The 71,899-nt window shown below is 41.6% G+C and overlaps 4 protein-coding genes across 4 annotated transcripts; 1 reads left to right on the forward strand and 3 right to left on the reverse strand.

Moving 5' to 3' along the window:
• Positions 1-11,119: 11,119 nt before the first annotated feature.
• On the reverse strand, positions 11,120-32,982 carry nomo (nodal modulator). Its single transcript, XM_080445155.1, has 31 exons — positions 32,762-32,982; positions 31,381-31,470; positions 31,223-31,268; positions 30,669-30,769; positions 30,259-30,365; positions 30,036-30,108; positions 29,657-29,809; positions 29,285-29,422; positions 29,040-29,129; positions 28,677-28,782; positions 27,882-28,032; positions 26,679-26,856; positions 25,416-25,557; positions 24,591-24,722; positions 23,959-24,095; positions 23,596-23,683; positions 23,349-23,412; positions 23,116-23,211; positions 22,791-23,015; positions 22,459-22,541; positions 20,818-20,977; positions 19,876-20,002; positions 18,448-18,561; positions 17,426-17,553; positions 16,320-16,461; positions 15,964-16,047; positions 15,487-15,597; positions 15,200-15,301; positions 14,439-14,558; positions 14,149-14,241; positions 11,120-12,405 (listed from the first exon to the last, which is right to left on the reverse strand). The coding sequence occupies exons 1-31, from the start codon at positions 32,924-32,926 to the stop codon at positions 12,274-12,276; spliced, it is 3,678 nt and encodes a 1,225-aa protein (XP_080301281.1). The 5' UTR covers positions 32,927-32,982; the 3' UTR covers positions 11,120-12,273.
• A 2,124-nt stretch (positions 32,983-35,106) lies between these two features.
• Positions 35,107-44,689, reverse strand: LOC308095277 (transmembrane channel-like protein 7; the record flags this gene model as incomplete). Its single annotated transcript, XM_080442274.1, has 19 exons — positions 35,107-35,849; positions 35,999-36,077; positions 36,333-36,488; positions 37,119-37,249; positions 37,697-37,880; positions 38,277-38,374; positions 39,129-39,243; positions 39,466-39,611; positions 39,778-39,954; positions 40,123-40,270; positions 40,417-40,562; positions 40,682-40,767; positions 41,067-41,222; positions 42,024-42,119; positions 42,439-42,534; positions 42,794-42,871; positions 42,988-43,033; positions 43,146-43,235; positions 44,525-44,689. The coding sequence occupies 19 exons, from the start codon at positions 44,687-44,689 to the stop codon at positions 35,643-35,645; spliced, it is 2,400 nt and encodes a 799-aa protein (XP_080298400.1). The 3' UTR covers positions 35,107-35,642.
• A 1,188-nt stretch (positions 44,690-45,877) lies between these two features.
• Positions 45,878-55,340, reverse strand: LOC308078228 (transmembrane channel-like protein 7). Its single transcript, XM_080419348.1, has 16 exons — positions 55,194-55,340; positions 54,161-54,437; positions 53,797-53,945; positions 52,830-52,985; positions 52,445-52,530; positions 52,180-52,325; positions 51,886-52,033; positions 51,541-51,717; positions 51,229-51,374; positions 50,892-51,006; positions 50,040-50,137; positions 49,460-49,643; positions 48,882-49,012; positions 48,096-48,251; positions 47,762-47,840; positions 45,878-47,612 (listed from the first exon to the last, which is right to left on the reverse strand). Exons 1-16 carry the CDS (start codon positions 55,207-55,209, stop codon positions 47,406-47,408), a joined length of 2,271 nt encoding a protein of 756 aa, XP_080275474.1. The 5' UTR covers positions 55,210-55,340; the 3' UTR covers positions 45,878-47,405.
• Positions 55,341-57,570: 2,230 nt separating this feature from the next.
• On the forward strand, positions 57,571-70,070 carry tmc5 (transmembrane channel like 5; the record flags this gene model as incomplete). Its single annotated transcript, XM_080442286.1, has 19 exons — positions 57,571-57,769; positions 58,291-58,356; positions 60,035-60,151; positions 60,984-61,086; positions 61,602-61,683; positions 61,840-62,091; positions 62,572-62,714; positions 63,374-63,518; positions 63,968-64,120; positions 64,626-64,792; positions 64,976-65,051; positions 65,155-65,252; positions 65,436-65,531; positions 65,650-65,725; positions 66,618-66,751; positions 67,092-67,265; positions 67,692-67,770; positions 68,890-68,982; positions 69,483-70,070. The coding sequence occupies 19 exons, from the start codon at positions 57,571-57,573 to the stop codon at positions 70,068-70,070; spliced, it is 2,841 nt and encodes a 946-aa protein (XP_080298412.1).
• Positions 70,071-71,899: the final 1,829 nt, after the last annotated feature.

Below are 71,899 nucleotides of genomic sequence, written 5' to 3' on the forward strand. Positions count from 1 at the left end.
TGTTTAGGCCTTTCTCTGGGTTCCTAAATTTTTCACGAAGCATTTTGCGAGAAAGCATCAGCCTGCAGACGCCCATACAGTCTATGACTGCCATTACATCAGCTTAATTTATATTTTCTGAAGTCAAGATCACTCTTTTGCCATAAACACAGTGAACAAGGACAATGTCACGGCCTCTGTCGGTAGTGACTGTAAATGACGAAGTAAGGGTTGTAGTTTTCATAATCACAGATTTCACAGTGATATCACTGGTGTAAAAATTTCGTACCTCATAACTAAGGTTATAGTCTTTATTATTATTTAAAAAACAATTTAGTGAACAGAGGAGCACACATCAAATCATCACTATTGACAGATTTGACAGGTCTTTGAGGAGAACCAATAAACTGTCAGCATGGCCAAAGATCAAGCCTGATTGGACAGCTGTCAGCAAGCCTGTGACAAGGAGAGCTGTGAGGACAGATCTCAAATCCCAAAGTACCTTTGCAGGACTTCCTCATTAGTTAACACTCTGTAGTGTTCTCAGGAAAAGGGAAGCAAGTTTTGTTCTATTTTGGAAGATTTATCTTGCTTTACTCAGAAAGGACATTGGAGAAAGACAGGTAAGCAAGGGCAGAGCAGAGAGAAGGGATGACATGCAACAGCCAGAGTCAAACCAGCGACATTTTTGTTAAGACAGCTGATTGACCAGTTATAGTAGAGGAAGTTTTTCAAAACTCTAGAAGAAAAGTATTGGTTTACCTGTGAGTTTGTTACCGTGAATGATTAAAAGTATGATGAGCTGACAGACTGACAGATCAGAACTGCCAATATTTGAAAATGTCATTGCATCACATTCTCCCACACACACACACACACACACACACACACACACACACATCAGATTGCCAAACATTCTCACTCGCCTCTTGTTTTCTCACTGTCAGAAGTACGTACGCCTACTAGGTTTGGGTGGTATCAAAATATTACAGTATACCAGGGTATTTAGAAATTCTGAAGGTATGATGCTCCTCTTTCTATTGAACTGATACAGAGATCCTGCAGACAGAAAAGAAAAATACAAAATGAAATAAATGTATTGCAATAGGGAACTTGTAAATATTGCCACATACAACTTGATTTTGACTTCTTCCAACTACGAAAGCAAGTTAATCGGGGGCAGCAGTGGCTCAGGAGGTACAGCAGCCGCTCGGTGCTCCTGGTGTCCTTGAGCTCCTGGTGTCCTTGAGCAAGACACTGAACACCTATAGAGTAACTGCTCCTGATGAGCAGGTTGGTGCCTTGCATGGTTTCCTCTGCCGTCGGTGTGTCAATGTGTGTGTGTGAATATAATGCACATTGTGAGGCGCTTTGGAAAGATGTGCTATAGCAGAGGTTTACAACCCTTTTCATATCAAGGTCCATTATTTGTTCGGCATTTGAGCCACGGACCACCATCTGATGAGATTTAGACTCTCAGAACCCCAAGACTTAGAATATTTTGATATCGTTGGATACGTTTTGTCCACAATTCCATGCTGTGTTGATGTTGGTACCATAGGAGAGACAACAGGCAAACCTTCATCAAAATAGATGAACAATAACAATAATTTAATAATTTAACAATAATACTCTTGAGAGCGTAAAATGAAACGGTTTCATTTTACGCTCTCAAGAGTTAAAGATCTACCTAATAAGGGTCCATTTGGTTACCAACTCTCTCATCATTTAGCTGGGGGACCACCTGGAACCCCCTCAAGGACCACTGGTTGAGAACCACTGTGCTATAGGCCTTTATTATAAATGCACCATTTATTTTTGTATCATTAGCCACGTGATTTTATTCAACTGCCAGTCTGTCACTCAGCACCACCCGCCCACCGTCTCTGTTCAGCCCACTGATGTGCCGGTATCCGCCACGGCAACAAGTGTCATCGGCTCCTCCAGCAGTGGTGCTTATTTCCTATTTCTTCATTATTCTATGGACCATGAGTATTTGAAGCCAGCAAGACTTGTCTAAATAGGCTAATTGCATATTAGACAGGCTAGATAATGTCATACATGCTTCAATGACTTCGACTGTATCATTTTTCAGTTTAGCTTTTACGTTTATATGCCGTATACCCCGGTGAAATGTCAGGAATGTATGACAACATGGAAAAATCACACCCAGTGTGAAGTGAGAGGTGCAATTTATGAGTTATTAATTTCATCATGCGTCTCGCTAGCCAATCACAGCGCGTCTGCGAAGTTTGAGGTTAATTTCATCATGTGTCTCGCTAGCCAATCACAGCACGTCCTGCAAAGCTTAGCCTATGGGCGTGTTTTCCACAGCATGGCGTCACAGCGAGAGACAAATTTTCGTGACGGAAAGAAAAACTTTCACCACGGATGGGTCCTAAACCCTCTTATAGGAGCGGTTGCACCGCTCAAAAATAGATAGGCCTACCGCCCGAGCCTAACACCTACATATTTTTATTATTTATTTATTTTGAATGAAAAGTAATATATAATTAATATAGTACTGTAATTGACAAAAACCCATTCAGCCTCCACTAATCGTTAAAATCCTCCTACTGCAGCAATGTGAAAGGGATTTTCCTCCTCTCCTAGCAATTAAAAACACATTCAACCGAAAGCAGATGTCAGATGAGTTATTGTCAACTACAAAAAGTATGGGACCTGACATTGATTCAATTATTAACTATTTTTCTACCATAGTTTTCTCCTGCTGGGTTGCTGAACATCTCACAAACTCAAAGTATTGTATAGAAGCTACATCACCTCCTCTGCTGATATCAACCACAGACACCTGCCTCCATCTGTCTCTCACTATCTGTTGGTAATATGAAAGTCCAGCTGACGGCAGACAGGGCCCCGTGGAGACGCGTGTCAGTCCGTCAGAGCCGTTTAACCGCAGACGGCAAGGTGTATCGTGCCGAGGACGGACAGCTTGTACCAATTTAATGGTGGCTGCTCTCGTATGCTAATCCCAGCACTGACCCTGTGACCTGGCACTACAGAGTGGGGGACTGTTAATGACTTGGTTGACAATAGCTAATGAGGTTATCAATTAGAGTGTGGCATGGTCTCATTTGTCAACATTATCATGTCATGCTTAGAAGTAAAAAATAATTCAAATCACGTGGATCTCTATGACGTATGACTTAATTAAAGTGAAATATTTCTAAAAGTATATAACATACGTGAAAAGAAATGAGTGGAGGTACTTATTTGGCCTACTGGCACACTGGCAGTGTGCATACTAAGTCTGGCACTGATCGGTCCAGCAGTTTCCCACCCACCCACGCACGCACACACACACGCACACGCACACGCACACGCACACAGATGACCCTCCTACAGATGGCGGGCCTCCTGCAGAACCAACCAAGCTGTAAAAAGGCTTCCATACAGTAGATGGGAAGAAGCTTGTGTGTGAATGTTTGACTGCGGGTCAGCAAGAGGCTGAAGAACCTAGAGTCCTCTAGCCTGGTGAGTCAGACTCTGTTTCACTCTCATTCAACAAAGGGTCCTCTGACAAGATTACATGCGATATGCCTGTACATTGTTTTATTTATGTCCAATAATCATGCACCTTTTGCTCATGTATTGTATCTGCTGATATTATGATATGCGTATAAGTATGTATATGTAGATATTTTGATCGTTTTTGTGTTCTCTTTGACATGCTTATTTAAGAATGCATCTTTTTCTCTCTTTCTGGAAGTCACCCACTTCTTTACAGCTGTAAACCAGTGATGTGACAATAAAGTTGATTCTGATGCTGACCTGTGAATACATCCCTGTCTGCATGGATCCTGCCTGTGTGACTCAGTGCTCGCCATGGGAGGACAAAGGTGTTCCTCTCAGAGGTTGTGGGCTGGTGGGGTCAGGGGGCACAGCAGACTTAGGGGACAGCTCTCTCTCTCTCTCTCTCTCCTCGTTCCAATCCTAAATGGCCATGTATTATTCAGACAGAGACACTGGGTCAAAGAAAGGACACAACACTCCAGTGTGTGGAATCACTGGCAGAGAAGAGAGGAGGAATAAAGGGAAGAGTGAGTATAGAAAGGCTAGGAAATGCAGGGAGAGGCAGGGAGAAGATAGCGCGCACACTAGGGAGGGGGAGAGAGAGAAACAGACAGACTGTCTGTAGGAAGACAGACAGGCAATGACAGATGACAAAATAAAAACAGTGATGGGATCTTAGTAATACCATAGCGACATCCTGGCAGACAGCAGGCTGCTGCTTTGGCTGCACTAGCATTTTGGTCCCACAGAATCAGTGTTAAAAATACACACAATACTGTACAAACACACACATACAGTACATACTGTATGTGCGTGTGTATATATACATGTATATATATGTACGATTGGAAAACCAGTCAGAAAAAGGTGCACTCGGTTTCACCGACATAGGAGCACCGCCTGAAGGTGACTTGAGCCCTGAGAGGCACCACCGCCCTCGCCCCGCCACAGGGGAGCGCGGGAGGTGAACTCAAAGAAAACGAGCACTCCTTTTTCAATCTGACTGTTTTTTCAACCATACTGTAACATATAAACTAGAGGTTCGACCCTCACATTTAGAGTTCGGGCTGCGCAGCGGACCGAACTCTAAGGGTGCGTTCGGAAATACAGCACTGAGCGCACTAGCCAATACAAACTAATAGGCGAGTGTGCTCCGGTGCGCAATATCGGAACGCACCCTTCATGTGAGGGTCGATATGTCTGAGTCATAGTGTCGGGGTCTTGTCAGAGTACCCGTCTGTCTGTCTTTCTACCCGTGTCCCTTTTATGCCCATATATGGAGAGCCCTGATGTCATCAGTATATGCCCATGCCCATATATTGGAATGCCCATATATGGGCATATTGGTTGGATCGGCCGTTCTGGACAACTGGATATCCGAACAACTCGACGGCGGGGAACGCACTCTCTCAAGTCCTTGCCGCTGCACGCGCCGAGTTTGTAGTCAGTCGGCCCCATATATTGGGCGTAGCTGCATTGGGAACTCCTTACTGTACTGTATATGGTTATGGCGGAGTCAGAGTGACATCAGAGGTCCGCCCACTGGCTCGCCCTCCCATTAGCCAATTTTAATATAGGATGGGGAGGGGGGAGACCCTAAAACGCGCCGTGAAGGCAGCATTGGGGTTATTGCGCTGACAACGCATCACTTCACAATGCGTCGATCAGCATCTTCCGATTTCAGCCAGCATTGGCTGGGTTATTGCATGAGTGAAATAGGCTCTCTCTCCCTGCATCTACGCCTCAGTCCCCCTCTCCTTCCCTCCCCCTCCCCCTCCCCCTCTCACTCACTGATCAAGCTCTCCCTCTCTCACCCGCTCAACCTGTATCCTCCCCCGCTTTCCGTCCCTCACCCTCTCTCTTGCTGATCAATCTCTGGTCTGACGTCACACACAACCTGAGTCCCTCCCTCCCTCCCTCTCTATCCCTCTCTCGCTGATCGAGCTATGGTCTGATGTTACACAACAGAAACCGTATAACAGCGGCGATTTGCACTGAGGACAAGTGTTGTCTATAACAACGGCAATTTGTGCTGAAGTCAGGCAAGTCCATATTTGGGCCGGGCATATCCAGGCACACAGACAAACCCACAAACAGACAATTTGAAGTTTAGAACTAGACTAGAACTGATATCCACCACACCATCACTAGCTACTCTAATCTAAACTAAGATTTACCAGCAACCCTCTCTGGCATCATTACTTTTAGTTTGGTTAATAGCAACAACACTTATAACCGTGTGATATTTATATTTGAGATGCAGATAATTAATCCAGTGGTCTATCCATCCATTGTAAGAATGCAACAGCTTCACATTGCTACGGCAGTGAATAGAAATGTTCCTGCTTTTGTGTGTGTGTGTGTGTGGGGGGGGGGGGGGGGGGGTGTCGCAGCAGCAGCACTGCTCTGAAAGGGATGCGCTGAGTGGCTGCAGGCATTCAACAAGCACATAAATAATGTGTCATCATAATCAGCTTATTATTGACTATTATGCATTTTTAAGTAAAAATCGCCCGATACCAATATGATGAGCAATTAATTGTGCATTCCTATATGTACGGTATACACACACACAGACAGTTACTTAAACCCATTTCCAAAATGTTCGGTCATAAATTATGGCACGGTTCCACCCATTTGCCTTTCCTGTCTCAATCAGACACCGCCCACACCAACTAATCATTCCCACTGTGCCATCATTACGTCCTCGGGCTAACTGACAGTGAAGGTCAGTGAGGATTTACTACAGACACTCTCTTCTCTAAAACACACCGCCACACGTAGACATAGCTGCATAGCACATATGCTATACACGTGCATCAAATTCAATTTAATTCGCCCTAATTAATTCAATTAATCATTGTATACTTATCTAATTGTAGCATGGGTTCTAGTATGTGACATCGTCATTACCTTCTCACCGCTGGGAAGCCGCTAAGGATAAGATGGAGACATGATTATACCTGAATGTTGGTTTTTATTCTCATTTGTACACAATCGACAATGACAGAATATATGACAGGTGATTTTTCTTTCCATTCCTAAATCTAAACATATTTGGCTTTGCAAAACGAGCCAGGCATTTTGCGTGAAATACCCGGTATATCTAGGCTACATCTATTCAGGCTTTTACCTCTGCTTTCCCCCATACTGTAAGTGGCCGGAAAGTGCTTTGCTTGTGAAAGTCTTTGCAACTATTCTTGATTGTATAGACGAGCATGCTACCAGCTCTGCAGGATTCAGAGGTTATACAGTGTTGAAGCCTCTGTAGCGTTTGGGAGAAGTTCCCTCCAGAGTCTCAGCTGCCACAGTGAGGTTCACCTCGCTTGTCCCTCTCGCACTTCCTGACTTTACTCAAGGACTTCTCCAACTTCAGTTTGATCAACTTCTCTCTCCGCACACACACACACACACACACAACCATCTTTCTCTCTTTTTCTCCGTCCTCTCTGTCACCCTCCTCCTCTTTTGTCAGGCTCTGTTGACCGTACAGATAACAGTATACTGTAGGCCACAGTGGCAGTGTATTGGAACCGAGGACCGAAGATGAAAGAGAGAAAAAAATAAGAGAGCATGATGGAGAGGGGGGGGGGGGGGGGGGGGAGAGACACCCTAGACAGAGAGAGTGTGTGTGAGAGACAGAGACAGAGAGAGTGAAGTCGAGCCGGCGGCTCAGTTCATTCTGGGCTACAATCCTCCACACTGCCTGTCAGCCTTTTTTATTGTCATTATGTCTGTGATTTTATCACAGTGTCCGCTGACCAAAATCTCTCCAATCCGACAGGGCGGCAGGCGGTAGCCATAGAGACCTGGGTGAATGGGAAGCGGACCTGAGCTCTTATCCGACCCGCAGGGGCAGGGCTTTGGGCGGTGGCAGGTGGGCTAGCGGCCGCGGGGCCCGCATGGCAAAGATCTATGTAGGATACGAGTGGACGGAGGGAGGAGAGCTCATCTAGTTGACCCTTTGGGCAGGATGTGGGTGGGGGATGGATGGTATCTTGAGAAAAGCTGGTGGTGATGGATGTGACAATCAGGGTTACTCATGTTGGAAGAGAGATAATAATGGGTAGGGGGTCACGGGTTGGTACTTGGTACTAGTATTTGAGCACTGTGTGTGTGTGTGTGTGTGTGTGTGTGTATGTGTGCGTGTGTGTGTGTGTGTGTGCGTGCGTGCCATTCATAGGTGACACACCTGACACTGTAGATAGGGGATAAGCTGGCACGGCTCTCACGGGAATATAAGATTGTGGGCCTCCAGGTAAGTGCAGGTTAAGAGGAATAGTTGTCTCTTTTAAAAAAGTGAGAGGAAAAAGAGAGAGAAAGATGCTTAATGTTCAAAAATTACAAGACCTATTAGTTTGACCTTTACTCGGCATTATTTTTCACATGTGGTTTCCAAAGTGTACAAGAGAGCAGTGCATCTTCCATCACATCAAACCCTGCACACTGCATATCTGACGGTATAGAAGCACAGAGGAAGTGGCCATCACAGCTAAACGCTAAATGTAATAAGAATAAACACATCAGTCATGGGTGGGCATTGGGTTGCATGAGATGGTGACAAGACACACTTTTGGTATTGATATTGAGTGGCACTTAGAACCTCCACACGCACACACACACAACTGGAGAGAGAGAGAGAGACTCAGACTATAGCTATCACATGAGGCAGTCAGTAGATACCATTACACATCAGCCCCGCCACCGCCCGCCTTGTCATCATCCTCTATGAATATTTAATCTCTCTCTCTCTCTCTCGCTGGCCTTCTCATCAAGCGTCTGCTATTAATGTGCTACAGACGGTGCCCTCGCCCTTCACAATGATGACTTGTGTCCCGGCCAATGCATTGTGACTGGTAGGGGTGACTCAAGTCTGGACAGCTGGTGATTGGGGCAAAGGGGGTGGCAGGATGGTGGGGTTGCTGCTGGTGATGCAGTGTGACACAGTGAGGGAGCACCAGCAGGAGGCCAACAGCACTGTGGCTCCCTATCCACAAATTGTGTGCGGCACACAAGTAGCACTTTGACAAACTAATGGGAATGAGCAACAGATGTTCACAATTAGCTTTCTGTAAAAAAAAAAAAAAGGAGGAGAAGAAAAAAAGGCAGTACAGCAACCAGAGCAATCATGAATGCACCACAGGAAAAGGCTGTGACAGGAAAATGGTTTACATTCCCGGCACGGTTTCTTGGGGAACTCTAATTAGGTTCAAAACACTCTTATGGAAAAGAATGGCTCATGAGCATACAATTGGTTGCTAAGCACCATGGGCTTGAGTAACGAGGTGATCTGATCCCACTGCTGACACGGGTGTGTTTGCTCTACCCAGGTGCTTGGTGGCAGCCTCTCAGACAGACAGTGAGCCAAGCGGGCTCACGCTGTCTAATTGGCTGTATTTCAGGGAGAGACAGAACAACACCGTGGTTCAGCTCAATGCAGTACAACAATCAAGATCCAAAGGCTGTCCACTGTGCAATGAACTCTGAAACACTGGCTATTATTTTCACAGGGGGACAGAGAGTCGTCTGCCGAGAGGTGTGTGTGTGTGTGTGTGTGTGTGTGTAGACAGGAGTACAGTGATGCTTTATATTATTCTGTGTGGGCAGACATTGGCGAGGTAAAGTCCAATGCTGCTGAGGAGAGAGATAAGGATGGGATGGACAGAAAAAGGAACTACCGGTTCACCTTTTAAAATCTCAAACTGGTAGCAGTGATAAAGCTTTATGTGTGATATTCATGAGTGAAAGCAAAGTTGAAAGTGTTATTTTTAATTCAAGTTTTAAAGTCATGTTGAACTTTGGTAGAACCGTGGGTTGTAGAAGGGCATTATAGAAGTCCAAATATTGTCTATCTGTAGCGCCTCGATCTGCTCTGTGATCGAGGAAGCGGAAGTAGCGGAAGTCACTCACATTGCATAGACAAATTACACTTTCAGCACAAACAAATGCATACAATACAAAGTGTATTCTGCCAAATACTAAATAAATAACATCAACATTGCTTTAACCACTTTAAGCCACAAACCTTTTCTATTAATGATGATAGCTGATCCGATCAGCTATTAAAAGAAATTCACATTTATCAATTTTAAAAATGTATTTTCACCTACAATGATGGGTCATCTTCCCACAATTGAGACGCCAATAGTTGAGGCACAAAAAAACTAAACTCTAGTCCTTCCAATAAAACGGAAGTTACATAGAAGGGAAATGGCACAAAATTTCAGCACCAAATCTCAGCATTAGTACCAAGTAGGGGTGTCACAATATTAAAACTTGACGATATATAACGTCGTGACGCCATACTGTTTAGAACAAGCGACCACCCGCCCAGTCTAGAGTTCAATGGACAGGTGGCGCCAACTTGGGAGATTACTTTCAATGTTGTGACTTCACGTTATCTTTTTATTGTATCACATTTTAAAAGAAAATATTTTTTCACAATTTATTTTTTGTTCTGTTAAAGTTCTTATACTGTATGGTGTGTGATATGAAATGTGAACTTACCATTATCACAGTAATCATTAATCATGTATTCATATTCAAGTTTGGAGAGAAATGAAACAGATTCCAGTCACTTTCAGTTTTAGAGCAACGCATCAAGGCAATTGTTTCTGCACAAAAGATTTCATGAAAATAGCTCATCTATAAAATAACCATATATTGGCTGTTTTGAAGTAGGGCTTAAGTGATCAATCAATAAATTAATAAATGTTTTTTTTTACGTTTGGGTCCTGGGAAGACTACAATGTGTTTTGGGTATTAACCTGAAAAGGTTTGGGAACACCTACTCAAGACAATAAGCTACTGTATGGTTGAATATTGTATGGAATAAGTGTTTGAGACAACACAGGTTAATTTTAAATGTCAGAACTATTTGGAAAATGACATGAAGCTTTAGTTTTTACTAGTAATCTGAAAGTGAACTTGTAGTAGCCTAATGTAAAATTATTGCCATCTTTAAAACTCAAAAGGAATCTGACAGAGATGTCACTTATGTCTAACATAGTACTGCCCCCTACAGTCTAAAACACAGAAAAGCAGTGACAATTTACTTTCAGTCAGATTTTATTCATCATTTCAAAAGTTAACAGATTCTGAGCAATGACAATTACACCCCACCTCCTCCATCCTCCTGCACCCACCCCCACCCCCACCCCAACCAATTAACTCTGCCTGACCGTGGCCTAATTGGAAAATCTTTCAACTCGGTAAATAGGCAGTGGCCTTTTCATCTTTCAATGAAAGTCAGCCACAACTGAGAACAGATGAATTAGACGTAGAAAAATAAATGGGGCCCACAGTTTTCACAGTGCATTACACTGCCCTGTGATGACACAGTGAGCTTATGGAATTACCATTCTGCCTCATCTTTCCGACTTTAGCTCAAGGTTATGCCAACATCGAACAATCTTTTCACAGTATTACATTAACCCGATTGGAAATATTACAGCTTGCCGTACGCAGAATCTGACTGAACATCATTCACACACACACAAAAACACTGCTAGCATACAACGTCATTCGTCATTCACAACAAATTTAACAAATGTTAATAAATTAATCAACTATCCAAGTTACCCCCAAAATGGCAAAATTCTGAGTGTTAATTTTAACTCTTAGAGTGTAAAAACGGACCTGCAATGGTATAAAAAATGTACCCAAAGTTAAAGTCACACTCAGGATTTTGCCCCTATAATAAAAATGATTTCTCTATTTAACCCACATCATTTCAAACCACCCGCCTCCCCTTTCTGGGTGGACAGAAAATCACACATGTTGCAGTATGTTTTTTTTGTTTTATCCTACATGTATATGACATAAGTTTCTGAAGAGATTTTTGTACAGCCCTTTTCACTGAATGTGAGGCTTCTATGAACCAAGTACTTATTTACGTCACTAGAGGAGATGTCAATATTGTTCTGTGCCAATGTCATCAAGACTGTATTCATTAAACTTTGTGAATAAAGTAATTCTGACTGTGGAATCACAAAGCGATGTGAAATGATATGCTTGTCGGCCCAGATGGCTGTGTTTATAAGCGGCTCTTTGTAGCATGTAACAGAGAATCACATTCACAGAATAATAAATACCAGTTATTATGTATTGATTTTGATGATATTGCACAGCATGCAACAGGACTGAGGTTATTTCACTTTCAGTTCAAAATACAGTCAAGCTGAAATTAACTTACTAATGGTAGAGCCTTGTTCGGAATGAAACAAAATGTATAGTGGATAAAAGCAACCTCTCAGCACAAAGATGTTAAAACAATATAATGACAAATATCAAGCATTTAAGTGCATTAAATACCCAAACAATGGTTCTCAGTTTAGCTTAAATGACCTACAAATGTATAAAAATGGCTCAAATTCTACACGGAAAACAGAGAGGTTCTAACGGGGAGAATAAAGAAGAAACAACTTGGCTTGTACAGTAAATATCAGCTATCTATCAGTCTGCTGAAGGTGATTGGCTGATAGAAGGATGCGGGAGTGGTGCTGCACATCAAGTGGTGTATTTTGAGCTTCAAGGTGGGTCGGGCTCAGTTTCAAATCACACCTTACTGGGCTTAATAGCTCACTGGCATCAAACACTACCTGCTGCCACAGATGCAAATTATAGATACGTTGATGTTTATCTAGGGAAGTTACACCTATATGGCTGCAGCTAACCACAGTGTTCTGCGAGGCTGGCTAGTGCACTCTATCTAGCGTTCAAGGGGGTGATTTGAAGTGTCCCACCAGGCTCTGAATGCCCTCATGTACGCCTGGCTTTCTGCCTCTTGGCCTGGCGTTTGGCTTCATCCAGAAGGCTGCTGTCCCCACTGACCTGAGACATGTTTCTTACCCCCTGGATACGGTTCACCAGCTGCAGAAGTAAGGGGAACACCTAGAGGCCAAAGGATAAGGTGGGGTCATCTTACTTAAACCACAAAACTATCTACAAGCTCAAAGCGCGTGGCATCACATGTGACACAGATCTGCCATTTATGCTTTTTTGTTTGTTTTTGCCCCAAATAGGGACATCAGGATTATTGACAATTTCTGAGGTAAACTGAATCCTGTCAAGGATTAGTTTGTGTTATTATTAGCCTCGATCTCCAGGCTTTTATTGTTTAGTGTTGCTAAAAAATAAAAGCCTGGCCCAGCGCGTCGGTGTACTCGGTATAAGGAAGTGTTTCACTTCCCAACCAACCAGAGTGCAGTGGGCGTCGCTCGTAATGTTGTGTTAACGGGGCGGGGGTTGACGGACAGATCGGTGAACCAATGGGATCAGCCGCAGTCTCTCGCCGGCTCTTTACACCCGCCCCTCTATACACGAAATCAGGAGCGTTGGGGCAGTCTACGTTATTATTGATATAAAATTTTTCATAATATAGAGCCATGGACGCGTTAGCTCGTCGAATTCTGCTAAGGCGCAGCCTGCCGTCAACGAGTTTGGACCAGTTTTCATTCTTTAACTGTCTTATAAGTCGCGCTGTGATCTATAATCCGGAGTGACCACTTTCACTGTAAATCACACGGATACGGAAATAGCGTAATCTGAAGATTTCCGCCTCCGTCCACTTCCTGTTTATTGGTTTCCTGCAAATGCGGGGGGGAGGTGGGAAAGATGTGCATTTTTGACAAAAGGTGCCGTTTTCAGCGTGCCTGCGGCAAGGAAAGTTACCTCACGAGTGATTTTTTTTTTCCTCTGGGGATCGGACACAGATCCTGTTTGTGTCTACACACGGTGGATCGATGGATCATTATGGATCACCATTTTCTGTGACCAGTTGAAAAGGTTATAAAACACGAAAATTGCTGGGAGTGGGTGAGTTTATTAATGTATATACTCTGGCAGTGAAAAGGCCCCCCTTCAGATTTTCGGGATTTTACTTCCCGTTTTCCGTGATAATCGTCTCGTATGTTGTTGCGGTTTGACATCATAAGCTATGGCAACCAGGAGGACAACACTCTAGGTCAATTGTCATTAAGTGAAGTAAAGTTTTGAGGGGAGAGATTATTCTCCTCTACAGTCACCTATAAAATAAACAAATCCAAACAGCAGAGCCTAGATTTGACAACCATCTAGCCCAGGGTTCCCCAATAGGCCATTTGCGGCCCGCGAGAGGCAACTGTCCGACCCGCGACGACTCCTGTCATAAAAAGATATATATATACACCGGTATATATATATTTTTTAAATAATAATATCTGTATTACTGTTCAAGCAGACTAACAAACACATCTGTAAGTAAATTGTTGATTCTGGACTTATTTAGATTTTCAGTATGTACAACTGGCTGCTGTTAATCTGCATTACTTTTCAAGCAGACTTATTTTGTTTCCAGAGAGCATTTTTTCCTTGTGTGACCCTCAACACAGGATTTAAGGCCTAAAATAACACAGTGTCAAATTAGCTCAATTAGAGAAAAAAAAACAAATAAAAACTGCACGATTGTGCCCCTGGCCCTCGGCTTGGTACCCCAGCCATAATTTGGCCATTGGGGAAAGTAATTGGGGAACCCTGATCTAGCCAGTCACAGCGTGACCGTCCCTCTTGATGATGGGATGATCATGCAACAAGTTTAGCCAAACACCATTCCAAGATTATAATTTGAATATAGATGCAGAATGATGTATGTAGTACCTTTTCATGGTTGTAGGCAGCTAACAGGAGCAGCAGTGTGAGAGGAAGAGCGATATAGGAGCCCTGGGCTACATCCTGGTCAGGCACTTTACGCTGAAAGGGGGGAAAGGTCTCATCAATGTAGGTTCTATACAAACAAGTTTGTCAATTATGATCACAAGACAGTTTATGCTCCGTCGTATTCAGCCGTGGGCTGAAAATAGCCGATCTATAAGCTCACAACTTGTAGATTGGCTATTTTCAGGCCGCTGTATGACAAAGTATAAACGGGGCTTAAGCCTATGCCTTACGTTGGGGTTGAAGGTGATCGTGACGTGCTTATGGTAGCCTGTGGACGTGAAGGAGACCTGAGGCAGGGTGTAGTCGTACTGGGAACGGGGAAGTGTGGAGTAAAGCATCAGCACGTAACTCTGTGGGAATAGAGGACACAAAACACAAGGAGAGGAAGCACAAAGGATGGAGAAACAGCTTTAGACAACTTTCAGATTATGCTAAAGGAAAACTGATCATACATTACAGGAAGAGAGGAAACGTTAAACAACATTTTTAGAAGCTCAACTCCTCAAGCCCTATAGGGCATAGCAGTGGCGGCCATTTTCTCGTTCCACTTCAAAATACTCAATGCATTTTTCCCATTGACATTTCCAAAAATATTTATATCAATTATTTTAAGCCTAGAATCAAGCCATCCAGGGTCCTGGTGAATCATGACCATAAAACGTTTGATTATGTGAAAAAAAAAATGAAAACGGCAAAACAAAGGGTATTTATTAAATATAGTAGATCATAATTAAATATAAAATTAAAAAGAAATCACAGAAAAAAATGTTTTATGGTCATGATTCACCAGGACCCTGGATGGCTTGATTCTAGGCTTAAATTAATTGATATAAATATTTTTGGAAATGTCAATGGGAAAAATGCATTGAGTATTTTGAAGTGGAACCAGAAAATGTCCGCCACTGCTATGCCCTATATACTTGCTGTAAGACAAATAATTAAAGATAAATAGACCATTTAAAAGCGGTAATACACAGTGGAAATGAGTTACCTCTCCATCCCTGTCCAGCGGGGGGAAGTGGAAAAAGAGAGACTGCCCAAGAGAAACGCTGTTGATGGGGTTGTCCAGATTGTCACTCTTACAAAGCTTCACCTGGCAGGAGCAAAGGAAATGGAGAGGAAAGGGATGAATGTTACGTGACATGATTCACCCATTCTGTCACATTCTGTTCATAGTAGTTAAACAAATTATTTTAAGCACAGTAAACGATAAGTGAGTTGATGTGTGAGATACAAATAGGGAGAGACAACGTCATGAAAGAGGACAAGCGGTCGTACCGACAGTGTGGCCAGGTGTTCGGGAGAGGTGATGACATTCCCACTGAGGTCAAACTGATTGATCTGCCTGAAGGCGATGATGTTCACCCCCTCAATGTCACTGCTGCCAACCTGAATGTCATTGTTAATGTGGCAGAGAGAGAGAGAACGTGAGAGAGAGCAAGAGCGAGAGAGAGAGAGAACACTCCCCGAATCAATCTCAAATTGACTCCTGTGGATAACAGGTCAGGTGGTGTGATAATAACATAATTAAGAGGCATTGTGTAATTTTCAAACCTGTGAACAAGATTAGAGGTTCGCTTTTTTTTCTACTCACACAACTGGTTAAAAAAAAAAATTCTATTCAATCCAACTTAACTAGCTTAACGCTGCTTCTGTTCCACACGTAGACCCTTTGACCCAGCTTTAATAGCTGTTTCTGTTTCCCGTGAAGCCCATTTGACACAGGTTTAATGGTAATTGGTATGTGCTGCTCACCTCAATAGCCCTGTGCTGGGGCAAGGCTCTCTCTATATGGTCGTTGCCCTCGGCTCGCAGCTGGATCAGATACTTGCAAGCAGGCTGTCATTTAGAGGTGAAATTGTAAATGTTATGTCTTTGACTGCATGAAAAACACATTTTCTCATTTTAAAAAAATATTAAAAAGCTCATAGCGCAGCACTTGGTGCCGCGCTATGAGCTTGTAGATCTGCTATTTTTTTGAATAGCCTAAAGTATAAAATAATGGTGAAAAATCGAAAAGGACACAGTATGCGTTCCCGGATTAAATGGGTTCATGTGTATAGCTCAGTGTCATTGGAACCCCACAGTGTAGCTCTGACAGATATCCTTACCAGCAGACCCCTCAGTCTGAAGCGTCCCTCCTCGTCGGTGACGGTGTCCTCACTGTAGTGACTACAGTCACCCTGGCCCACCGCCTCCACTGCCACGTCCCTCTCTGCGTCTCCGCTCAGGGACAGCACAGCGCCGTAGCAGCTGGGGACCAAAACACAGGACCGTGAGACTGCTTGTTGCTTTGTGGACTGGAATCGAACAAGAAGGTCAATAGCAAAAGATTGGGAAAATAATAAGAGACAAAAGTCTTTTGTTTTTACATTCTGTAATTTTTTCAAGACTGTGACCAAGGTTACCGACTGGAGTTTCTTCTTCCCTTTCTTTTTTCAATGGAAATAACAATACGATGGGAACTATGCACGAAAACGAATTTCACCCACTTCTTACTTCTGTAAACCTGCGACAATAAAGCTGATTCTGATTCTAGGGTGTGCTTAACCCATTAACTGCCAGAGGTATTTTCATATTTTTTTAGCCAGTGCCAGAAATTTTCATTGAAAAAAAAAAAGTACTCAGGAGCCGAGATACAGAATTTTTAAGTTTTAAGTTAACAAGGAAGTGGCTAGGAGTCTAGATCTTCGAAAAATCATATCTCCTTGGTCTTTGTTTTTTTTTAGTTCACGTAGATTTACGCGATTGGCACTTGGCGGCTTTAGATAGGTTCGTGTAGATCTACGTGATTGGCAGTGAATCAGTTAATGCTGGTACTTGAGAATATGAATGTTATCTACTGCAGGTGTGCATTACTCTGGAGTTGAGGATTACTCTTCACGACAAATGTCACATTATGGAAACATCAGATCTGACAACATGCTGTACAAGTAAATATAAACCAGCCCATGTAGCAACTGCGATAAGAACGATCAGATAGACAAATTAAAGGCAAAACCTGAATCACTAAGTGGAATAATAAAAAAGAAATATAACAAATGCATCTGCTTACTTGCAAGTGTACTACATGATACAATTAAGAAATTAACATCCCATCATGCTCTTTGGCGTATATGTAATGTATTGTATTGTGAGGGGTGATTTTTAGATGTAAGTGCTACTTACACATCCTCAGAATGAACACTGAGGATTTTACTGTGTGAGATGCTAATACCTGTATGCAGTCTTTATGCCAGTGATGTCAATGCTGAGGTTCTGACCCTCCTCCACTGTGATCATCTGAGATGCTGGCTCAAAGCGGAACTCCTTCATCATAGGTTTAAAATAGAACTGACCAGGACTCTGGAACAGAGAGAGGCGGAACAGATGAGACACTGATTCCATCAAACAGATGCAATACAAAATATATATCTAGAGATCTAGACTTATCGGAGCTCAACAAATGTCAACACAATCCTTACAATATTCACTTTTCAATCAAACCCTTAACATTTATTTAGATCTCTAGTTTGAAAAGACAGAACTACTAGCTCTGATGGTAGAAGAGAACCTGAGTGCAAAACCAGAAAACCACATGATCTACATAGGATCACTTGATTTTGTAAAAAAAAATGTAAACAATATATTTATTGGCATTTTCAATTATATGACATACATAACAATATGACTTTTGTATTAAATGTCTATAAATAATCAAAAACAGAGCAAAATACATCACATAGAAATCATACACATACATAATAACACATGACATTGATTTTGTAATTTAATGCCCTACTTTGTTATACTACAGTGTCACAAAAAAAAAGTTTTTTTTTTTTATAATATTACAAATTTGGATTTTTTATTTTAGTTAAAGTGAATGTGGTTAAGTCTGTTTGATGGGTTTTTATAAATATTCAACCAATGAAAATTCACAGTTTTGGACATACAAGGTTTCCACCCGACAGCAACGATAAGTGTGTGTCATCAACATACCTGCTAAGGTTCACATTATGATTTCTAACTAACGCTGCTGTACCATCTTGTTTAAAAAATGTTATCTAAGGAATGCAAGGCTCTATATACCTGTATACCATGTCATTGATGACCACAATAATGAATGGTGCAGCAGCTCCTCTTTCAGTGATAACAAATCTCTACACCTTGGAGCTCAGGTGATACATTGTTATTAGACATCTAGTTTCAAAAGACAGAACTCCTAGCTGTGATGGGATGGATTGTGACGTTTCCTACCAGGTTGTTGAAGGTGAGGAGACCGGTTTCTTGTGTCTGCAGGTTTGAGCGGAACTGTCCTCCACTCAGAGACAAGAGCACACCTGACAGAGGATGTCCTTCCTCAGACTTAATCTACAGGACAGTGAGGAGAAGAGGCAGCTTAGAACGTCTACTGATGGATTCGGAGTGTCGTTTCAGGTAATCAAAAGAAAGCCTTGGTTATATTCTACATGGAAAGCTTTATTTGTCTGAAGCAAAACATAAAAGTGGTAGTAGAGAATTTAAACTCTTAATACAGGCAGTATAATAGGGGGTCACTAATTACAAACGGCAAATGAAAAACATGTCAGAATTTTTCCAGAACAATTAGCAAGTATGATAAAAAGTGTGATAACAGAGGGGAAAGGAGACAATTATTAAATTATAAATAGGCTGTTTAAAACAGAAAAGGCTGTGTTATGACATAATTTTGTATCTAGTGATTTTAGTCTCTGATAAGCCACCATGAGCCATTACAACATTTCCTGGGGACCAGCTGGAGACAAAAAGCTGTAAAACTCTAGATGAATTATCTTACTGGGTGACAAATGCCTGGGGAATATCAATCTTTTTTTAAGATGCTGTAGTGTGAGCATAAATGTACAAGACTGGGGTGACTGCATGCAACGGTGAGTGTCGGCTCTAATGACAGATGGCAAATTATTATCAAAATGGAGAGCGATAGAAAGCCTTGAGGCACACCCCAGTCAAGGCTTCTCGCTGACAGGCAACCATTTAAAAAGCACAGGAATTCTGTACAATAGATTAGGCCAGCTCTACTCTCTTCAGTTTTGACACATGTTGTTATGCTTCACGTTTCATTGAACCATTTCATTTAGCTCATTAAAGGCCCCAGAGCACAGCATGCGTTTAACATAACATGAGTGTCAGATCAAGAAATTAACTCCTGGATTGCTGTTGCAGCAATCCAGGAACATGAAAAACGGTGTTGAGAAAGCTATTTTGGCAGAGACGATCCAAAGCTATTGCTACACTTTATTGCCCATGTTGGGCAATGGGTTCTGTTTAAGGTGCCACATGTAACATATAGTAGGACAATAACACAAAACATAGGCTACAATAAATCACAAGACAAAAAAGTAGATTATTACTAAAGTACTAAATCATCCAGAGCTGTTCTGTAGTGTGTGTGAGTGTGAGTGTGAGTGTGTGTCTGTGTCTGTGTCTGTGTCTGTGTCTGTGTGTGTGTGTGTGTGTGTGTGTGTGTGTGTGCATGCATTCTATTCTAAAAAGTCTAGTTGCCTTTTGAGAAAGTGAAATGTCTGGTGTATTTCGGGATGTGTAAGCCACTGTGGTTGGTGGACAAACAAGTTTGTTTTCCGTGCCAATTAGCGTGAATGTATACCAATGCAGTCGATGTTTCTGTGTGCATTCTGTGCAAGGTACCTTGAAGGTGACACCAGCTAGAGCAAACGCCTTGAAGTCTCCCTGGGTACCTTCTACAGGGCTGAGGACAAAACCCTCTTTGCTAGCACTGATGTCATACTGCCTGTCACTGTGGAGCGGACCCACACTGCAGAGAAGTCAAGACAGTCAGTCATGTTGTCATGCGGTTGTCAGCATGCGCAACGGTACAATACACAATGTGTCTCATCATGTGTATTCACATTCCCAAGTTCCAAACATACAATTCATAGATTCCCTACAATAACATACTACATACAGATTGTTTACATATTACCATGTGCCACATACAGAGAATGATGTATTAAAATACTTTTAAGGCTGCGTACGTACTGTATGAAACAGATACTGCTAGACACAGACACCCATATCAAGCATAACTGTTCCAAATTCAAAGTATACTGCTAGACACAGACACCCATATCAAGCATAACTGTTCCAAATTCAAAGTTAAACTGTTGGCATAATGAGGACAATATTGGGGGGGGGGGGGGGGGGGTAGTGAGTATATAGAACATACAGTGGGTTTTTAGAAAGCCTATATAAACATTAAGTGAAAGTTATCAAAGTCAAATAAAGTCTGAGAATAAACAGAAAAACCCTACATATTAGGTTAAAGAATACTAATCAAAAGCATTACAAATCTGAATCAGAATAGCTCAGTATTGTGAAAAAGGTGACAACATGTTGTTTTTTTTTGGGTCAGGCGTCACACAATTGTCCTATTTGGATTCAAAACGGCTATTGTAGCTGAAAAGCTACACGTTTGCATGTCTGAATCTCGTATGACAGTATGCAGCTGTCTAGAGTGTATGCATAAGTGTGTGTTATCAGCGTACCTTTTAAGGTTCACATTATGATTTCAAATTAACACTGCTGTACTTTTTTTTACCTTCAATCTAAGGGATGCAAGGCTCTATATACCTGTATGCTCCCATTTCATTGGTGGCCACAGTAATGAATGCTGCAGCGGCTCCTCTTTCAGTGATGGAGATCTCCACACCTTGGAGCTCAGGTGATACCTTGCCCTCAAGGAAAAGACCTGCTCGCCCTGCGATGTCCACCAGACGGCCTGGACAGGACTCTGACAGGGAAAATCATATAGCACAATCACATACCGTAGATTCTACAACCCGTTTCTATCCCGTGTTTCTTTCTTTTTTCTATTCTACCTATATCCTCACTCTTTTCACAGAATACTACACAATGATGAGCGTGCAAGATTTTTTTAAATGTCCTCTTCTTTACACCTGTAAACCTGTGATGTGACAATAAAGCCGATTATGATTCTACAATAGAGAACTGAAGTCCTGACGTCACTCGTTCATCCCCTGGGTCGTGGAAGTAATTTCTCTATGGCGAATAACATTGGGTCATCTTAAAATCGTCTCATATAAGAATTGTGGTCCAAAAATAAACAAACTGTCCCGGCGATATTGTCAGGGAGGTGGCTCTGTATCATTTATGAAAGTCAGTCACTCATATTTGATACAGTCTGTTTCTGGCGGAAATGTAAATAGTTCGGCGGAAGTAACATTAGCGTTTTCTCACCGTCAGTTGATGCTTCATATCGTCGGTGTCCGGGACGAACCAGCTAACTCCATTTTCAGCTTTTCTTTTTTTTTTCATAAATCAACGCTATTGAACACCCTTTACGTCTGTGTAAAAAAATCTAAACATTTGAACCAATGAAAAGTATTAAAAAGCGCCTCTGACGAAACCTCCCAACTCCATTGGATCCTCAAACTGTCCGTCAAAAACAAACAACTCCCCCTCTCTACTCTGCTGCAGCCTTTTCACAACACAGAACAGTGCGCTGCGCAGTGAACGAGGAGGAGTATCACGTAAACAAACTCCCCGTAGTCTGTTAAAACTATGCAGTGTACCTGTTTATCAAACTTAGCACTGACGCTAATGTTATGAAAACAAGTAATTATATTTCTAAAATCTATGAAGTGTTTAATGAAGAGAGCAATGTGACAAGAAGAAAGGAGTTGATAGCATTTCTGTCGCGACTCACGCTAGTTCTACTGAAACTCCAATTCTGTGAACCCCTCTTTGCAAAAGTTATTGTAATATTTAAAGTCCTGTTTATTATTGTTGGCCTATATAAGTGTCATGAAGCATCAGGGCATTAATTCACACGTTGTTGTGATGCATTGTGAGCTTGGAGATCCATTGTTAGCTTTTGGAAATGTGTACCCTTTTGAAAGTATTGCTTTGTTTTAAAAATATAAGGTTTTCTTCATTTCCTGAAAAACGTATAATTAGTTTTTTCGTTTCCTGAACAATGAGCGTTTTGGAGTTAGTAGGTTCGGGCTGGACAGCAGAGATATCCATATGAGTCAAATCATTTGTTTATTTTTCTTGTTTATGTTCTTATTGGACGCGATATTAAACAAGTCTATGGAAATTCTGAATGGGGAAATAAACCGCGACCCAGGTAGGATGAGTAAATTACGTCAGACTTCGGTGCTCTATTAGTTGGAAAATTGCACTTAAAAGTTAAATGATAGCTTATTCATAAACTGAAAACAAATATCTGAGATCACAAAGTTAACATACCTCCAGTAATAGTGGCTTCAACTTCAGGAGGATAGAACAGCAGCTCCGTAGAGGAGGGAGTCACTGTGATCTTCTCTCCAGCCCTGAACAGTCGGAAACAAACAGCAGGTTTATGATAAACAGAAATAAAATACCTGTAGGGTGCAACAGGTCAACAACTACCATCTGCCACCATCTGTGTTCAGCAAGTGAAAGTAATATGCTTACATCTATCTCTCGACATGAAACATTAGCAGAACCGTGCTTCTTCATTACTAGCAGACATTATTCTACAGACTTGAGCAAGAGATGAAGATCAAGTGTGAAGTCTGCAGTGTGTGCCATCTGCGAACCTGGCCCAGTAGGAGAACTCATAGTGGAAAGGGCCTGTCAGCTCATCAGCCTTCTCCTGGACAGGGGGGCTGTCATCCCGGGTGCCCCCCTCCTCCTCCTCAGCGGCACGGCGCTCTCTCTCCTGGCGTCGCAGCTGGATCTCCTGAAGCTGCTGCTCCTGCCTTTGCTCCTCCTGGCTCCGCAGGGGGCCCAGCACCAACGCCGGCTCGCTCTCGATCGACGACCTGCGAGAGAGGGCGTGACAGAAGATATAAGCATTTGGTATAATGAGTCTCCAGAGGCTGGTTGAACGTGAGCTTGTGTCTACTGAATAATCCTCATTACTTGATGGTGACGGTGACATCCAGGATCTTGTCAGTGGTGACGAGCCCGGTCATGTGGTGCCGGACTGCAGTCAGGGTCAGGATAGTGGGGGCAGACCTGAAGGAAACAAGCCATTAATGGGGTTGAATGTGCAGAAGAGGGGATATGCATGGATGAATGAGAGAGAGAGAGGGGGTAAAGAGAAACGCAAAGAAAGATGGATGAGTGCTGTGCATAGTTCATACTGTACTTACGTGTCGTAAGTGTAGTAGTCCTGCTCAAACTGGTGGCAGGAGCGCGGGGTGACTTTGTAAACACCTGGAAAGGACATTTTGAGATGATTTATTACTTTGTTCTGGTTTTATATTTAGGTGTGCCCGGCACAGACCTTCTGGGGCAAAACATGCTACTCCAATTATACACGAGAGGGTAGTGCGGTGCAGGCATGTCTTGTTAGGCCACTTGGTTCTATGTTTAGCTAATGAGAGGTGGGGAGATTACCAGGCTTGGAGAGGCAGAAGCGGTTGACGCCCTTAGAGAGGTTGTACACGCCGACATTCTCAGGTTTGCTGCCATCTTGGAAGAACTCCTGCATGAAAATGTGCACACACACATATGTTGAGTTGGACATCATGCTTGTTCTCAAAGGATAGTGCTCTTAAGCAGCCATTTCAGATGCTTTTTATTTCATTTTTATTTAATTGCTTGCAACCGTCATACATAGAAGGTCAAAAGGCTATCGAGGAAGGCTCAATTTAACTCTTATTTTAAACAATATCATTTACAAACCCTTTTATAACAGGTGTGGACACACAAACTGCAAAAACATCATGGCAAAATGTTTGTGCATAATGATGAACTGACCAGAGTAATGGCATGAGAGAGTGAGCAGCGCAGGATGTAGCCAATCTGTCGGAACTCCACCCCAAGGACATCTGAATCCAGAACCTCCACCTCCACTGACTTGTGTTTCCAGCACCACTCTTCATGGGAAATACTCGCTGTTCACCACAAAAGACAGAAGGTTTGAGACAATTCTGGGCTAAACATTCGACTAAGATAGCCGATCGACAAGCCCATAGCGTGTGTTGTTGTTACGTGTAGTGACCAAGTAAATTGGCTATTATCGGCAAAGACATTTGGTGTAGAGGAAAAAGGAGGGGCCCAGAATAGAGCTCTAGGGGACCTCAACCTATGCAGTATATAGGGTTTAATTGGTTAAAGAGATGGCGTCATTACTAGGACATGACACATAGACAGACTTCATTGACATAATATGCAATTATAAATATATAGGCAAATTTGTCAAGTAAAGAAATACATGAATAAAATACTTCAACGTGATAATACATAGTTATAAATCATAGAATTTCACCTGCTCCAATGAAGCCAGCGATGCAATTATATTGTTCTCTTTATTATAGCTGAGTTTTATTTATTATATTGGTTAGCCTTGAGTTTTGTTACACTAAATATGGTGTTATCTAATAACAAACCTTTGTATTTCCCAGGCAGGACATTGTCAAAGGAGAAGCTGAGGGTGTCACTGCTGCCTGACAGACCAACGGTCCTTCTTTCACCCTGACGGCTCACTGGTTGTAAAGTTACTGACAGGTCATCGCAGGATGCTACAAGGTCAAAAGGTCAGGTGAGGTAAAAAAGAGAAAAAAAGGGGGAGGGGGGGGGTTAAAAGGTCAGGAAAGGTAAAAAAATATATAATTATTAAAGTAAGTTAAAGAAACCTCAAATACACTAGCTCAATAGTTCATTGTTCTTATGTGCTCATCTTTGAATATAATATATACATTTAAAACAAACATTTGTAACTCAAATCTTTGCTTCTGGGGGTGGTCCCTAGAACAAAATATTTTGAGATGGGGGTCAGCGGACAAATGCATATTATTTTGGGTGGTCCTTGACATGAAAAAGTTTGAGAACCACTGATATAGAAACACATGACATGAAAAAAGTTTGAGAACCACTGATATAGAAACATAAGTTTTTCAGAAACCTAAGACATTTATAGAATCCCCAGAAGCAAAGATTTGAGTTACAAATGTTCGCTTTAAAAAAAGATATATATATATATATATATATATATATATATATATATATATATATATATATATATATATATATTCAAACTAAAGATTTGCACACATTTTTGGCTTACACGATTTTTCAAAACAATAGCAGATCTACAAGCTCATGAGCTTGTAGATCTGCTATTTTTGAATAGCCAAAGAAATAAAAAAATTACACATGTGTTCCCGGTCTTAATAGGTTAATTCTGAGACACCAAGGACAGGACCTTACTGTACCTAGACAGTAGACTTTGCCTGACACAGAGGCCATGAACTGGGTGAAGAGCAGGTCAGAGATGGGCCTGTCCACCAGAGACACCTCCAGGGCCTGGGGTTGCAGGGCCAGGCCAGCCTTCACCTCCACCTCCGGGAGAGACACCTGCAATAAAATGGAGGTCAAAACTAAAGTTATCCATCAAACTACCAACTGAAATTACTTTGGACTGTTTCTTTAAAGGTTTGATTGCTGAGTGACATCTTCAATTATGGAAAACCAAGCCTCGGCTAAAGGCCGATGCACACCTAACAAATGTTGACAAGCGTGTAGGACAAAAACTGTCGAAACTTGCAAAAATCTCGGTTGTTGGACCTTCACCAGGACAAATGAATGACAATGTTGCCCTGATGAAGGTCTAGGGACCAAAATGATTTTTTTTAAATAAAAGACAGTTGCAGGATTATTCCCTTTTTTTTAGCTTTATATATACACATAGGTCTATCTTCTTCATTTTGCCCTCAAAGTGCACCAGAGTGATGCATTTAACTTACAATTGCGATTCATTTTCTTTTTTGGCAAAATGTTCTCCCGAGGAGGATACCCACTGAACACAAGGTTAAAGGTTCTATGACATTCATTTTAACTTTTTTTATTTTTTATGTTTTTTTGGGGGTTTTATGACCTCAATTACACCCCAAAAATCTGAACTTTGAACATTCAGTGGATTTTCTGTGGTCTGGGGTTTTCTGAATTATTAGGTTGAAAAGTAATCTGAGCTTGGCCCTTCGGCAGTGAGGTCACAGCCGATTAATCCCGCCCACTCTCCTCCTCGCCCCTCCCCTCCCCTATCCTTTCCTTTGGGGGGGGCGGAGCAGAGGCGATGATTGACAGGCAAAATCCCTCACCAGCGACACCCGCAGGCAAAGATTTCTTTTTTCATTGCAGTTGAAAAGGCTTTAGAAATATGAGAGAAAAACACCTGCCATGGATCAATGGAGTGAATTTTTTTGTTAAAACTTTCTATACACGTTTGAAGGACCATGACAAAGACCTTTAATGTGTGGTAAAACTGAACGTCATGAAACCTTTAAGCATAGGGCAGATGAGGGTCGATGCACTCAGACAAGGCAATTCATTCAAGCTTTATGGTTAGAAAAGAGGGACAATGTATGTTCAAACTGATGTAATGAAGACCCAATGTAGGACCATAATACATCTGCAGTACCCATAATAAATATAATAAAAACATACAATAAAACCCAGACCTGTTGCCAATGCCTTACTTGGATGCTGTAATCTCCAGGTTTGGCCTGGAAGCAGAAGGCCCCTTGGGGGTCAGAGTCGGTGGTTTGGCTGGATATGTTGTCCTGACTCCGCGGTGTCAGAGTGACCTTGTAGCGGCCCTGCTGCTTCATGCCCTCAGGCAGGTGACTGATGGAAATCTGCCCACATACACTGAATCTGGAGAAGAATGGACAAATGGATCAGATCTCATACAATTCAGTCATAATTTTGCAACATAACTGTAGTAATAAAAACAATCAAATGGATGCACTGCAGAAACAAGCCCACACATCGCCCAGGGAGGATAGTGCGATATCTCAGTGTGATTAATAGCACATTATTCATCCATCACACACCTAAGCTATGTGGGCAGCAGTGTCCTGAACTGTACAGGAAAAGGTCAAAGTCAAAGTACACAAAGTAATATGTGATCTAACCCCTAACCTCCAAACCCTCTTTCCAATTCTACCCTCCAGTAGGAGAATAATGCTAGCTAAGGAGAATACACTGTAGCTATATCCTATTTGTCCGTTTAACTCCTACTGGCTCCCCAACAGAGCATGTGAGCGGAGCGCGGAGTGGAACGACGCGATTTTGACGTGAGCGCGGAGCTGGTTTATAAAAAGGTTGGAGCGCTACTCAGAGTGAGGACCGCCTACCGCTCCAAGCCGCCCCGGCGGGGGCCGCGCACCGAATGTTTGAGCATGCACGGTCGCACGGACTCAGAGACACACAGACATCCAGCAGTGCACAGCGCACCGAGATTTCATTCGAATTTCTACTTTCTTTTCTTTTTTTTTCCTGTTGAGCGACCCGGTTTGAGCGGAGCATGGAGCGAGAGGTGCGCAAATCAACGTGAGCGACGGGGAGCGGAGCGCGGTGGGTGTCAACGTGAGCGAATAGCGAGCGTGAAACCAGACCCCCTGGAGCTATTTTTGAAAAATCTTGAATATTGTGCTTTTTTTTTTTACTAAAATATTTGTTTCTGGGGGTCCCTGGAACAAAATATTTTACAAATGTTCGCTTTAAAAAATATATATTCAAAGAATTGCACACATTTTCACGATTTAAAAAAAATAGCAGATCTACAAGCTCGCTATGAGCTTGTATATCTGCTATTTTTGAATAGCCAAAGACATCTAAAATGACAGACGTGTTCCTGGATTGAATGGGTTAAACCTGTGACCAAGGCTCAGACCTACCCTGCTGTGATGATGTCAGGAAGCTGGGGCGTGTTGGGAGCAATCTTCACCGTGATTGGCTCAAAGTACATGAGCTCCTTTTGCGTGCGGATGGTATAGGTCCCTGCAGTCATGTTCTCCAGACGGTAAGAACCGTCCTCCTTGGTGAGGACTGTGGACAGTAACAGAGTAACCCATTAAAGATACTAACTTTCTTTTAGATAATGTTGGACAGCGGTCATGCTGGTAACTGGTAGTCCAACACAATACACTGCGTTTATAGCCTCAAATTCTAAAACAGGGACGTCTATATTTTCATCTCTGTGTTGTCAAAACAAAGTTTATCAACATCCTGCGCCGCCGCTCACTAGTTTTCTCATCATCACACTGGTCAATCAAGGAAACGGGTTCCTGCCGTGAACCAATCGTCAGTGACATTGACCTTGGCGTTCTAGACACAAATGTTGAGCAAGAGTTTGAGCAATGGTTGGACAAATGACATCACAGGCGGTGTCTAATGGCAAGAAGAAGAAAAATGAGTTGGATAGAGGTCACTGCAAAACTAGAATAAACACAAGAGCAGAACTCAGAAGGTGGCGAGAGCTTTGAGAGTGGGTGGGGTTGAAGACAGGCACGACGAGGTCACAATGTGGGGGGAAGCGGGTGGGTTTTCAGACACTGTGATCATTAAAAGTTGGTAACTGGCACTTCATATTAGCAAAGACATTAAAGCTGGAGACAAATCTGAATTATCAGATATTTGTTAAGATGAAAATCTCCATACAAGGCAGGCTTGGAGCATGCAAGCATAGTTACCTTTGATTTGGTTGTTGAGATACACTGTGGCATCAGGAACTCCCTCCCCCTCCAGACTGTTGAGAACCCTTCCTGTCACTGAGAAGCCCATAACACGGAAGATAGGCTACAGAGAGAACAATGAATACAGGTTAATGCAGACATGCTCCAACATGCACTGACATTACAGGTTTATTAAAGAACAACTCTGGTGATATTTAAAGGACCATTCCACCATCAATTCATGTCATTGTCTATCCTCAACTTTGGCCATATGACATGATACATAAACACAGTTAATGGCTTTATTTTTAGATTTGGTGTTTCGCTCTAGTAAAAAGTAAAAAAGTATTATGAGATAGGCAATTCAATTGACCTCCTTACCACTAGCTTCAAACTATTGTGTTCCACCTTAAAGTCCATTCGAGATGGAGCGACATCAAAAGTTATCCTTTCTCCTCGGTAGAAAGGCACCTGCAGGAGTATTTCACAATTCATTAAAACAACACCAATGCAACAAGTATAGATATTTAACAGAAGAATTATAATATGTACAACAAATAGAGAGATTGTGTGTGGATGTTTCTTTTACTAAGGCATCAGGTGGGTCATTTAAAATACAAGCATACCACAGTGTAATCACCACTGGCAAGGGTGGGGAAGGAGAAGGTCCCGTCTTCTTTGGACAGAGCACTACACAAGTAGACCAGAGAGTCATCCCCAGGCTCTGCACCCTCCACTGGGGCTGTGTTACAGTCACTGACAGCCTGGCAACAAATGGAGCAATGTGATTTGGTTTCTCTAGTTAGGCATCAATCAGCACTTGCAGTTTAAAAGCACGCATCAAATGTATGTATGCAATGCTAGACCATCATTTCAAATGAAGATTATGGAAGCAAATTCTAGCATACCGATTTTCAGAATATTAATTAACAGATTTTCTACACCATATATACAGTATAGTCAAGCCAAACATAATTATTGCAATTTAGTAAGTTTACTTCTTCCGTGACTGTTGCGGAGTATAGGAGGAATGTCACTTCTTTCATGGGCTCCCCATCACTTCGCACCTCTCCAGAGACATCATAGCCTCCTACCACTAGATGCTCAGTGGCTGGGGCATTGGCATTGGACACACGGACCGATGTAGTACTCTGCAGAATAATAGCAAAACACAAGTGATGACTTACAACGATGTATAGAACAATGGCCTGGTCATTTCTTGAGTTACTTTTTCTTAAGTTAATGTGAAAGGGAAAATCAACCCTTTCTCAAAGTATTTGTCAACTGCTGTGAAATCAGGAATAATTAGGTGTGACACCGGAGAGGGCAGGATTTCATTAAAACATCAGGTTGTTCTGGACAAGTCAAGACACCAACCTTCTCCAGTGTCCAGGAAGGATGGGAGGCTGTGATATCATAATTTCCAGGAAGTACTTTGGAAAACGTATACCTGTGAAATGACAGCCAAAGAAATCACACGGACATGGCATTGAAAAGACAGCCAAATAAAGCACATGTTTACAGATCACGTCATTACTGCAGATGCAACCGGTTCTATAATCCATCATATCAATTAAAAAGGAAGCCATGAGTCACATACTTCCCCCCAGCCTGGGTGAGGGCAGTTTGGAGTTTCTCCTCTGTTCCCTCTCGGCTGAGTTTGACTTCCACTCCCGCAGGGCCCAGGGGATGGCCTCTACTTAGAACCTGATGTAACAAGATAATACAGACAGAACTGAAAACAATATCAGAGGGTCAATTAACACTTTGAATAACTGGCAGCATCTGTCAAAGTGAACTTCCTCAACATAAAGCATACTCAGGCATGCAAACAGCCCAGAGGTGAAAAAGGTGACAACATGTTGTTTTCTTTCGGGTCAGGTGTCACACAATTGCCCTATTTGGGTTCAAAAAGGTGACTGTAGCTGAAAAGTGACACTTTTGCATGTCTGCATACTACTACCGGAAACAACCCGTTTCAAACATAAATGCATAGATTTGATTCCGCACCGTGCCAGACACTGAGAAGCCAGTGAAGACAAAGTTGATGTCCTCTTCCTTCGTGCAGATGTCATTGACCCCATCCACATGCAGGTCAACACTAGTAGGTTCTAGAGAAAGACAAAGAGGTAAGAAAGTATTCACAGAGAACTACGATGGGTAAGTAACTAGATTTGGATCTCCCGTATTTTAAACCTAACATCTATCGTTCAGCTAAAGGGGAATCCCCCCAGTGGCCCCACCCAAAGCTTCTGGATTACTGGGCTACTCAGCTGCAAATCACGGTACACTATGCTCAAGTACAGCAGCTTGACAAGGCTATTGAAGCACTCACTTACTGCAGCTGCTTGTTACTCCTAGTAACCTCACCCGGGACAAATAGACTGGGTGCATTTCGACCAGGTCGGTCGCTGAGGAAGACCGACCAGGTCATCCGTTCTATTTGTCCTGGGTGAGGTAAATAAATCAATGAAAGGACATTACAGGGTGCTGGCTATTTTCTCAATTCCTACAGTAAATGGTTAACTGTGAATGCATGGTGGTGACTGACACTATACTCTTACCAAAGCTCCACCCAAGTGGGGGTTCAATCTTCAAGACAAAGTCTCCCTGTAAAAGAGCGACAAGTTTTTATTTCCCCATAGATACATATACTGTACATAAACAATACATGCTGATGAGATAATTAAATGTGTTCAAATTACAGTAGTTGTCTACATACCTTGTCGTACAAGGGGATCATAAAGTAACCATTGATCGGGGCACAGTCAGTCTGGTATTTCAATGAGCCTTGTTTTGTGTACAGTTTAATCTGTGTAAAAAGGAGAAAAGGATCTTCAGTCACTCACTGCCACTGGTAGGTAAGTCGGTGTTGCTGTCTGGCTGTTGCCTGGGTTAAGTAGTTAAGTACCGGGCTAATATGTCAACTAAGTGTCTTCGGCTGTCAGAAAGAAAGAGAGCGGTCTTGCCAAGCTTCTAGATACAAAGGACTGGTCAACTAACTGGCTTGTGTGGCTAATCTCATTATGTCTGTGAATGCATTGTGCCTGATGGCTGTAACTATAGTATTCAACGTTAACTCCATCAGCACGCAGAGGCCTTTAAAGGCTGATGCTTTGGGTCAAAACTCATTCACACCAACGTTACCTGCAGTGGCAACATCAAACGTAACATTGAGGTTAGATTACATAGAACGAGAGGATACGTTAGGGTTAGGACAGGGGTCTTCAACGTTTTTCAGGCCAAGGACCCCTTAGCTGAGAGAGATGAAGCAGGGACCCCCCACTACATTGTATAACACTGTGTTGCAGAATAAAGGTTTTCATTGATTGCTTCATAGACTTCTTTGACACACATTATCTTTTCTATTAATATGTTGTATTCATCTTAATGTGTATTATCAGACATTTAACCTTTTAAGCCCTCAAAATTTAGTCAACTTGGCCGTTGGCTCTGTACTTGGTCTTCTCTTTTTCCCTCTACACCAACTTTCCGAAAATATCAGATCTACAACCTCACAACGTCTTGCAGCACGAGGCATGTGAGCTTGCAGATCTGCTATTTTCGGCTTATGTTCCCCCTTACACAAATATTTGGCGGACCCCCTGTAGTTACTCTGAGGGTCCCGGACCCCCTGTTGAAGACCCCTGGGTTAGGATGAGTGCATCTGTCACTGCTCTCATTCAGCTAATAATAACACATATATAAACACACACACACACACACACACACACACACACACACACACACACTGTGTTGATTAAAGGCAGAGCAGAACACTCTTTAAGGTGTCAATTACACATTAGGATACCAGTCTGTCTTATGGTCTAATTATTAGATAGCAGAATGCTAACGTTAGCTTCAGCTTGTCAAGAGCTTTCATTCAAACTGTGGTCGGAGTCGGGACTCAGGACTTCCTCTTTCTTTGGAGTTCCGCCCAGGTGGGCGTGGTTAAATGCCTCAACCTAACGCTAACTAAGCCTCAAAACCACGCCCACCTGCTCGAAACACTAAAGAAAGAGGCTGTACCACAACTGTCATCCTCCAGCTAGCATAAGCGTACCACCCAGAGCTACTACCGCTAGCCTAGCTTGCACTCTCACCTCGATCAGGGAGTAATTGATTTCCACGTCGGACTTCACAAACCCTCCGCACGCCACCACGATGTCATCTGAAGACACGCTCATCAGCTGGCAGCAGCAGACGAATCCGAACAAGAAGCAGATCGCTCCCATGTCCGTCCGGAGCGTGATTCCGAATCCGATCATCCTTGCAAATGATTATTGCTCGATGAACCGACGAAACAAGCCGCACGCTGCCTCCGGTTCCGTACCAGCTGAGCAGCGTTGCCAGGTTTTGCGAGAGAAATAAGCAACCAGGTCTAGGAAAACAAGCCCTTCGCCCTTTAAAAATATAGATTGGCTATTTTCAAACAGACATTTTGAAAAATGAGGAATATTTTCGAAACATTTTAACAAAACAAATCTTGTATGGGGTCCCTGGCATAAAATGTTTTCAGATGGGGGTCCGCAGACAAATATATTAATCTGGGGGTCCTTGACTTGAAAATGAAATACTGGTTTAAACAACATTAGGAAAAAAGCCCAAATAAGCAACTACAGTTTAGAAACAAGCCCATAAAAACGCAACCCGCAACTACCTATATTTAATTACAAGCAACTTACCAGAAAAACAAGCCCATAGCGGACATGGCAACACTGGTACCTGCTCTGCAGCTGAGCTGCTGTCTGTGGCCAAATGCATGCGTCAGGAGCAGCGACATCTATTGCCTTGGAGGTGACATAACTCCACCTAAGGTTTCACAATATAATAATGTGGCAAACTTATAAGACACCAGTGGTGTAAAGTAAGTACATTTACTCAAGTACTGTACTTAAGTACAATTTTGAGGTATTTTTTACTTTACTGGAGTACTTCCAATTTCATTAGTTTTACTTCTACTCCACTACATTTCAGAGGCAAATATTATACTTATCCACTACAATTATTTGACAGTTTAGTTACTAGTTACTTTGTAGATTTAGATTATTACAAAACATACATTAACCATTTGAAAATTGCCGATCTACAAGCTCACAATGCGTCGCGATGTGACACATTGTGAGCTTGTAGATCTGCTATTTTCAAATGACTTTTTTAAATTGAAAACTTGTGAAATAGGACAATCTGCGTAACGAGTACTTTTACTTATGGTACTTTAAGTATATTTTGATGCCAATACTTTTGTACTTTTACTCAAGTGTATTTTAAATTCTGGACTTTTACTTGTAACAGAGTAATTCTACATTGCAATATTTATACTTTTATTCAGTACTTTTACCACTACTGTATGACACAACAAGAAGCCATAACTGTCTGGGAGCTCTAGCTGTTATATACTCTATTTAAATTTTATGAAACAGTAAATAAGTCAATCTTTCTGCAGGAAAAAGACATACGAAACAAAATATGTTTATTACGTTTAATAACATCATATAACAAAACTGCTAAATAGCAACTGTAACAGCATTCCTCTCAAGTATATTCTCAAATACTGAGATAACCAGACAAATTAATATCAGTAAGAAGAGTAAAAAGACATGTTGGATGTAGTATGTTGTATTAGTAGTATTAGTATTAATTGTCCTCTTAGGGCGCGCTCCCACCGCACTTTTCTTTTACCTCTGGGGCGGAATCTGCCAATGCTTTGTCAATGCAAATGCGTGGATTCATGGTCTTGCACATTTCTTCCAAAAATTCACGCATTTGCATTGACAAAGCATTGGCAGATTCTGCCCCAGAAGTAAAAGAAAAGTGCGGTGGGAGCGCGCCCTTAGGCAACCTGAGTTTCAAAACATGGAAGTGGAAGTTGAAATAAACAAAAGTAGTTACTCAGCTATAAAAGTAATAAACATTTAGTGTCAAAAGAGTTTCATACATTTAAAGTGCAAAGAAAGTCAGAGTGTAAAGAAAACACCAGTGGTTACAAGAAAGGTCCTTCTTGGAAGGTAAATCAGGATCATACAGTATATATACAGTAGAAAAAATATACACAGAAAAATGATAAAAGGCAGCAAGGGTTATTTGATGGTCCCAAGATTCTTGCACCTTTAACACACAGTCCTCACAGAGTTATATGGCGGCGCGACTGACGCTTGCTGCGGCCACTCCTCACATAACTAGGAGAAACATTTCTTTTTTTCCCCGAAGCTGCTAGCAAATGGAAAACAAATGACAAATAAAGCAATCTTGAGTTAAATACAAGTCCATTTGGTCCCTCAGCACTGCTAAGCTTTCATCTGACCCAGACATCAAGTCATACCCATAACGACACCATGAACATAGTGTTTCAAAATTCTATATATGTATTGTTTATATATGCTTGAATTGTGTAAAAAGCCGATGTAGTGTATTAAGTTGGTGTGTTGGATGGTGTGTTGTGTTGAGGAAGAGATAGTCAGAGCGCAAGTATTTCGTTGTATATAATATACGACAATACGGTTGAACTTGAACTGAACTGTAGTGGTTTGACAACATCAATAGATTTTCATTCAAAGCCTGTGATTAACTCGGTGTCATCCCAGGTACATCCAGCTGGAAGATAATAGCAAAGCATTAGGCTTAAGCTGACTTTTCTCTAACAGACGTTCTGTTATAACAACAGGTTTCTTTTTTTTTTCCTTGGAGGAAGTGGCCTCACATCCGCTTCCGGTTTCCACAACTTTACTTGTGTGACATGAACTCAAAGTTTCTGAACTGTTTCGTTTAAGAGGGTAGACAGCCGATTTACGCTCTTGCGCAACTACTTCCTCTGAACACCGAAACCCATTGCTCAAACCAATCTAGCCCCAGCCTTTCCTCGTACTATAGTGTCACTTGCTGTATATAACTGATTGAACAACACAGTCATACTATGAAGTATAAATTAGGTTTTGGTATGTTTGGGTGCTCACTGGACTGCAATATCAGCCCACAGCCGTGGTCCTAGACATGTGTGGAGGAGTCTGGAGGTGGGTGGGTCAGGAACAGACCACCATCATTATAGTTGCTGGCGAAGCTGGTGTGGTAGCTGGGGCTGCTCCTACTGGGGGAGCGTGGTTGAAGCTGAGACTGGGATCCAGTGGATCTGATAGCTGATCGTCTCTCAGCCAGACACAGCTTCTGGATCAGGAAACGCTTGTCACGGCCCTCCTGTGGAACACAGAGATAAGATGAGTGTCCTTTCACATTGTAGTCCCTTTCAGACCACAATAAACATGTGCGGCAATAAACATACTGTCTTGGAAAATTGGGAAGATATCTATTTTTTGTGTGTGTGGAGTATACAGTACTCTACTCACCATGGCTAGCTGATCCCTGAGCTGGTTAATGACTCTCTTGTGAGCTCCGGCTAGAGCAATTACATAAAACATGGCCAAACTGTGGAAGATATTGAATCAGTGTTACTGTACAAGCATAACGAGTAGGCTACATAAAAGTTACTCTACAATTAATTGAAACAGCTCAACACAGAAAACACCAGTCTCAGCTCATAAACCCATGAGTATATGAATATTTAGTATACATTAAAGTTTTTTGACAAGAGGCACTATGAATATACCTATTTAGTATAATCACCATCATTGCTGAGAATAACCCTACAAAGCGTAGCTGTATATTGGCCTGAAACCATACCATGTGATGACCAAGAAGGAGACGGCAAAAGCCTCTGAGGAGATAGCATGGAGGAAGGTACTGGCTCCTGAGGGAAGCTGGGATACAGCCCTTGGCACTACCTCCCATGAGGTGGTGTAATTAACAAATGGTCCGCAGGCCTGGGAACACCTTATCCTGTGAAGGAATGACAGCTCAGTTAAGTCTAGTTGTACATTCGACTACTAAAAAGCTATTGTATTATTTGGGAGAGTAACTTTTTTAATTTACATTTAGGTATGTAGCAGACGCACTTATCCAGAGTGACTGCTCTGGTAAATGGCATGAACCTAGTGGTGTGTTCTACCGTGTTACACTATATACAGTACGTACTGTCCCAGTTGAAAAAAATTGTATACCGTCTGCTAACCATCCGAGGTAGCGTATCTGATATGCAGGAGGAGGGGCTGGGGGCATGTGGACTTCAATAGCCTTTTAAGTGATAATGTGGCGTTCAAGGTGAAGGCTTATGTGTAGCTATTGAGGTGATAATGACCGCTGGCCATGGGAGTTTCGAAGTAGTTCACACATATAAATTATATGTTAGAGCGGTTATTTCATTTGGTGACCACGCGGTTATTTCATTCAGTGACCGCGCGCATGAGCGCATGGGAGGGAATAATTATGGTATATACCCTCCGAAAAAACCTAGAACACACCACTGCATGAACCCCTTGAGTAAACTGGCATGAACCCTAGTCATTTGTTTTAAATAATAATATATATAATAATAATTTACAAAACAATATTATCATCCACACTACTCACTGTGCCATGCCAACAGTGACTGGCAGGCAGGCCAGAGCAAGGCCTATAAGCAACACAACCAGGAAGAAGAAGTTGGAGCTGGAAGCTCTGAAAGGACGTGTGGCTGGACGGCAGTTGTAAACCAAAGACACCTGTAAAATGATGAAGTGTGGTTGTCACAAAATCCCAAGGCGCAGGCGGACTTGTCTCGTGTCACACAGTTTAGAAACAAGTAGCCTCGGAAACCCATGGCTTTTTTTTTGTTAAGAAACAAGTGGCCAGTGCTTAGGCTATTATGTATATTTCACATACAGTGATATACATAATTATGACCTGGATTTTGTCCCAGCCATCACTATGATTGTCTTACAAACAAAGTCAAAATTAAACATTCAGGCCTTAAAATGGTTGGCTTTAATTTCAGTTCCTTCAAAACCCATGATTTTTTTTTTATCTTGGTAATGCCCAATAATATAAAGAAAGGTGAATTAACAACAACACATTATAAATTGCCTACAAAAAAGATAATGGATGACCTTTCCTCTGTCGTTCACGTTTGCCTTAAGAACAAAGAGTTCTGGTGAAACGTAACGTCTTACCTTTTTGATGTAGAAGATAATGAAGTACTTAATGATACAGATGGCAGGCAGCAGGGGGCAGTAAAATGTGCCGATCCAACAGATAGTCTGCCCATAGACAATCTCCAGCACATTCTGAGGAATAGCAAACTCCTGCTGGCCCCACCATTTAGCAAGGCCACAGTCACAGAAGTTCACTATCAACCTGATGGGGACAGGCCACAGGAAGGACACAGTTACGGTAGTTCTCTATCAACCTGATGGGGACAGGCCAGAGCATGGACAGCTGGATATACTCGAGTTTGTATATGGTCATCAGCAGTTCCGCATGGGCAACAGCTTCAAATCATATGCATACTTGTTTCGATTTACAATTTAGGCATTTAGCAGATGCTGTTAACCACAGTGACTTACAATAAGCCAGGTAATCACATACTGTACACAGAATGCAGAGAGACAGTGTGGTGTGCCTCAAGAAACTAGGATCCCAGGTAGACCAAGAACCTTTCACTTTATATACTTTGAAGCTGTTCTCCAAAACAGAGTTTGGCTATGTTGTAAAAGAAAGAGAAAAAAAAAGAAGAAAAAGATAGGGACTTACCTCCGTGGAAACTCCACAAAGAGAGTGACAGCCGCGATGATAATGAAGTCAAAGATGGTAAGTTTGTACATCTCTTGCCCCACACGGGTCTCCCAACACTTCGCAACAGCATGGGAGTTAAGAGTAGCATGAATTAATTGACTGCACCAGGCTCAACAATAATGATAACATGCAGTGTTATCAGTAGGGTGTATGAGTTTGTATGAGCACTCAAGACTCACAAAGGACAGCTGTGCTATATTATAGCAATATACATCCTAAAAAGAATTTAAGGACCCTTTGATTACCAACAGGGAAGTTTCACATCTGCTGTATTAACGTTATAGTGCATTTATCACTACCATCCATGACAGGCAAGACTGAATAAATGTACTTGTCTATTAGTGAATGGAAAAATATATACATACACAAAATTAGGACATGAAACAATCGTTTCATTATGTGTCATAAGATTAGCCTCTAGTTTGAGAGTAGTAAAGTTTGAATAATGAGAGTCAAATCTAACCAGCAAATGATTGTTATAATCCCTCTTCCTCTTTATTTGTAGAAGCATGTATAGTAGACTGGATATAAAATGACAACATAGAATACAATTTAAAAAACAGTGTTCTTGTGGTGGGTTGTCCCTTTTCATTAGGCCTTGGCTTAGTCTGTTTAGCTGTTCCGGTACCGGTGCTGTGTCACTCTTGCAAACCCATCAACTGTGCTGCCGATAAATGTTACTTTAACATTACCACCGTCAAACTAGAGGCCATTAAACCAACCTGGCATCGGGTGGCTGGGTCACATTGAAAGAAATGAACGGCCTAGCTGTCAATTGCTACTTTTTCAAAATGCAATAAATGCACTTACAGAGTATAGCTGATGGTTGTAGCCACATTCACAGGGCCCGTCCTTACACTTAGTGATCTGAGTCCAGAGAGAGAAGAGCAAAACCCCAATACTGGTCAACCTCATGAACACACACCTGGAGAGAAGGGGGGAAAAGAAAGACACCAATGACTGGAACATGTGTTTTTCTACGATGACTTGAAGATCTGTATAAATAGCAAAACAATTAGTTGACGCTATCGTTACCACTGCTAGCTTGAAATTGATTGGTTCTATAAAATTAAGTTTGACGGGTCCTCACTGATGGGCCAATTTTATCTTTAGCATTAGGAATGAGGATTTCAGAGCAACTACCTACCTCATGAGAGTGAAGCGGATCTCAAACGCTGGGGAGTAGTCCTCGTAGTTGATGATTAGAGAGAAAAGGAGGGGAGTGAGGAAATTGGCTGTGGTGATAACAATGGAAGGCAGGTACTCATAGATGAGATCCACCATGAAATTCTCCTGCAACACAGTAGAAAGAACTAGTTATACGGATGTGTTCTCCGCAATGATCTTTGAATCCCTCTGTTAGAAACAATAAACTAGGACCCCCCGCCCCCTCCACAGGCGGTAAAAACCCTAAGTTTAGAAAGGCTCCTGAATATCCTGATGTAGTCAGAAAACGAACCTTTGTCATCTGGGCTTTCTGGGAGAAGATGGTGGCTCTGTAAATGCTGTAGAAGCAGGCAGCCAGCACAGCAATGACAAAAAGGTTTAGGATGAGGCGGATGACATAAATACGACATCTCTCCTTGCGGGTGCGACCTGCTATTTTCTGCTTGATCCTTTCCTCCTCCAAGTCCGTCTGGCAACAGAAAAATAATAAGGAAAGAAAACGGTTTCAAATGTGAAAAATTAAAAATACAGAAGCAATAAACAAAACAATATGATATGTTTTTGAAGCGGATATGAAGAGGAAAATGTTACAGGTCTTCAAAAGCGTTAATATGTGCCTCCAGACTGAGCAACTCACCCTAAGCTCATACAGCAGGCTGCTCCTCTTCAGCCGTACAGCATTGTCGTTGGTAATGCAGAAGTCCCAGCCCGAAAATACTTTGTTACAGAAACTCTGGAATCGATCCTCATCTTGAACCAGGTTACGCTTGAAGCCTGCGGCAGACCTGGTGGGAAAGAGTCATCTATGGTGGTCACAGATCCCTCCTACTTGTCAAGCAAACCTTTTATTTTAGAAGCCAATCATTTAATTTAACAAACTTTGTAAATAAGGTTTTTGCTCTTCAAAAAAACAATTTTGTCTTTTTAGTACCTTTTAACAATCCAAATGAGACTGAGGAAGAGGTAGGCTATGGTGACCAGCAGGTAGGCAAGAGGCAGGTTGTAAGTAAAGTTTGGGAAGTAGATGAAGTCCACCTTGTAGTAGCCATAGAAAAGATAGGTCTGTTCTAGAAAACCCTGTGGATCAAACACAAGAGGTTAGTGGGAATCCAAAAACAAACCTCTCTCTCTTCCAAACTCGCACAATAAAGTTTCACCCTGACAGCAGAGAAGAAAAAGGAACTATAAAGACATACTCCGCCTGAGAGCAGGTCTGTGATGTGCTCATGATAGAGGACAAGGCCTCGACGAGAGCTGCTCGGATACGAACTGCAAGAGCTGCCTGTGGTGGAACACGTTAAGATAAAACATGAATCCTAACAGAAATACAAGAGGAACAGTGCTGTTACTGTCTCAAAGAACAGACCTCTTCATGGGTGTGCATTCCTCAACGTATTCTCATTCAAACTGCTCTGTATTGCTCTGATAAATTATTGTATTGTATATACAAATATGGTATAATTAATATATAGTCAAGCACAAAGCTAGAAATTTGTGGAAAAAAAGAACAATGGACGGCTCAAACACCCTGCTATTCTAGTTATTCATCATTATGAGAAAGCCAATGAAGTGACTGCGTACCATCAGCCTGGTTGAAGGTGTTGTTGCCTGAAGCGTGGGGGGCAATGATGATGGGCAGCATGACGAAGCTGAACATCAACAGGAAGATGATCAGGTTGAGTAGGACCAGGAAACGCAGGAAGGAGAAGTAAGACAGGATGCCCGTGCCAAACATCCCTATTGTATTAAAAGTAGAGAGTGTTAGTGAGGACGAGAGAAAGAAACAAACTAAAAAAGACTTTTACCACTGTGCTACCCGAGCAAACATGTCTTGGTGGTTTTGATAAACAAAAATATGTTTGATATTATCGGAAGTCTTTAGTCTTGAAATTCAATGATGGGTGCTTATTGTTTAAAACAGGGTACATGGATGGTCCAATGGACTGCAGATATTTGCCTTTCATAGCCTCCTGGAAACATATTCAGAGTATACCAACCCCATTTTATATAAAACATGGACAGGTCACATAGACAGGTACACACAAACTCAAATGACTGCAGCAGTAGGCTTCTACTCATAGAAAATGGTGCTTTTATCCAAAGCGCTTTACAATGTGTATGGTAAGCTATACAGTACATGTGTAGGCTATGTGTACTGTATAACATACAGCAGTCATGTTTTGTGTCCATCCACATAGATTATTTGGTGAATATGAGTTTAGCTTATGACTTAACACTTCCTATAGGACCAGTTCCAGATGTACGTGCATTTCTTCCCAAGATAATGCTCTTTGCAAAATTGTATAGTCTGTGATTAAAAACTCTCAAAAGTATTTTCAAATTCTTCTGGTGTATGGTAGACAGTAAGCACAGCTGTGCATCTCTGGGGAGGGGGGACATCCACAAATGCCTCTAGCCCCAAAGCCATTGAAAAGACAGCCAAATAAAGCACATGTTTACAGATCACGTCATTACTGCAGATGCAACCGGTTCTATAATCCATCATATCAATTAAAAAGGAAGCCATGAGTCACATACTTCCCCCCAGCCTGGGTGAGGGCAGTTTGGAGTTTCTCCTCTGTTCCCTCTCGGCTGAGTTTGACTTCCACTCCCGCAGGGCCCAGGGGATGGCCTCTACTTAGAACCTGATGTAACAAGATAATACAGACAGAACTGAAAACAATATCAGAGGGTCAATTAACACTTTGAATAACTGGCAGCATCTGTCAAAGTGAACTTCCTCAACATAAAGCATACTCAGGCATGCAAACAGCCCAGAGGTGAAAAAGGTGACAACATGTTGTTTTCTTTCGGGTCAGGTGTCACACAATTGCCCTATTTGGGTTCAAAAAGGTGACTGTAGCTGAAAAGTGACACTTTTGCATGTCTGCATACTACTACCGGAAACAACCCGTTTCAAACATAAATGCATAGATTTGATTCCGCACCGTGCCAGACACTGAGAAGCCAGTGAAGACAAAGTTGATGTCCTCTTCCTTCGTGCAGATGTCATTGACCCCATCCACATGCAGGTCAACACTAGTAGGTTCTAGAGAAAGACAAAGAGGTAAGAAAGTATTCACAGAGAACTACGATGGGTAAGTAACTAGATTTGGATCTCCCGTATTTTAAACCTAACATCTATCGTTCAGCTAAAGGGGAATCCCCCCAGTGGCCCCACCCAAAGCTTCTGGATTACTGGGCTACTCAGCTGCAAATCACGGTACACTATGCTCAAGTACAGCAGCTTGACAAGGCTATTGAAGCACTCACTTACTGCAGCTGCTTGTTACTCCTAGTAACCTCACCCGGGACAAATAGACTGGGTGCATTTCGACCAGGTCGGTCGCTGAGGAAGACCGACCAGGTCATCCGTTCTATTTGTCCTGGGTGAGGTAAATAAATCAATGAAAGGACATTACAGGGTGCTGGCTATTTTCTCAATTCCTACAGTAAATGGTTAACTGTGAATGCATGGTGGTGACTGACACTATACTCTTACCAAAGCTCCACCCAAGTGGGGGTTCAATCTTCAAGACAAAGTCTCCCTGTAAAAGAGCGACAAGTTTTTATTTCCCCATAGATACATATACTGTACATAAACAATACATGCTGATGAGATAATTAAATGTGTTCAAATTACAGTAGTTGTCTACATACCTTGTCGTACAAGGGGATCATAAAGTAACCATTGATCGGGGCACAGTCAGTCTGGTATTTCAATGAGCCTTGTTTTGTGTACAGTTTAATCTGTGTAAAAAGGAGAAAAGGATCTTCAGTCACTCACTGCCACTGGTAGGTAAGTCGGTGTTGCTGTCTGGCTGTTGCCTGGGTTAAGTAGTTAAGTACCGGGCTAATATGTCAACTAAGTGTCTTCGGCTGTCAGAAAGAAAGAGAGCGGTCTTGCCAAGCTTCTAGATACAAAGGACTGGTCAACTAACTGGCTTGTGTGGCTAATCTCATTATGTCTGTGAATGCATTGTGCCTGATGGCTGTAACTATAGTATTCAACGTTAACTCCATCAGCACGCAGAGGCCTTTAAAGGCTGATGCTTTGGGTCAAAACTCATTCACACCAACGTTACCTGCAGTGGCAACATCAAACGTAACATTGAGGTTAGATTACATAGAACGAGAGGATACGTTAGGGTTAGGACAGGGGTCTTCAACGTTTTTCAGGCCAAGGACCCCTTAGCTGAGAGAGATGAAGCAGGGACCCCCCACTACATTGTATAACACTGTGTTGCAGAATAAAGGTTTTCATTGATTGCTTCATAGACTTCTTTGACACACATTATCTTTTCTATTAATATGTTGTATTCATCTTAATGTGTATTATCAGACATTTAACCTTTTAAGCCCTCAAAATTTAGTCAACTTGGCCGTTGGCTCTGTACTTGGTCTTCTCTTTTTCCCTCTACACCAACTTTCCGAAAATATCAGATCTACAACCTCACAACGTCTTGCAGCACGAGGCATGTGAGCTTGCAGATCTGCTATTTTCGGCTTATGTTCCCCCTTACACAAATATTTGGCGGACCCCCTGTAGTTACTCTGAGGGTCCCGGACCCCCTGTTGAAGACCCCTGGGTTAGGATGAGTGCATCTGTCACTGCTCTCATTCAGCTAATAATAACACATATATAAACACACACACACACACACACACACACACACACACACACACACTGTGTTGATTAAAGGCAGAGCAGAACACTCTTTAAGGTGTCAATTACACATTAGGATACCAGTCTGTCTTATGGTCTAATTATTAGATAGCAGAATGCTAACGTTAGCTTCAGCTTGTCAAGAGCTTTCATTCAAACTGTGGTCGGAGTCGGGACTCAGGACTTCCTCTTTCTTTGGAGTTCCGCCCAGGTGGGCGTGGTTAAATGCCTCAACCTAACGCTAACTAAGCCTCAAAACCACGCCCACCTGCTCGAAACACTAAAGAAAGAGGCTGTACCACAACTGTCATCCTCCAGCTAGCATAAGCGTACCACCCAGAGCTACTACCGCTAGCCTAGCTTGCACTCTCACCTCGATCAGGGAGTAATTGATTTCCACGTCGGACTTCACAAACCCTCCGCACGCCACCACGATGTCATCTGAAGACACGCTCATCAGCTGGCAGCAGCAGACGAATCCGAACAAGAAGCAGATCGCTCCCATGTCCGTCCGGAGCGTGATTCCGAATCCGATCATCCTTGCAAATGATTATTGCTCGATGAACCGACGAAACAAGCCGCACGCTGCCTCCGGTTCCGTACCAGCTGAGCAGCGTTGCCAGGTTTTGCGAGAGAAATAAGCAACCAGGTCTAGGAAAACAAGCCCTTCGCCCTTTAAAAATATAGATTGGCTATTTTCAAACAGACATTTTGAAAAATGAGGAATATTTTCGAAACATTTTAACAAAACAAATCTTGTATGGGGTCCCTGGCATAAAATGTTTTCAGATGGGGGTCCGCAGACAAATATATTAATCTGGGGGTCCTTGACTTGAAAATGAAATACTGGTTTAAACAACATTAGGAAAAAAGCCCAAATAAGCAACTACAGTTTAGAAACAAGCCCATAAAAACGCAACCCGCAACTACCTATATTTAATTACAAGCAACTTACCAGAAAAACAAGCCCATAGCGGACATGGCAACACTGGTACCTGCTCTGCAGCTGAGCTGCTGTCTGTGGCCAAATGCATGCGTCAGGAGCAGCGACATCTATTGCCTTGGAGGTGACATAACTCCACCTAAGGTTTCACAATATAATAATGTGGCAAACTTATAAGACACCAGTGGTGTAAAGTAAGTACATTTACTCAAGTACTGTACTTAAGTACAATTTTGAGGTATTTTTTACTTTACTGGAGTACTTCCAATTTCATTAGTTTTACTTCTACTCCACTACATTTCAGAGGCAAATATTATACTTATCCACTACAATTATTTGACAGTTTAGTTACTAGTTACTTTGTAGATTTAGATTATTACAAAACATACATTAACCATTTGAAAATTGCCGATCTACAAGCTCACAATGCGTCGCGATGTGACACATTGTGAGCTTGTAGATCTGCTATTTTCAAATGACTTTTTTAAATTGAAAACTTGTGAAATAGGACAATCTGCGTAACGAGTACTTTTACTTATGGTACTTTAAGTATATTTTGATGCCAATACTTTTGTACTTTTACTCAAGTGTATTTTAAATTCTGGACTTTTACTTGTAACAGAGTAATTCTACATTGCAATATTTATACTTTTATTCAGTACTTTTACCACTACTGTATGACACAACAAGAAGCCATAACTGTCTGGGAGCTCTAGCTGTTATATACTCTATTTAAATTTTATGAAACAGTAAATAAGTCAATCTTTCTGCAGGAAAAAGACATACGAAACAAAATATGTTTATTACGTTTAATAACATCATATAACAAAACTGCTAAATAGCAACTGTAACAGCATTCCTCTCAAGTATATTCTCAAATACTGAGATAACCAGACAAATTAATATCAGTAAGAAGAGTAAAAAGACATGTTGGATGTAGTATGTTGTATTAGTAGTATTAGTATTAATTGTCCTCTTAGGGCGCGCTCCCACCGCACTTTTCTTTTACCTCTGGGGCGGAATCTGCCAATGCTTTGTCAATGCAAATGCGTGGATTCATGGTCTTGCACATTTCTTCCAAAAATTCACGCATTTGCATTGACAAAGCATTGGCAGATTCTGCCCCAGAAGTAAAAGAAAAGTGCGGTGGGAGCGCGCCCTTAGGCAACCTGAGTTTCAAAACATGGAAGTGGAAGTTGAAATAAACAAAAGTAGTTACTCAGCTATAAAAGTAATAAACATTTAGTGTCAAAAGAGTTTCATACATTTAAAGTGCAAAGAAAGTCAGAGTGTAAAGAAAACACCAGTGGTTACAAGAAAGGTCCTTCTTGGAAGGTAAATCAGGATCATACAGTATATATACAGTAGAAAAAATATACACAGAAAAATGATAAAAGGCAGCAAGGGTTATTTGATGGTCCCAAGATTCTTGCACCTTTAACACACAGTCCTCACAGAGTTATATGGCGGCGCGACTGACGCTTGCTGCGGCCACTCCTCACATAACTAGGAGAAACATTTCTTTTTTTCCCCGAAGCTGCTAGCAAATGGAAAACAAATGACAAATAAAGCAATCTTGAGTTAAATACAAGTCCATTTGGTCCCTCAGCACTGCTAAGCTTTCATCTGACCCAGACATCAAGTCATACCCATAACGACACCATGAACATAGTGTTTCAAAATTCTATATATGTATTGTTTATATATGCTTGAATTGTGTAAAAAGCCGATGTAGTGTATTAAGTTGGTGTGTTGGATGGTGTGTTGTGTTGAGGAAGAGATAGTCAGAGCGCAAGTATTTCGTTGTATATAATATACGACAATACGGTTGAACTTGAACTGAACTGTAGTGGTTTGACAACATCAATAGATTTTCATTCAAAGCCTGTGATTAACTCGGTGTCATCCCAGGTACATCCAGCTGGAAGATAATAGCAAAGCATTAGGCTTAAGCTGACTTTTCTCTAACAGACGTTCTGTTATAACAACAGGTTTCTTTTTTTTTTCCTTGGAGGAAGTGGCCTCACATCCGCTTCCGGTTTCCACAACTTTACTTGTGTGACATGAACTCAAAGTTTCTGAACTGTTTCGTTTAAGAGGGTAGACAGCCGATTTACGCTCTTGCGCAACTACTTCCTCTGAACACCGAAACCCATTGCTCAAACCAATCTAGCCCCAGCCTTTCCTCGTACTATAGTGTCACTTGCTGTATATAACTGATTGAACAACACAGTCATACTATGAAGTATAAATTAGGTTTTGGTATGTTTGGGTGCTCACTGGACTGCAATATCAGCCCACAGCCGTGGTCCTAGACATGTGTGGAGGAGTCTGGAGGTGGGTGGGTCAGGAACAGACCACCATCATTATAGTTGCTGGCGAAGCTGGTGTGGTAGCTGGGGCTGCTCCTACTGGGGGAGCGTGGTTGAAGCTGAGACTGGGATCCAGTGGATCTGATAGCTGATCGTCTCTCAGCCAGACACAGCTTCTGGATCAGGAAACGCTTGTCACGGCCCTCCTGTGGAACACAGAGATAAGATGAGTGTCCTTTCACATTGTAGTCCCTTTCAGACCACAATAAACATGTGCGGCAATAAACATACTGTCTTGGAAAATTGGGAAGATATCTATTTTTTGTGTGTGTGGAGTATACAGTACTCTACTCACCATGGCTAGCTGATCCCTGAGCTGGTTAATGACTCTCTTGTGAGCTCCGGCTAGAGCAATTACATAAAACATGGCCAAACTGTGGAAGATATTGAATCAGTGTTACTGTACAAGCATAACGAGTAGGCTACATAAAAGTTACTCTACAATTAATTGAAACAGCTCAACACAGAAAACACCAGTCTCAGCTCATAAACCCATGAGTATATGAATATTTAGTATACATTAAAGTTTTTTGACAAGAGGCACTATGAATATACCTATTTAGTATAATCACCATCATTGCTGAGAATAACCCTACAAAGCGTAGCTGTATATTGGCCTGAAACCATACCATGTGATGACCAAGAAGGAGACGGCAAAAGCCTCTGAGGAGATAGCATGGAGGAAGGTACTGGCTCCTGAGGGAAGCTGGGATACAGCCCTTGGCACTACCTCCCATGAGGTGGTGTAATTAACAAATGGTCCGCAGGCCTGGGAACACCTTATCCTGTGAAGGAATGACAGCTCAGTTAAGTCTAGTTGTACATTCGACTACTAAAAAGCTATTGTATTATTTGGGAGAGTAACTTTTTTAATTTACATTTAGGTATGTAGCAGACGCACTTATCCAGAGTGACTGCTCTGGTAAATGGCATGAACCTAGTGGTGTGTTCTACCGTGTTACACTATATACAGTACGTACTGTCCCAGTTGAAAAAAATTGTATACCGTCTGCTAACCATCCGAGGTAGCGTATCTGATATGCAGGAGGAGGGGCTGGGGGCATGTGGACTTCAATAGCCTTTTAAGTGATAATGTGGCGTTCAAGGTGAAGGCTTATGTGTAGCTATTGAGGTGATAATGACCGCTGGCCATGGGAGTTTCGAAGTAGTTCACACATATAAATTATATGTTAGAGCGGTTATTTCATTTGGTGACCACGCGGTTATTTCATTCAGTGACCGCGCGCATGAGCGCATGGGAGGGAATAATTATGGTATATACCCTCCGAAAAAACCTAGAACACACCACTGCATGAACCCCTTGAGTAAACTGGCATGAACCCTAGTCATTTGTTTTAAATAATAATATATATAATAATAATTTACAAAACAATATTATCATCCACACTACTCACTGTGCCATGCCAACAGTGACTGGCAGGCAGGCCAGAGCAAGGCCTATAAGCAACACAACCAGGAAGAAGAAGTTGGAGCTGGAAGCTCTGAAAGGACGTGTGGCTGGACGGCAGTTGTAAACCAAAGACACCTGTAAAATGATGAAGTGTGGTTGTCACAAAATCCCAAGGCGCAGGCGGACTTGTCTCGTGTCACACAGTTTAGAAACAAGTAGCCTCGGAAACCCATGGCTTTTTTTTTGTTAAGAAACAAGTGGCCAGTGCTTAGGCTATTATGTATATTTCACATACAGTGATATACATAATTATGACCTGGATTTTGTCCCAGCCATCACTATGATTGTCTTACAAACAAAGTCAAAATTAAACATTCAGGCCTTAAAATGGTTGGCTTTAATTTCAGTTCCTTCAAAACCCATGATTTTTTTTTTATCTTGGTAATGCCCAATAATATAAAGAAAGGTGAATTAACAACAACACATTATAAATTGCCTACAAAAAAGATAATGGATGACCTTTCCTCTGTCGTTCACGTTTGCCTTAAGAACAAAGAGTTCTGGTGAAACGTAACGTCTTACCTTTTTGATGTAGAAGATAATGAAGTACTTAATGATACAGATGGCAGGCAGCAGGGGGCAGTAAAATGTGCCGATCCAACAGATAGTCTGCCCATAGACAATCTCCAGCACATTCTGAGGAATAGCAAACTCCTGCTGGCCCCACCATTTAGCAAGGCCACAGTCACAGAAGTTCACTATCAACCTGATGGGGACAGGCCACAGGAAGGACACAGTTACGGTAGTTCTCTATCAACCTGATGGGGACAGGCCAGAGCATGGACAGCTGGATATACTCGAGTTTGTATATGGTCATCAGCAGTTCCGCATGGGCAACAGCTTCAAATCATATGCATACTTGTTTCGATTTACAATTTAGGCATTTAGCAGATGCTGTTAACCACAGTGACTTACAATAAGCCAGGTAATCACATACTGTACACAGAATGCAGAGAGACAGTGTGGTGTGCCTCAAGAAACTAGGATCCCAGGTAGACCAAGAACCTTTCACTTTATATACTTTGAAGCTGTTCTCCAAAACAGAGTTTGGCTATGTTGTAAAAGAAAGAGAAAAAAAAAGAAGAAAAAGATAGGGACTTACCTCCGTGGAAACTCCACAAAGAGAGTGACAGCCGCGATGATAATGAAGTCAAAGATGGTAAGTTTGTACATCTCTTGCCCCACACGGGTCTCCCAACACTTCGCAACAGCATGGGAGTTAAGAGTAGCATGAATTAATTGACTGCACCAGGCTCAACAATAATGATAACATGCAGTGTTATCAGTAGGGTGTATGAGTTTGTATGAGCACTCAAGACTCACAAAGGACAGCTGTGCTATATTATAGCAATATACATCCTAAAAAGAATTTAAGGACCCTTTGATTACCAACAGGGAAGTTTCACATCTGCTGTATTAACGTTATAGTGCATTTATCACTACCATCCATGACAGGCAAGACTGAATAAATGTACTTGTCTATTAGTGAATGGAAAAATATATACATACACAAAATTAGGACATGAAACAATCGTTTCATTATGTGTCATAAGATTAGCCTCTAGTTTGAGAGTAGTAAAGTTTGAATAATGAGAGTCAAATCTAACCAGCAAATGATTGTTATAATCCCTCTTCCTCTTTATTTGTAGAAGCATGTATAGTAGACTGGATATAAAATGACAACATAGAATACAATTTAAAAAACAGTGTTCTTGTGGTGGGTTGTCCCTTTTCATTAGGCCTTGGCTTAGTCTGTTTAGCTGTTCCGGTACCGGTGCTGTGTCACTCTTGCAAACCCATCAACTGTGCTGCCGATAAATGTTACTTTAACATTACCACCGTCAAACTAGAGGCCATTAAACCAACCTGGCATCGGGTGGCTGGGTCACATTGAAAGAAATGAACGGCCTAGCTGTCAATTGCTACTTTTTCAAAATGCAATAAATGCACTTACAGAGTATAGCTGATGGTTGTAGCCACATTCACAGGGCCCGTCCTTACACTTAGTGATCTGAGTCCAGAGAGAGAAGAGCAAAACCCCAATACTGGTCAACCTCATGAACACACACCTGGAGAGAAGGGGGGAAAAGAAAGACACCAATGACTGGAACATGTGTTTTTCTACGATGACTTGAAGATCTGTATAAATAGCAAAACAATTAGTTGACGCTATCGTTACCACTGCTAGCTTGAAATTGATTGGTTCTATAAAATTAAGTTTGACGGGTCCTCACTGATGGGCCAATTTTATCTTTAGCATTAGGAATGAGGATTTCAGAGCAACTACCTACCTCATGAGAGTGAAGCGGATCTCAAACGCTGGGGAGTAGTCCTCGTAGTTGATGATTAGAGAGAAAAGGAGGGGAGTGAGGAAATTGGCTGTGGTGATAACAATGGAAGGCAGGTACTCATAGATGAGATCCACCATGAAATTCTCCTGCAACACAGTAGAAAGAACTAGTTATACGGATGTGTTCTCCGCAATGATCTTTGAATCCCTCTGTTAGAAACAATAAACTAGGACCCCCCGCCCCCTCCACAGGCGGTAAAAACCCTAAGTTTAGAAAGGCTCCTGAATATCCTGATGTAGTCAGAAAACGAACCTTTGTCATCTGGGCTTTCTGGGAGAAGATGGTGGCTCTGTAAATGCTGTAGAAGCAGGCAGCCAGCACAGCAATGACAAAAAGGTTTAGGATGAGGCGGATGACATAAATACGACATCTCTCCTTGCGGGTGCGACCTGCTATTTTCTGCTTGATCCTTTCCTCCTCCAAGTCCGTCTGGCAACAGAAAAATAATAAGGAAAGAAAACGGTTTCAAATGTGAAAAATTAAAAATACAGAAGCAATAAACAAAACAATATGATATGTTTTTGAAGCGGATATGAAGAGGAAAATGTTACAGGTCTTCAAAAGCGTTAATATGTGCCTCCAGACTGAGCAACTCACCCTAAGCTCATACAGCAGGCTGCTCCTCTTCAGCCGTACAGCATTGTCGTTGGTAATGCAGAAGTCCCAGCCCGAAAATACTTTGTTACAGAAACTCTGGAATCGATCCTCATCTTGAACCAGGTTACGCTTGAAGCCTGCGGCAGACCTGGTGGGAAAGAGTCATCTATGGTGGTCACAGATCCCTCCTACTTGTCAAGCAAACCTTTTATTTTAGAAGCCAATCATTTAATTTAACAAACTTTGTAAATAAGGTTTTTGCTCTTCAAAAAAACAATTTTGTCTTTTTAGTACCTTTTAACAATCCAAATGAGACTGAGGAAGAGGTAGGCTATGGTGACCAGCAGGTAGGCAAGAGGCAGGTTGTAAGTAAAGTTTGGGAAGTAGATGAAGTCCACCTTGTAGTAGCCATAGAAAAGATAGGTCTGTTCTAGAAAACCCTGTGGATCAAACACAAGAGGTTAGTGGGAATCCAAAAACAAACCTCTCTCTCTTCCAAACTCGCACAATAAAGTTTCACCCTGACAGCAGAGAAGAAAAAGGAACTATAAAGACATACTCCGCCTGAGAGCAGGTCTGTGATGTGCTCATGATAGAGGACAAGGCCTCGACGAGAGCTGCTCGGATACGAACTGCAAGAGCTGCCTGTGGTGGAACACGTTAAGATAAAACATGAATCCTAACAGAAATACAAGAGGAACAGTGCTGTTACTGTCTCAAAGAACAGACCTCTTCATGGGTGTGCATTCCTCAACGTATTCTCATTCAAACTGCTCTGTATTGCTCTGATAAATTATTGTATTGTATATACAAATATGGTATAATTAATATATAGTCAAGCACAAAGCTAGAAATTTGTGGAAAAAAAGAACAATGGACGGCTCAAACACCCTGCTATTCTAGTTATTCATCATTATGAGAAAGCCAATGAAGTGACTGCGTACCATCAGCCTGGTTGAAGGTGTTGTTGCCTGAAGCGTGGGGGGCAATGATGATGGGCAGCATGACGAAGCTGAACATCAACAGGAAGATGATCAGGTTGAGTAGGACCAGGAAACGCAGGAAGGAGAAGTAAGACAGGATGCCCGTGCCAAACATCCCTATTGTATTAAAAGTAGAGAGTGTTAGTGAGGACGAGAGAAAGAAACAAACTAAAAAAGACTTTTACCACTGTGCTACCCGAGCAAACATGTCTTGGTGGTTTTGATAAACAAAAATATGTTTGATATTATCGGAAGTCTTTAGTCTTGAAATTCAATGATGGGTGCTTATTGTTTAAAACAGGGTACATGGATGGTCCAATGGACTGCAGATATTTGCCTTTCATAGCCTCCTGGAAACATATTCAGAGTATACCAACCCCATTTTATATAAAACATGGACAGGTCACATAGACAGGTACACACAAACTCAAATGACTGCAGCAGTAGGCTTCTACTCATAGAAAATGGTGCTTTTATCCAAAGCGCTTTACAATGTGTATGGTAAGCTATACAGTACATGTGTAGGCTATGTGTACTGTATAACATACAGCAGTCATGTTTTGTGTCCATCCACATAGATTATTTGGTGAATATGAGTTTAGCTTATGACTTAACACTTCCTATAGGACCAGTTCCAGATGTACGTGCATTTCTTCCCAAGATAATGCTCTTTGCAAAATTGTATAGTCTGTGATTAAAAACTCTCAAAAGTATTTTCAAATTCTTCTGGTGTATGGTAGACAGTAAGCACAGCTGTGCATCTCTGGGGAGGGGGGACATCCACAAATGCCTCTAGCCCCAAAGCCTAATTTATACTTTGTAGAATGATGGTGTCACTGATTTTCAAGCAAACATTTTCACTTGAAAATCAGTAATATATTTTCATCGAGCAACACAGTGGTGCAATAACGGTCTACTTGTCTCTCACCCTCAATTAGATGAATATCTCCCCTCCACAGCTCAAGGGAGCTGAGCCATTCCCGGGCATCATCTCTCAGCCTCCTCAGACTCCGCCTGGTGCTTTGCCTCCACTGTTTCCAGCTGCTCAGGTCCCGAGCCTGCTTCAGGCGCTGGACACTTAAACAGATGATTACCATTTTCAACTCCACTTTCATTAATGTCAACAAAACAATGAAATGAAGTTAAGTAAAGTACAATAAATAATACAGTCTATTGAAAAAACTAAACTATTTTTATTTATTTTTTACAAGACAATATGGAACATTAACTTTAAGTAATTATGATTTTCGATGGTTCTTTTCTTTAGTTCACCAGAAAGGAATCTTTCCTACTTGTCTATACGTTTCATGGCCATGGGCTTAGGCTGTTCTCTGACAGGCCTCTGTAGCGCCTGACTCTTCTGCTTCTCATCAGGTCTGGTGGTGGTGGTGGTGGTGACTGTGTTCCCCCATTTCCCACTGCCAGAGGAGCCCTGACGGTTTCTGGAGCCGCTTCTTTGCTTGGTGCTCTTGGCTGAAGGCTTTCTTCGGTACAGCAAAGACTGGTAGCTGGGAAGCTGATCCAGCAGTGGATTATTAGTGGATGGTCCACTATGGGGAGTGTAGAACACTGAAAAGACAGAGAAATCAAATTATGATTTTGAATGTTATGAAATAGGTTGGAAACCAGAATGGACACTCTTTCTTCCGTTTCAGGTTTGAGATTGGCGGTCACCTGCATTTCATGCTCTCAAGACATTCAGTGAGCTATAGTTTTAATTTAATGCACTTGGACTGATCAATTGAACCAACTGATCAGAAGAGCAATGAGCATATTAATACAAATCAACATGGTGATATATATTACATTTCTGGCAATTTTTTGCTTAATTAGAGTTGATATAACATAACTGTACAGTTGTGTGTCTCTCTCTCTCTCTCTCTCTCTCTCACACACACACACACACACACACACACACACACACACATTCTAGCCCTGAAACGTAGCCCTGAAACATAACTGTTGTGACAGACGAGCGTCATGTGAACCATGGCTAACACACATTCTAGCCTTGTGTGTCGGACTAGACCAGATCAACTGGAGACGTCCAACACCTTAACACCGCGGTTACTGCTCACAAGTCCGACATCCCACAACCAACACCGCTGACCCTCCCTGAAGGAAAACTGTCAGATACTGGCTGATGATGAGCAAAACCACAATACATAATATACACACAATATAGGAAAACTATCATTTCCATGGTTCTGTAGTAAATAGTAGACCAGCGGTCTAAAGTTAGCTTCCTTTCGTTAGCAACTTAGTTAGCAACGCGTAATAGAAGGTTCTAAGTTATTTCGAAACATCTATCCTGCCATCTTTTACCTGAGTTGTCTTCCATTTTCCGTTGTCTTCATGAAATAATATCGCTCACTGAAGCAAAGGTGAATAGAAATATGCCTATTTTAGCTTGTCTGCCAACTTGTAGAGATATAAGTGTAGATAACTGTAGCTGCTGACAGGAACACAACAAGCCCCGCATAACTTCCTGAATGTCCCATAAACTCCCATGGATCCAAGTATGGAGCGACACCGCCCTCCAGCTGACCCAACTGTCATGGCTCAAGTAATAGTTCTCAAACCCTTTCGTGCCAATGTGATAAATATCTGTCCGCAGACCCCCATCTGAAAATGTTTTGTGCCAGGGACCCCCAGAAGAGAAGATTTGTATTAAGATTTGTGTTAATGTAAAATTATTCAACATTTTCCACAACACTTTCAAGATTTTTCAAAAATGTTCAAAAATAGCAGTAAAAACAACAAAACAAAAAGTAAAACAAATGACACATTATTTCATTTGGTACAAAAATACAATAAAATAATTTAGGCCTATTTAAAAAAAAAAAAAAATCAAATTAACAAGGCACAAAGTTCAGCGTATAGGCTAAGTTTTGTTAAATGATGGCAAACAGTAACCCTACTGCTTAGAAAACTTCTGACTGCTAATGCTGGCCCTGTTTGAAACCTTGAGTCTGGAGTTTCCCTTTAACAGGTCATAATGTCTTGCCTGAGATCTGACACAAGCCCCTACACAGACAATATTATTATGTTTGTAAAGTGCTGTATGAAAAGCAGTCTCACTGACCGAGAGAATATGTTTTTGGAGGCAATGCAGACGTTACAGCAGATAGACCACATTGACACAATGTACGATATGTGCCCTTGAATCTTAATTGTTTCATGCCAATTAGTTTTATCTCTAGGGATTCATTCATCTTGACTTACTGCCAAGTGACCACATGCCACGGTATTCGAAATGGACTTTTACCTCAGCTACACTTCCTTGTAGCTAGGCAGCCCTCCCCTATGTTAGTGTTTCTCTGACTAGTCTATACAGGTGAATCCTCAAACTTGGACTACTTGAATTGAGCTACAAGTTAACTTTTTTTCAGTACAATAACCAGGTAAGCAGAATTGGAAAGCACTACCACTAATATTATCTGTGTTTCTGATCTTTAAATAGACAGATTCACATTTAACTTGATCTGAGCAGTATTGATCAGTATTTCAGTAAGAAACTCAGTGACTGTCACTGATGTAGGTGCCATACTGCATCTGCACAGGTGGGTGTGAGCATCATTGTCCACTCAAATCGTTTTTAATTTTAACTTTTAAAAGTTAAGTTGTGATCTGATAAGACAAGATTTCTTTCTTTTTGAAAGACCTGCTTGCTTTCTGCATGCATTTGTTATTCAGATTCTTTATGCATACTTCGCTGGCTTTGAGTCAGCACCATATGACCACTTAATGGCGGTAGAAACCTTACCCACTGTGTGAATTAATAATGAAGATATGAGTATGGGACCAGAGAGTTGAATTACATTGTCCTCATGACAATCTTGCCGTCACTCTTTACTGGGCAAACCGCTCAACCTTAACATGATGGTTTCTACTAAACTTGACATGACTTATAGTAGGAAGCTGTTGGATCCTGAAAGCATCAGTCATAATGGCAAATACTTGGCTCTATTATACTATATTCGGTATCATTGTAGATACCATTAATGCTACGTAATATAGCCAACGAGTATCTAACAGCAGTTCTTTATGGCTTGTAGACTTGTACAACTTCCCGGACAATCCATGTACAAACGAGGGGCAGAGACCAGAAGGATCAACGTTGATTAAGAAAGGAACAAATTAAGGATCATCACATGTCACATTACGGCAATGGAGGATTATTCAACCCTGCATACCATGAGAGTGATACTCTGGAAATTGATAGAAGGTTTGATATTTTCATGTAAATGTTTGCCTAAATGCCCCATTATGCATCAATGCTCTGTTCTATTGATCACAATGAAGTTGTTTTGCTTTAATAATTTGTCTGCTTTGAGTGAGCTTACTATCTACACTAATCAGAGAGTATATGCTACACTATATACACAATTAAACAGAAAGTAGTAGTATTATGCAAGGAGCAGCATGCTATTCAGAGTTTATGTTTGTTAGACAGTTCGAGTCAAGTCGAACCTCTCTTATTATTGTTGTTTCATTGTCATACAGTAGAAAATCATCATCATCTTAATAAAATGTAGCTGTGTTTTTCACATCACAATTGAGACACATGATATTTTCCCGGAGGGGGAAATAACCCAACAACTTCCATTTCAGTTGACTTCCTGAACTGACTCAGAACCACTATGTATTTAGGATTAACCTTTTAACCACGTACTTAAGTGTCCCATACGACATATTTGGAATGCCATCCAGGAATCTCCAGCACGGTAACCCATATGCCAGGATTGAGCAGGCCAGGCAGGGAGGGAGGACAGAGAGGCCGTCCAATAATGATGCCCCCCTGGAGACAGTCCCATGGGGGGGCTGGAGGGAGCGAGACAGCATCCCCATGGGGCCCATCTCAGCTCACCCCGAGAGCCCTGCATTACAGCATGACCGCAGTGAGTAGATTCTCTTCATGTGACCACTGTGTGGTACAGCTGTGTGGTACAGCAGTGGTTCTTAAAGTGGGGTCCTTGAAGGGGTTTCAGGGGGTCCCCAGCAAAATTAGTTAATATATCACATCATAATCATCTATAAATCATCTATAAATCTATTTCATACTTTGTCTATTCAAAAACAGCCAATCTACAAGCATGGGCCTGGCTGCTATCTTTTTACATTTTAGAGAAACCCTGAAAAGAATTATGACAATTTTGAATAATTTAGAAATCTTTTAACACAAATCTTCTCTTCTGGGGGTCCCTGGCACAAAAAAATCTTTAGATGGGGGTACTTGACATTAAATGTTTGGGAACCACTGTTGTACAGTACTGTGTGAATGGTATTTAGTGCTGCCTTGTAGCCATGACTAAAATAGCAGCCGTTGGTTTGGTTGTTTGGTTTTCTATTTGTGTTGCTATGTGACATATTGTGTCTGGTACCTCATTCAACAGTATACCTCCCTTCATTCTTTTATAAGGTCACAGCACATTCCAAATCGGCCATGCAGCGCCTCCCTTGCACCATCCATCGAACACCATCTCAGGTAATGTTAATATGGTAATAATGTATGTATGTGTGTGTGTGTGTGTGTGTGTGTGTGTGTGTGTGTGTGTGTGTGTGTGTGTGTGTGTGTGTGTGTGTGTATATATATATATATATACATATATATATACATATACATATACATTATATACATTTAATGTTACCAGACTACTGTCCTGCCTGTTCTCCTTAATTAAGTTACTTAATGGAGGGACCGTGATTTACTGTAGAATGGAAGAGATAAATGGATCTGTGTTGTCATCACATCTGGTTTACTGCGTCAACAGACATCGTCGTAGTAATATGAGTAATTTACAATCAAAATGCTGTCAAGTTGAAGTGGTAGGTAGGTTTGTGTAAACAAAAAAGAAAAGAAAAATGCAGTAGCATTGTCGTCATACAGGCAGCTTTTCACATGCCTAGTATTATGAATCAGAGGGAATAATGCTATTTGCTTAGCACTCACATTAGTCCATACTACTATCAGTCATCCTGTGGAGTGAAATACATTCATCTTGTCGTTTTCTTTCTTGGTTACAAGAAACAGTATGGAGGAAGGTCTACGATTTAAAAGTTAGTTTTTTCATTAGATCCAAAGTGGCAGAATATGATTCATTCCTCTGGCAGAAACAAGGGTTTTGACCACGACACCATTACAGAATAATTTTAGTTGAACCACGTAAAAAACAAACAAACGGAAAAAATTAAATAAAATAATAATAAAACTAGAAAAAGTGCTCCTCGGAGCACAGGTCTCCGCCAGGTTAGGTAGGTTATTGTGGCCTCCTGGTGGCACTATAATACGCCAATATGAAAAGGGTGCCATTTCTTCTTGGGCCTTTCATGGCAATAGGACCTTGCATTCATGATTTGAGGCATTTTGTTCCAAAAATGTGTTTTGCTAAATTATACCTGCTGGTGGCGCTATAACAGGCCAATGTGAACAGGGTGGCATTTCTTCCTCGGCCTAGTGGGAATGTGCGTGTGAAATTGCACGGAAAGCGCAAGCTGCGTTCATGATTTGAGGCATTTTGTTCAAAACGGACCAATCCTGCAAATTTTGGAAGCCAACCTTAGCCAATGAGGATGGAATATGGAAAATCGGACAGATCCGTGTTGATCACATGACTATAGAGATACTGTGTACCGTTTTGCATGACGTTTGGATAAAATCTGTAGGAGTAAATGGGTTTTGCACAAATCGGCCTCCTGGTGGCGCTATAACAGGCCCATGTGAAACATTTGGGGCAGAGGTTCTGAATTGGCATCCAGGGAGTGTGTGTGCACAGTTTCGCAGCGACCGGGCCAACGGTGCCTGAGATTAGCTGCTCACAGACAGATGGACGGACGGACACACGGACACACACACGGACGGACAGGGGGTAAAACATACTCTCTCGCCATGCCTTTCGGCCTGGCGGAGACAATAATAATAATTGCCTGATATGAAACCATACTGTATTTCTTGACCAAACTATATAATGAAAATATGAAAAAAGTGAAGTGGAAAACAAGAAATCTGTGAAGAATAAACAGGTATTCTGATCGCAAAGTTGGCAATTGATTACTCAGATTGTCACCCAGCTCCTTTTGCCTACCCGATCCTGGAATCTATAAACATTAATCATGCAGACAATTAGCCTAATACATGCAAAACTTCTTGTCTTGTCCTTGTCCAGGTAACATGACAATGAGATGGAGGGGAATGGCAATGAGGAGAATGAGTATGTTCCCTGACGGTGACCCCGCCCATCAAGCCTTCTCAGAAAATGCCATCAGGAATGAGATGGAAAATGGTAAGAGCCTGTTTATGGTGATGAACATGATCCTATTGTCCCTGTGTACACACGTGAATTAAGTGACCAAAGACTTAAAGGTTTCATGACGTTCAGTTTTACCACACATTAAAAGTATTTGTCATGGTCCTTCAAACGTGTTTAGAAAGTTTTAACAAACAATTCCACTCCATTGATCCATGGCAGGTGTTTTTCTCTCACATTTCTAAAGCCTTTTCAACTGCAATGAAAAAATAAATCTTTGCATGCGGGTGTCGCTGGTGAGGGATTTTGCCTGTCAATCATCGCCTCTGCTCCGCCCCCCCCCCCCCCAAAGGAAAGGATAGGGGAGGGGAGGGGCGAGGAGGAGAGTGGGCGGGATTAATCGGCTGTGACCTCACTGCCGAAGGGCCAAGCTCAGATTACTTTTCAGCCTAATTATTCAGAAAACCCCAGACCACAGAAAATCCACTGAATGTTCAAAGTTCAGATTTTTTGGGGTGTAATTGAGGTCATAAAACCCCCCAAAAAACATAAAAAATAAAAAAAGTGAAAATGAATGTCATAGAACCTTTAACATACTGTCAATAATGATGCACAAATATATATCAGTGTTACAGTCTAAAGCCCCATTTATATGTCACGCACCAAAAAGAATGGTTGTGTGTGACACCTTCTTACGACGAAGTATAAATTAAGCATAACACATAACATAAACATAAGCATTATGGATAAGCTAAGCATTAAGCATAACAATGTCCTGTCAGTTATGTGTCTGCTACGAAACAACATTCTGGAGTGTATGCAGAGATTGGTAGCATCTATCCATGTCTTCTCATCCCTTTTATTACAGAGGAACAGAACTTAGTCAAAGATCTTGTTGCCATGTCAACGCGCGACCGAATCCGGGCCATTCGAGACCTCCCAATGACCGTTGAAGAGAAAAAACACATCAGGTACCTTTTGTGTCGCAAGTTAAAGATTACAAGCTCCCTTGTCATTGTCAATATGGACACAGTTCAACTTTATACCCTATTAGGGACCATAAAAATACTCTGTATGCACATGGACTTGAGGCTTGACGTTTTGCAATGTTAGGTCAGTCACACTCACACACATGAATGTAAATTGCATGCAAGAGAACTCAGATGGACACAAACAACTCAACCCATAGTTTAAAGTTACATTCCACAAGTGATAATGTTTGGTAAAAGCTAACTGTACTGTATGTACAGTGATACTGTTTTATACTGTTGTGATGATGGTATGGCTGTCCCCTCTGTCTTTTGGTTTTTATTATGGTATTATATGACAACTGAATTTCCCTCTGGATCAATAAAGGTCTATCTATCAATATAACTGTGACAGGTCATAATTCAACATGATAATACTGTGCACTATTTGTACTGTAGGTACATGTAATTAAATCATTATCATTGAGTTAAATCTTCATTATGGCTTATCTTTCTAGGAGCCAAGTTCTGGAGTTCAAGTCTACTAAGCGGTCTCGCCAGCTGACATGTTTCACAGACTGCTCAGAGAATGTCTCATTGGTGAGCATGAGTATCTACTGTACAATGCAAAATCATGAACGTTAATATTACACTTCCAGAGTTAAATTAGCTCAGGATATTACAGAGTAGAGTATTCTATTACATCGACATACAGTAAGCAATTTATGGCTGTTCTCAGACCAGCTGTCTGCTCAGTCTTTCCGCAGGTGTGGCTCTAACATGACCATGGCTAGGCAGACTCTGGAGCTGTGGCAGGGCACCATGAAGGAGATTGGTGGCAAGTTTGGCACCAGCGTCCTCTCTTACTTCCTCTTCCTCAAATGGCTGCTGATGTTCAATGTCTTCTCCTTCCTGGTCAACTTTGGTTTCATCACCATCCCACTGATTACCTACGACTCGACTCCCCCCAATGTCACCTTCAGGGGCCTGGAGATATTGACTGGAGCAGTGAGTTGAGGCTCTTATTTAACCTCACATGGTTGTAGTAGACATAATTTATGTTAAACATCTATAGCTGATTAATCAGCCCTTTAATCAGAATCAGAATTATGTAATTAAAACATAATGTACTGCAGTGGTTCTCAAACCTTTTCATATCAAGGACCCCCAAATTGCATGTATTTGGCCATGGACCCCCATCTGAAAATATTTTGTGCCAGAGACCCCCATACAAGATTTGTGTTGTTAAATTGTTTTTTTTAAACGTTTTCACATTTAAAATTTTTTTTTGAAAATAATCTACGAGCTCACAACGTGACGCGTTGTGAGCTATTTTTGAATAGCCAATGAATATAGGCGCTTAAATGCTCTATTAACAAATTTTGCCGGGGACCCTGGAACCCCTTCAAGGACCCCTGGGGGTCCTTGGACCCCACTTTGAGAACCACTGATTTACTGTATTGAGCATTTCTGCTATGATTTCCACAGGGTTATTTCAACAACACAGCCATGTACTATGGTGGCTACAGTAATGCAACCATCACAGGCCGTTTGAACTACAACATGCAGCTGGCGTATTTCTTCACCATAGCGGCCTACATGGTGCTGTGTGGAGCCTCACTCATTTACAGGTCAGCATGGGACCCACACTGTTCAGAGTAACCTGGACCAATACCTCATGGAAAGGGAATGTAAATAATATTAACCTGCCATTTCAGTCTATCTGGCCTTCATGACACCGTTACTGGCACAATTTTCTTTATGTTCAACTATGACATCTGATGACACTGTTGAACACATGGACTTGTACAGTACCGTTATTTCAACAAAAAATGTGTAATACAAAAATGTTATGTTTTCATATAATGTTTCATATTATGTTTCATATAATTGGTTCTGACTAATGCTCATTATAAAGATTCTGGGACAGTTTCTGTGTACTCACTCTGAGCCTTCATCTCATTGGCGGCCGATATACAGTTCAGAAAACTGCCTACCGATAATATCATCAATGGGGATTCCAAGCTAATAGAAACTACAGCCTTTCTCTTACTGGAAAGTTAGCATTCTGAAACAGAAGCCATTGTTCTTGCATTAATAAAAAATAAAATGAAAAGAGACACAGAAACTGTGTCTCAAACAGTTTATTATTAATTGTTTATTGTTTATAAACAATAAACAATAAACAGAGGTCTTATAATGAGCATTAGTGAGGACCAATTATATGAAGATAGTTTGAAAATGTCTCTGTTTATTTGTTTGTTTGTTTCCTTTGAATGCCTCCATGTAGCATGGCCAGTTCATTCCAGAGAAACTATGTTCTGGCAGACGCAGCATCAGGAGGTGCATGGCAGCTATTGTGCAGTTGGGACTTCAGTGTAACCAATGAGAGGGCTGTGAGACAGCGCAAAAACAACCTCTGTGTCCAACTCAAGGTCATTCTTCTCTTCACATTATTATAAGAAATGGAGAGACAAGGAGACCCCTGTTACTGAACAAATCATCAGAATATAGAGCTTTAACCTTTTAATAAAAATAAAACATTTGTCTTAACAAAAAAATATAACTTACCATATACAGTACCTTTAAACACATATATTTAGTTGACCGGCATCCCCCAGACTCTAGACTAGGCCCCCTCCTTTTTTCCTCTACACCAAATATCTTTGGTGAAAATAGCTGATCTACATGCTCACAACGAGTCACATTACATCACGTTGTGAGCTTGTAGATCAGCTATTTTTTGCCAAGTGTTCACCCCAGAATAGGGACACTACAATTCATGATGTGGTAAAGAAAAAACAGTATATGTATGATATGAAAATATGACCATCTAAGAATACCAAGACACATGTGCCAAAGAGTTTTCTCACCATCTCTCCAGGAGTCTTTAGCAGAGAAGAACCTAGAAGAAACGTTGACTGTGTCTGAGAAACTGAAACACTTTGCGCTCCACCTTGGTACCTGGTTCTTTTCCACCAGCCTGGCTGTTGGCTGTGGAGCTGGCATCTACTTTCTCAGCCAATATGAGCAGGAGGTATAAACAATAAATATAACGAAAAAAGATATGCTATATAAAAGAGTCAAAGTTTTGTTTTTCATAGTACAATTAAGGTAGTCTGAGGCATCCAATACATAGAAAAGCCATCATACAGTACATAGAAAAGCCATCATACAGTACCGAAATGCATCCACCTTGACTGTAACACCATTAAGGATGCTCTGTTCCCCCCTAGAAATAGTTTTAAGCTTGGATGAAAATTGTTTTATGTCTTGAAGGAGACTGAAAAGGGTTTCTCATAGAGCACCAGATTTTATTGAGATATGGAGAGTTCCTGTGCAAATCAGAATAAACATTTAATAAAGTATGATGTCTCACAAACTGAAGTCCATAGTTAGATAAGTCAATGACCTTGACATATTAAAAGCCAATACTTCCTGGCTGTAATATGTCATGACAGGTAATTTACCGGCAGCGCAGGGTGCAGTTGTTTTCATTGTCAGCATTATCTCAGTATGACCTTCCTCTCTTATCTTTACAGCAGACTACCGACATAACCAACTGGTCTTTGCTTCAAGAAGCAGAGACTCTCCTGGTTCCGTTTGTGGTGTCTTTGATCAACCTGGTTATCCCACTCTTCTATTCCCTTTTCAACAAGTTTGAGCACTATTCCAACCAACGCACACAAATCTATGCCCTCATTGTCAGGTTAGGCCACTTTATGGGCTACTGTTATCAGTGTGAGCATACATTCTTCAACAGCACCTGTGAGAAAACAAACAATTGCACTACATTATGAATACAACACAAGAGGGGTTTGTTTTGTTTGGTTCTCTCAGGAATGGAGGGATACATAGGATTAAAAATATAATTTTATCTCCCCTTTTCAAGAAATGTCATCCTGAAGATGTCCATTCTGGGAATTCTTTGCTATTATTGGATGCATGAAGTGGCAAATAAGTTTTCGGTATGTTTTATTTTAATTTGTGTTAATGTTACACTTTCTCACCTAAACATATCATGTTTCTTTCATCTGAATTTTGATTCACTATCTGTCATGTTCACTGCAGTGTTGGGAGTCTGTTGTTGGACAGGCTCTGTACCGTCTTGTTATTGTTGACTTCCTGTTTCTCATGCTGGGATCTTTCTTTGGAGAATTCCTCAGCAAGTAAGTTTGATGATGTAAGTTTAATGAAATGTCTTTTATTGTGATTCTACATGAATAAGCGAGACAAAGTTAGTATCACAGTTTGTTACAATAATGTCAATCTTATAGTCTTGGAAAGATTGTACGCCACTCATACCTGAAAATACATTCCTGTGGACAGTTTATCATGCCTTTTTTCCCCAGTGTGATTGGAACCAGATGCCTACCCAGTCTTGGTGTTCCAGAATTTGATGTAGCTAGGAATGTCCTTGACCTCATCTATGCACAGACTCTGGCCTGGTAAGAAAAACAAAATGTCAAATCATTTCTAGTTTAACAACAGTAGCTCATACCAGAGCTGTCACTAGGACACATAATTTTACTCATGGCCATGATGGAACTTATTCTCTCTCTACAGGATTGGAATCTACTTCGCTCCTCTGTTGCCTGTGATGCAGATTCTCAAATTCTTCATCCTGTTTTACTTGAAGAAGGTAACTAGAAGTTCACAAGGGTGTTAATTTAACTCTGAGAGTGTACTGCAGAGTAAGGTTCTGTTTTAACCACTTAAACCTAATGAATGTTTGCCTATTTTTGGCGAATTATGACATGCCCACAATAGGGATGCCAGGGTTCATGTGGTTAAATCATGCCTAAGGCTTTTACTGCATTGGTAGGGGCTTCATTTGGCTGTAAGCTGATCTGCCATGAATAAGACAGCCATAGTCAACTACAATGCCATAGATGCCAGGGCCTCTCCATAGCCTTCTAGGCTCATATTACTCTTTTGCAGACCTGGGTCAATTATTCATTAAAAATCCTTTCATTATATTGAAGGCTTGTTTAGAACATTTGGTTTGAGGAAAAGGCCGGTGGGCTTTAGACTTTTCAGGCAACCCTATTTGTAACAGATGAGATCAAGAGGTCCAAAGAAAGTAATCGACTTCATTACAAATAGTAATTTGACCCTGGAGTAAAGGGCTACTGAATGTTTCATGAAGATTCAATGGCTTCAGAGGCAGTTATTCAAAGCTGTTTACCAAAACAGAATGAAACGAATGTTGTGTCTAAGTGAGGGTTTTGTGAACTTTAAAATGACATAAGCAAGCAAGAATAATCAATGGAGACAGCTATCAGAGAGGGAATGTTCAAATAGTTTAATATGTACTAGTATTTTGGGGTGTCTAATAATTAGGGCGTTTGGCTAAATAATTCATGTATGCCTGTATGCGTGTGTGCATGCGCGCGCGCGTGTGTGTGTGTGTGTGTGTGTGTGTGTGTGTGTGTGTGTGTGTGTGTGTGTGTGTGTGTGTGTGTGTGTGTGTGTGTGTGTGTGTGTGTGTGTGTGTGTGTGCGCGCGCGTGTGCATGTGGGTGTGTGTACCAGGTCAGCCTGATCCAGAACTGCCAACCCCCACGGCGATCTAACCGGGCAGCTCAGATGCAGACAATCTTCATCGCCCTCCTCTTCGTCCCTTCCTTTGTGGGAGCCCTGTCCATGGTTGCCTACACTGTCTGGAGGTACAGAGGTCCACACATCATCTATTTTCAATCATTTTCATGTCAAGGACCTGCTAATAATTGAAATGTATTTTGGACCCTCATCTGAACAAATGTTGTGCCAGGAGCCCCCATAAAATAATTTTTGTGTTAAACATTAAACAAACACTTGCAATGCGGCTTATTGTGAGCTTGTAGATCTGCTATTTTTTAATAGCTGAAGTATAAAATAGAGTAAAAGTGGTTACATTGTTCCTCATTTTACTAGTTATTTATCTACCATGGTATCGAATCAATGCAAAACTATAAATTAGCATAAAACCAACAAGAACATCAGAACATGTGATCTTTCCTACCACAGCCTGACCCCCTCAGAACAATGTGGTCCATTCCGGGGCCTCAACAGTACAATCAGTGCCATCAATGTCTGGATGGAGGAGCTGGAAGGAATACCCAGTTCTCAATGGCCCATCTGGATCTACCAGAACGTCATTCGGAGTGAGATCTTCTACTTCCTCGTCACACTCATCATCATGTGAGTACTGTATGTGTCATTAATGTCAGAGACTTGCATGGAAGATGTAATAACATCATAAGCCTCTCAGGCTGTCGGTTGTAAATATTCAGACATTTCACCATTCATTTGTGTTTGACTGCTCAAACAAGGTAACATGGCGCTGTTTTACAACACACTGAATCATGTCATCAATGTGTCTGTCTGTCTGTCTGTGTGTGTGTGTGTGTGTGTGTGTGTGTGTGTGTGTGTGTGTGTGTGTGTGTGTGTGTGTGTGTGTGTGTGTGTGTGTGTGTGTGTGCGTGCGCCCGAGCGCACGTGTGTGTGCATGCTTGTGTGTGTGTGCACACGCGCGTGCCGTGCGTGTGTTTTTCTTCATCTGTATTTACAATATGTGTGCCATTTGCCTTGTCTAATATGGACTTTCTTTTCTCTTGTTTCTTTCAGTGTCATCATGTATATATTCTGGCAGGTCACTCAGGGACGCAAGCTGCTTATTGCTCTGCTAAAACAGCAGATAGTTAATGTGAGTACATGTGCAATGCTTCATTTTGTGCCATTAACTTTCTTTCCCCTGTGTGGTTGCTCATTAACTCATTATCAGCTTAATTGCGGACTGTGCCTCTTCCCGACTGCACTAATTAGACTTTAACACTGCTGCTGGCATTCATCACTCACGCTACTTACCGACATACATTTGTCTCCTCTGTAATGGTTTAACAACATATACTGAAAACAAAACACTGGTTCAGATTCAAATTTGGAAAGAATGCCGCACTTCAGCTGTTGGAAAATAGCAGAGAAATGTTTCCAGTAATATGCATTTAAGGGTGTTTGTGTTTTTTTATTGTTTGGTATTTTGGACACACACTTGTTTTGTTGTCTCCGCCAGGCCGAAAGGCATGGCGAGAGAGTATGTTTTCGCCCCTGTCCGTCCGTCCGTCCGTCCGTGTGTCCTGTCTGTGTGTTAGCAGCTAATCTCTGGCACCGTTGGCCCGGTCGCTCCGAAACTGTGCACACACACTCCCTGGATGCCAATTCAGAACCTCTGCCCCAATTTTTTCACATGGGCCTGTTATAGCGCTACCAGGAGGCCGATTTGTGCAAAACCCTTTTTTTTACATTACTCCTACAGATTTTATCCAAACGTCATGCAAATCGGTACACAGTATCTCTATAGTCATGTGATCAATACAAATCTGTCCGATTTCCCATATTCCATCCTCATTGCCTATGGTTGGCTTCCAAAGTTTGCAGGATTGGTCCGTTTTGAACAAAAAGCCTCAAACTATGCACGCAGCTTGCGATTTCCGTGAATTTTCACACGCACATTCCCACAAGGCCGAGGAAGAAATGCCACCCTTTTCACATTGGCCTGTTATAGCACCACCAGCAGGTCTAATTTAGCAAAACACATTTTTGGAACAAAATGCCTCAAATGCCTCATGAATGCAGTGTCTGATTGCCGTGAAAGACCTAAGAATAAATGGCACCCTTTTCACATTGGCCTATTATAGCGCAACCAGGAGGCCACAATAACGTACCTGACCTGGCGGAGACCTGTGCTCCGAGGAGCACTTTTTCTAGTTTATACTTCTTTGATGTCCTCTCTTTTTTCTTTCCTCCTCACCGTTTCTTTCACCAGGAGGGGAAAGACAAGTCCTTCTTGTTGGAGAGGCTGCAGAGCCTCCAGAAATCTCAACCTAATAAGAAGAACAAACAGAGGAATCACAAAAAGGTGAGTCAGATGCAGTGGTGGAAAGTAACTAAGTACATTTACTCAAGTAACTGGAAACTTTTGAGGTACTTGTACTTTACCTGAGTATTTCAGTTTTTTTATACTTTACTACTCACTACATCTCAGAGGCAAATATTGTACTTTTTACTCCACTACAATTATTTGAAAACTTTAGTTACTAGTTACTTTTCCAGATTTAGATTTACATTAATACAAAAGCCCTATTTTTCGCGATGAGCTTGTAGATCTGCTATTTTCTGGGAGTACTAACCTAAAGGTTAGTAGGGCTAGTAGGGTTACTACAAATCTTAGTAGGGCTACTTATATCAATTATATTATGTTCATGCCATTTCGTACTTTTTTTAAGTACATTTTTAATGCAGGCCTTTTACCTGTAACAGAGTATTTTTTTCCACCACTGGTCAGATGTCATCAAACAAAAGAACACACTTTTCTTCTCTAGTCAGTTGTGAATTTTCATATTTTCTCAATTCCCACAGCACACCAAACGGCGCTCAGGTGACCACTCCTCAGGTGGTCAGTCCAACTCCAACGTCATGATTCAGGCTTTGCTTGTTCGTCAGCAACTGGGCGACCGGGAGGAGAGAGGCGTGCCCATTCCCTCGTACATCTCCAGCACCTCCATGCTAGCCCGTCAGGGTGCTGATGATGAACATGACGGAGCCGTTCACAGGACACGCCTCCCTTCAGAGCAGTGGCCTTCTTCCTCCTCTGCCGTCACACTGGCCATGCAAGCCAGGCAAAGGATTGAGGGGCAGGAGGTGGGTGATGATCACTACAGGACACCTGCTTTTTCAGAACGTCCCAATAACCGCTCTGGCTCCAGCGCCACGATGCTGGCGATGGAAGCCAGACAAAGAGCAGAGGGGGGTTATTACAGGACAACGGATTCCACAGACAGTGTTATGATGCAGGTGATGCAGGCCAGGCAGAAAGCAGAAGAGGAGGATGGTGTTTACAGGGTGCCCGCTCCGCCACAGAACCCAGCTCCCTCAGGGTCCAGTGCACTCATACAGGCGATGCTGGCCCGACAGCAGGCTCAGAACGAGTATGACGATGGCTACTGAGCAAGATGGACAGTAGCCTACAGTGTCCAACTGTGGGGAAAGTAACAGAACGTGGGAAGGAACCCTGATGTGTATGTGAATGTCATCCCCTAATTCGTATCAACCACTTAAGCCCTATGTTGTACATTAAGAAAATTGTGAAAATAGCCAATCTACAAGCTCACAACGTATCATATCGCGACGACTTGTGATCTACTTATGGATCTATTTTAACTACTATATGACATGCCCAAAATAGGGGCACCAGGCGTGGTTACGGGGAGTTCAGGCATGGTTCAATGCCATAACTCAAAAGTTTACATTACACTATTATGGAGTATAACAGAGTACGCAAACAGAATAAATCAAGAGAGTGCATGACCACTTCTTCACATTACTTGTTTATAACTATTGTGTTAACTATGTTTCTAAGGTATCCTTTGAATATGAAACATATTGGTACGACAACTAGTTCATAAATTAGTGCTAAGCTATTCCTTAAAGGGATATTTCACTTTCAAAAACACTTTTGGTCATTTTATCGTCTACTCAGGACTTAGTGAGCCCCCCAGACAGTTTTTAAGTTGCTCGATTCAGTATTTAGATATTTGATATTCATTTTATCAGACACGCCCCCTTCCTATACAAACCCATTGTAACTTCAAACTCCATTTTAACCATGTTAGATTCATCGAAAACACCAGTCCCTGGTTCTGGTGACTCATACCGCCCCCCCTAATGCGTGAGGGGGCCGTGTTTTTCCGATAATTTTTTTTTTGTATTCAATTTCTTTTTCATTTTCCCAATTTTTTTTTTTTAATAAATGAAAAATGTAATTGAAAAAACACGGCCCTCTCGCGTATTAGGGGGGCGGTATGAGTCACCAGAACCAAGGACGGGTGTTTTTGATGAATCTAACATGGTTAAAATGGAGTTTGAAGTTACAATGGGTTTGTATAGGAAGGGGGCGTGTCTGATAAAATGTATATCAAATATCTATATACTGAATCGATCAACTTAAAAACTGTCTAGGGGGCTCACTAAGTCCTGAGTAGACTGAGTTTTTAAAGTGAAATATCCCTTTAAGTAATTTGTGTATCAAAAGCACATTTGTGCTTGAAGTTGTAGCCAATATGTGGCTGTCAGTGCTGTACATTATCTTACCTTTGAAATGTAAAGGAACACTACATTAGACTATGTAAATTGTAATAAATAAATAAATGACATCAGTTAATTAGTTACTGTCCCTGCTGGTATACAATTGTTATCAATCTGTTAATACAAAGGCGGCTGTCTTTTGCGTTCAAGGCTGTCGGTATACAATACTGCCCTCTAGAGGCTATATGCATTGGTTGCCCAAGAGTAGGTATAATCAACAAGGTTTAATTGTCAGTAGTTTTCTGAAATAATGCAGACAATGAACTTTGTTGACATCGTGGACAAGAGCGAAAACATAATCTCCGTCCCTGGCCATTCTGGCCTGTCAGAGATAATAATACTTATTATTTCAAAATAAATTCAGAGCTGTATGTGTACAGTCAAAGGAAATACATTATACTTTATGCTGTAATGTAATACTTTATGAAATTGAATGGACAGAAGATGTAAAGAAGACAGACTATTACACAGAGGTGTATTTCTCAGCAGGGGTGCAAAAGTCAGCATAAAATCTGTCTGTCAGAGCTGACACTTACAGTAGACTTCCCTCTTATTTGTTATCTAATAATCTCTGTTCTGTTCTGTTCTGTTCTGTTCTGTTCTGTTCTGTTCTGTTCTGTTCTGTTCTGTTCTGTTCTGTTCTGTACGGTTCCGTTCTGTTCTGGCAAAACCATTATACATACAGTATCAAC

Source organism: Gymnoscopelus braueri (genome assembly GCF_963280865.1).
Source record: "Gymnoscopelus braueri genome assembly, chromosome: 2".
In the NCBI taxonomy this organism is placed as follows: domain Eukaryota; kingdom Metazoa; phylum Chordata; class Actinopteri; order Myctophiformes; family Myctophidae; genus Gymnoscopelus; species Gymnoscopelus braueri.

Bases quoted from the DNA above. Each gene is read 5' to 3' on its own strand.
- nomo (XM_080445155.1), bottom strand. From the start codon at position 32,926: ATGATCGGATTCGGAATCACGCTCCGGACGGACATGGGAGCGATCTGC. The intron at 30,770-31,222 runs GTAAGAGTATAG...GTCTTTCTCTAG, and splicing joins CCCACTTGGGTGGAGCTTTG to AACCTACTAGTGTTGACCTG. The intron at 16,462-17,425 runs GTATTAGCATCT...TTTGGTCCCCAG, and splicing joins GGCATAAAGACTGCATACAG to CTGCTACGGCGCTGTGCTGT.
- LOC308078228 (XM_080419348.1), bottom strand. The intron at 53,946-54,160 runs GTAGGAAAGATT...CATCTGTTTAAG, and splicing joins GCCATGAAACGTATAGACAA to TGTCCAGCGCCTGAAGCAGG. The intron at 52,986-53,796 runs GTGAGAGACAAG...TTAATACAATAG, and splicing joins AGATATTCATCTAATTGAGG to GGATGTTTGGCACGGGCATC.